This window comes from Peromyscus eremicus, chromosome 11 (assembly GCF_949786415.1).
Source record: "Peromyscus eremicus chromosome 11, PerEre_H2_v1, whole genome shotgun sequence".
Classification (NCBI taxonomy): domain Eukaryota; kingdom Metazoa; phylum Chordata; class Mammalia; order Rodentia; family Cricetidae; genus Peromyscus; species Peromyscus eremicus.
Genome location: NC_081427.1, coordinates 45,308,502 through 45,380,590, shown reverse-complemented (window position 1 = coordinate 45,380,590; position 72,089 = coordinate 45,308,502). Strand labels below are relative to the sequence as shown.

Here is a 72,089-nt window from a genome sequence, read left to right as displayed (position 1 = left end):
TATATATATATATATATGTATATATATATATATGAGGATGGTAACTTGCTTTAAAAAATGGTTCCTTGCCCCACAAAATGAATTCAACTTTGGTCTCCCTAAAATAGCCCACTCCCTTGGTGCATGTTAAATATAATTCAATTTACAAAAATTCGATTTGCATATAACCTTTTCTGCAGCACATCCATTGTGCAAAGCAATGTACACTTGTAATTGGCTGCAAATTGCCAGGAGACCACGCTTGCACATATTGTTCCTAGATGTGCAATTTTTTTCTTAGTCTCCACGGGATGGCGGGGGGGAGGGGGGGGAGGTGTGGAGTGGCTGAAATTCTACTTGTTCATCTGATCCCATTGGCTATGCTGAGGAGGGAGATTCGTCAATTATTTGGAGGCAGCATGTGCTATGTGCAAATCAATGCTGCGCATTTAGAAATAGGAAATAGGCTAGGCGACTGAGCACGGACTGCCCGGCTGCGACGGTGACAACTGAGGACGTCGGGAAGCCCTCTTTATCTCGGTTGCCTGACAGGCATCAGGAGGAGAAATGAAGCCGAGGACATACTCACAATAGTGCCTAGGCTATCGCTTTTCCCCCACCAGACACGGAGCCTGGACCTTCCAAGGAAAACAGCAGTGACCCGAGCCATGTGAAGGAAGAGAGCCACAGATGAGCCAGTAGCTCCAGTACCCTGCCCTGGGAGCCTTCGGGCCACAGGAATGTGGCCAAGACATTCAGCAAAGATGGGAGCAAGGTGGAGGTGGAGTGGGAGCATTTTCTCAAACGTCTGTGCAAGAGGCACAAGTGGCATTTTTTTTCCCCAGCAAATTAGATTATTGCCGATGATGCCAAGTCGCATTTAAAACCTCTTTTCAACCTGAATATTAAAAACCCTGCCTAGCACATCTTGCTCTCCTTTCAGAGATGGTACCCAACTCCTGCGATGATGCTACTGCCTCACCTCCCAGTGCCTCAAGCCTGGCCTCTTCTCTTCTGATTAGGAGTCTCCCTTGAGGATTTCACCTGGGCCGCTAACAGCTCTGGCTCCTGAGGCTAGCCTGCAGGGTGTGTCAGACACCTGGGGAGAGCCAGGCTCCTCCCTCCGGAGACCCAGGCTGTCCCTGCCAGATCTTGGGAGAGACACTGAGAGGAGCTTAGCGATGCCTACCTAGACTTCATTTTTTGCTGGAGGGAAGCACTCCAAAGGCCCCTATGTGGCTGAGAAGTCTCTCACAGTCCCTGAAGGCAATGCTTGGCTCCTGGTTCTGAGGTGGATGTTATAAATTGCCTGCCATCAACTCCCTGGAAGCAGATGAGGTGCGCACATCAGCTAATAAGCAACAATGACTTGCAAACTGAAGTTTCTGTTGAACCAAGTGAGAACACTGAAAACTTGGGAAACTGTGCTTGAGGTATCTGCTTTAAAGTTTTGTTTATTTATTTATTTATTTATTTATTTATTTATTTATTTATTTATTTATTTATTTATTTATTAATGGTTTTAGCAATCCTCCTGTCTCAACCTCCCACATGTTGGGAGTATAGGCTTGAGGCACTGTACCCATTTCCAACAAAAAAATCACTGATTTGGCCAAATTTCTTTTCGCTGTAGCAGCGGGTAGGCACTGGATGACTCCACACTGTGCCATCAGCACAGATCCCCACGATGGTGACCCTAGAGATAGACAGATCACAATCTGCATGGTCGTCCTGGGCAGTGCTGGCCCTGGGACGACTAGGGCTAACGTGGTTTTAATCAAGTTTGATTTCAAGGGAAGGAAATAGCTTTGTGAGCACACCCACTCAGTTCTTATACTTATTTAGCTCCCTATACTCAGTGCTACCCTGGACAATTGCTGTGGGATGTTCTGTATGTCAAGTGTGTTGCTGATTGGTCAGTAAATAAATCACTGATTGGCCATTGGCTAGGCAGGAAGTGTAGGTGGGACAAGGAGGAGAATAAAGCTGGGAAGTGGAAGGCTGAGTCAGAGAGACACTGCCAGCCGCCATGATGAGAAACAGCATGTGAAGATGCCGGTAAGCCACAAGCTATGTGACAAGATATAGATTTATAGAAATGGATTAATTTAAGATATAAGAACAGTTAGCAAGAAGCCTGCTACGGCCATACAGTTTGTAACCAATATAAGTCTCTGTGTTTACTTGGTCGGGTTTGAGCGGCTGTGGGACTGGCAGGTGAGAGAGATTTGTCCTGACTGTGGGCCAGGCAGGAAAACTCTAGCTACAAACAATATGCACAGCCTCCAAGTAACTGACCAGCTCTATCCGCAAACTGAGGGTGGAAATGAAGTAACAGGAGGAGCTGGCAGTGCCCAGTTCCTTGTCCTCAGGGTAAATGTAAAGTGCCCTTTCCTGTCAGTGCCACTTAGACATGGACATGTCCAACAGCCAGGCGGGACAGGTCAACATTTATCCCTTTTTCATCTGCTTTGGTCCTGGAAGCCAAGGGCAACATGTGAAACAGAAGACCAGCGTCACTGTTTCGTGGTCTGAATGGGGCCTTTATGTGAAGGGTTGGATTGCTAAACTCTGGGCAGATGCAGGTACCCCAAGTCCCTCTTATAAGAGGGTCCCTGTATTCTTCCTATTCACATCCAAGTTGCTGCCACTGAGAGTGAGGGTGGACAGGAGGTGGGTGGGGAAGAGGTTGGAGTGGATGAGGGCAGATGGGTGCCTTCTGTTCTCAAGGAAATGTTGATAGGAAATGGGAGAATAAAGAGTAAGAATTTGAAGTCACGGTTTCTATACAGGCAGCATTTTTGTGCTTGCATTTCCTTTCATTTCTACCAGTGTATTTGATGAAGCCTACAAGCTCGAAGGGGAAGAGAGCCTGCCCAGCAGAGGCCACTGCATCATGAAGCACCAGTGACCAGGTGAAAGTCCTCTCCAAAGATTTTAGAATGTGGAAAGTCAGAATTGGGTCTTTAGGCATCCTCCTTATTTATGCCCATTAGGCACGTAGACTCCAGGATCTTCTGGACTAAGTCCTTGGAATTTCACCTGAAGAAGCTTTTTTTTCTCTATCCACTAGATGCATTAGTCACAGGAACATGGTGGACTTCAGAAGCCTCCTCTACCCTGCTTTCTTCTGGAGAAGCATGGAATAAAGCCACAGAACACTGGAATAGTGTCCCCTTAATGGCCAGTGGAAGGACATATGTAAGTGATCCTTTTCTTTTCAGGTTACCTAAAGAGCCTTGAACGTCAGGCTGTACTTACTCAGACCCAAAGGTCACACACAAGGAAGAGATGAAACGTAAGACCCAGAGAACTTCAAGGCATCCTCAGCTTTAACCATCTCCAGCTCCCCTCTGCCACTTAGCTGTTCAGGATCATGCTTACCATTCTGGTTTCATTATATTTTCAGAGCTTAACTGCCCTCTTGTCTCTTTATACACATAGAACAAAAATGATGTGATCTGCCAGAGCAGTGCCCATCAGGCAGGGAACATCTCCCTGAACTACAAATAATAAGTGGAGGATTTTTTAAGGATACTTAGAAGCTGGAGGTTAACTCAGAGGTAGAAGATGCAAAGTCCTAGGTTCAACCTTCAATGCTGCAAAATAAATGAAATTTTAAGAAGTGTTTGGGAAAACCTGTTTCTCCTTATCAAGAAATTAAATTCAGATACAGACATAAGGGCTGGAGAGATGGCTCAGTGGTTATGAACACTGGTTGTGCTTCCAAAGAACCCAGGTTCGATTCCCAGCATCCACATGGCAGTTCACAAGTGTCTGTAACTCCAGTTCCAGGAGATCTGACACCCTCATACAGACATACATGCAGGCAAAACCCCAATGTACTTTAAATAAATAAATATTTTTTAAAAAGATATGGACATAAAAGCACTTTTTAAAACTGTGACACACAGCACTATAGTTTGCCATGACTTGAGTATTCCCCCAAGCTTTTAAATATTAGGAGCTTGGTTTTCAGTGTGGCAATGTAAGAGGTAAGAGAACCTTTTGAAGTGATCTTAGTTCCAGATCACTGGAGGGATTGCCCTTGAAAGACATTGATATGTTCCTCTGGGATGATGCTCACAAGAAAACTCAAGGATCAAGTCCCCAAGTAGCATCTAGTCAAGCATTGGAGGGCATTCTGTTTAGGCATGGCTATGCCATCAGCTACCCCAAAGCTTAGAAGCTATAGATAACCTATCAACATGTCTGACAGTTCTGTGGTCAGCCCCCTTGTGTTCACTCAAACTATATCATCCCACTATGGTGAGATGGTAACTGGAGTTGGAGTCACCTGAAGACTCAATAGAGCTAGAAGTCCAAGGATGACCATTGGTGACTATTGGTGCTGTCAGCTGGAGCTGCTATGTGTGTTCTCATTGGGTGGTTTGGGCTTCTTAATATTACCAGCTCTTTGCAAGAGAGGGTGCCCTAGGAAGTGTAAAGGACAAGGAGGAGATTGCAGACTTTTTTATGCTTGGAGTGTAATGTTCGCTGGTGTCATGTGTGGTCAACAGCAAGCCACTGAATCTTCTAGCTCCCAGAACCAGAAGCTCCATGATGCATAAATGAAGAGAGATGTGACTCAATGCAGGGGGCCATCTTTGAAAATGATCACAGACAGGCATTAATGAAGCTGGTTCTATATTGGGGCTGATTTTATATGTATAGGGTTTTTAAAGCAGCTCCTCTCCCTTCAGCCTTCCCCAAGGTAAAATATTAAAGAGATCATATGTGAACTCCCCAATAAATTAATGTCTTCTTATAAAGCATGCTAGTATTATTAGCCTGCCTCATCATTTCCACCTGGGGTTCACAGAAGACACATATAATATTACATGTACCTCAACAACAAAACTTCATTAAGTCTATTGAATAACACAGACATTCAAATTTAGTGCAGATCAAATCCTGTTACAAATAAATTGCATTAGATTGTCTCCAAAACCAAACCAAACCAGTGGATCCAGATATTTCCCAAACCCTACTTCCTTCAAGCAAATACTTCATATAAGCAATGTGGAGGACCAGCAAAGAAGAAAACAGCCCCTGAGGTTTGCAAGGGTGGGACTCAGACTCCTTTTCTTCTAGTCTTAAGTTCCAATGTCTTAAAATCTAAAAGAAATGCTTGTAGGATTCACAAGTGTGAGCTGACTGGAAAATAATTAAATTATAGAAAGAAATTGCTTCTTCATTCTCCCATCAGGCTCCCCTCCCAGCCCCTAGCATGGGATCCATTCTATTCTTTGACAGGGATTTGGTGTACTCACAGTGGGAAAGTCTGGCCAAAAGCAGGAAGCCTCACCAGCACCAATAACCTTTCGCACTGGAAGAATAAATTCTGCATGCATGTGTGGGTGGCTGTTAGTTAGCTTCTTGTCCCTGTGACAACAGACCTGAGAAAACCAGCTGAAAAGGGGAAAGATCTCATTTTTCTCACGATTTCAGTCCACGGTCAGCGGCGTCCGTTGCTGACCATAGACTTGCAGTGAAACTGAGATATCATGTAAGGGCATTGTGGAAGAAAGCTGCTCACCTCCTAACATCCAGGAAGCAGAGATGAGGTGGGTGGGTGGGGATAAGATGTATCCTTTAAAAGCCATAGCCTCACCAACCTCCTTCTTCCAATCAAGGTCATCTCCCATGTTTTCCAATACCTGCCAATGGTTTCCTAAGTTATGAATCCATCGAAAGATCAACCCACTGATTACATCAGAGTCCTCGTGATCTAACTATCTCTGAATCCTGCTGTGAGACGAAGCCTTTAGTATATACTCCTTTGTATATAAGCCTTTGGAGACATTTTCTATCCAACCAGCAGCAAGTTATTTCCCCGAGTTAGGCTCTTGCTTTATTTTGCGTAAGTGCTCATTTTTCTTAATAATTTTCTACTTACAGTTGCTTCACGGTCTTAAGAGCTTAGGTCACATCTAGACCTATGGATGGCAAGCCATCGCTTAATGAAGACACTCCCAGAAGTTATCCCAGGCCTTCCCCCCACCAATGAACCTCTGCTAACCACTCCCAGTTCTGTGTCAGGTGGCTTGTTCTTTCCCAACAAAGCTCAGAACATTCCAGCATTCCATTTCAACCCACAGACCTCTACCTTCCTTCCTTCCCTTTGGCCAGTACACACATGGGCAAAAGAAGGAGGATGCCTTTTTACAGGAAGTGGCTGGACACCAATCTGCCTGCTCACACAGGTTCCCAAAATACACCGTATCTAAAACTGGAGCTCCCCAAGACAGACACCATTTGTTCAAGCCATCCTCATGTTATCTCCCCGCATGAATTCAGACATTTCTATCCCTGTCTCCATTAAAGAATCCCACTTCCTACCCTCCTCCTTAGTCCACTGCCAAACTAACCTCAGTCATGCTACCAGAAGTTATTTAATCGACTGCTTTGTTTGGTCTCACAGTTAGGCGCCATATGTACTACATTATTTGTGTTTGGGTTTTCTCTAATTTTGTCTTAAATGCAGCAAGCATGGGCTGGGAATCTGCTGAAATTCCAAGACTGCAAAGCTGTAGAGACACAGAAATGCACATAGAAGGAGGCAGAGTTGGGGACAGTACTTCCCTGATGGGCATAATCTTTTGGTCTCTCCTGTGCTTGTCCTGTTGATGCTGGTAGGTTATCAGCACTGGGAAGGTAAGAAGCAGGCCTCTGTTTCTATTTGCCTCTCTCCTTTCAACACAGCAGTACAAGGCTCTGCTCACAGTGGACACTCCGTGCTGATATCTGGATGGTCAATGGTCCTGGATGAGACTAATCAGGCTAGAGGGTCCCTCTCTTCCAAAGGATGTCTCAAAGTGTTGAGTAGAGACTTACAAGACCCTATGGTGCTAAATGGAGAAAATGGTCCTGAACTTCCAAAGCATGTCACGTAGGTTCTAGCCTCATGTGCAGTAAGAAGCTTGCCTTTCAAAATTGTTGCTTTGGCTTCAACCACTTATGAGACCCATGGCAAAAATCATGTTCTAGTACCTTTCTAGTATATTCCTAAATGACAAATTTGACTTTAAGAAGGTGGACAGATTTAAGATTGCCACTGTGTACCTGTCATAGACTACTCATGCCGCTGCAACAGAAGAGCAAAGACTGGCTGATTTATTAACGAACAAAATTGCATTTCTTCACAATTCTGGAAGCTGAGAAATCCACTGTCCAGTCATGGGCAGCTTTGGTATCTGGTGAGGACATGGTCTCCATTCCCAAGGTGGTGTCACTGCGTCCTCTAGAGGAAAGGAATGCCTCACACGGCAGAAGAGCTAGAGAGGAAAACCATGTTACTAAGGCATTAGATTCATCCATTGAGGTAGAGCTCCCATGGTCCCATTGCCTCATCCTAAAGACCTCACCTCTATTACTATTGACAATGAAATCTATTTTATTTATTTATTTATTTATGTATGTATGTATGTATGTGTGTGCACGTGCACATGCACGTGTACATGTTTGTACCTGAAATGGCACACATAAATGTGGAAATTAGAGGAAAATAGTTGAGTCAGTTTTCTCCTTCCAGGAATTAAGCATCAAGAACTTGAACTTTGCTCATAGAATCCCTCCTCTCTCTCATCGATTGGACTCCTGGAGCTCGGCCTGGCATCCGTCTGTGGATCTCTACATCTGCTTCCATCAGTTACTGGAGAAAGGCTCTATGATAACAGTTAGGGTATTCACTAATCTGATTACTGGAGTAGGCCAGTTCAGGCACCCTCTCGACTATTGCTAGTAGTCTAAAGTGGTGTCATCCTTGTGGATTCCTGGGAACTTCCCTAGCACCTGTTTCTCCCTATCCCCATGATGTCTCCATTTATCATGGTATCTCTTTCATTGCTCTCCCACTCTGTCCCTGTACCAGGCTCTGCTAACTCCCCATGGGAGACCTTGCCTTGGAGGAGGTGGGAATGGGGTGTGGGTTGTGGGGGAAGCCTGGGGGGGGCAATAGGAGGGAGAAGAGGGGGATCTGTTGTTGGTATGTAAAATGAATAGAAATTTTCTTAACAAAAAATGATAGTTAGATGTAGCATGAATCTTAAAAGTTCTTATTAATAAAATCAAACCTGAGCCAGGTATTGGGGTGAACACCGGAAGATCAGAGAGACAGAACAAGCCAAAGCTAATCTCACCTGGCCAACTTCTCAGCTGGTCTTGTTTCCTCAAACTGGAAGCTTCTGTGTCCTCATCCCAATGGCTCTCAGCTGAACTGCTGCTCGAAAGCCTGAACACTTAACCAGCCAAATGCTTCTAGTTTCTGGTCCTCATGCCTTATATATCTTTCTGCCTTCTACCACCACTCCCTGGGATTAAAGACTCGCTTTCTGGGATTAAAGGCGTGATGAGTCACCATGCCTGTCTGTATCCTTGAACACATGGATTTCTGCCTCTGGAATGCTAGGATTAAAGGCATGTGCTACCACTGCCTATCCTCATGTTTAATATTGTGGCTGCTCTGTCTCTGACCCCAGATAAGTTTATTAGCACACACAATATTTGGGAGGAATACAATACCACAGTTAGATCTCAGTTTTTTTCTAATTTTAAAAATAAAAGAATTTCCTTAAAAAAGTAACTTTAACTTCTTCCTTGGGTCATTTCACTAGCCCCATGGCAATTCAATTTCAATGTCAGGTTTAAAGAAGTCAAACACTCAAACTAGGGTATTAAAGTCACCTTTTATCTCTTGCCACAGAACAGTGGTTCTCAACCTTCCCAATGCTGCCTTCAACACTTTAATACAGTTCCTCATGTTGTGACCCCCAACCATACAATTATTTTCATTGCTACTTCATAACTGGAATTTTGCTACTGTTATGAATCATAATATCAATAGCTGTGTTTTCCAATGGCCTAAGGCAACCCCTGTGACAGGGTCAGTGGAGCCTAGAGGGGTCACGACCCACATGTTGAGAACCACTGCCTTAGAACATTGTGTTGACTTCAGAATCCTGAACTGAAGTGGTTAAGAGGCAGCTTACCCTGGCCTGGCCCAGTCAAGAGCAATAGTTAATCTTGGCAACTGTTAATTTTTATAAAGATTAGCTTTCTTCTTCTTCTTCTTCTTCTTCTTCTTCTTCTTCTTCTTCTTCTTCTTTTTCTTCTTCTTCTTCTCCCCCCACCCCAACCATGTTTTCTTGAAGTATATTTGGCTTGTGAACCCCATACTTACATGTGTTTGGGGGGAAGAGGATTGACAGCCTTGCCTGTAATATGACCTCTGCTGAGACATTTTCATAAAGGGCCTTGATGTACATTTCCACACTCTTTCTGCTGGCATGCAGAAGCCTCTGAAAGGTGTGTGTGGTCTCTGTGGCACTTATTTAGGAACTTCTTGCCTTCTTCAAACACGACAGAGCCCCTATATGCTAGTCTCAGGGTATGGTGAAAAGCTTGCCTTTTTAGATTGTTGTTTTATTGATCATGGTGTATGACAGTAATTGCCCTTTCAGCTTTATGCATTTTAATTACTTGCTTTCTCCCTGTCTTTGAATCTCTGAGTGATGGGATCACCAAGGGTGCAACTTCGAATAATTCCAATAAAGAAATGAGCCAGTTGTGGTGCTGGTGAAGTGGCCCTTTTTACCAGGCCGGCTCCAAAATGAAAAGCACTCTTAGGAGAGAGGCTGTGAAAACAGAGCTCACATTTTTGCTGGCTTGGGGGTGTGCATCAGAAGAGCCCACTCAACAAAGGCAGGGAGGCCACAGTGTGGGATGCACATGCGTGCCTGTGGGCTAGTGCTCATGAATGCATCTGTGCAGTCCCCTCCCAGAGACCGCAGCAGCAAGGCCCTCTGCCTTCACCAGAGGCCCATCCAGGACAAGGAGCATGTTAAAACAAAGGCTGTCTGCTCTCCATGCTCACAAAGGAACTGCCATGTTTCCAGAGCAGGTGCTTCTTTTCCCTCTATTAATTATTTTTCTTTCTGCTGCAACAAAATATCTGACGGAAGTGAATTAAGTAACTCAAACTTGGGTTCACAGTTTGAGAACAGGATCCTAAACTCACAGGAACGGGGAGGGAAAACTCAGGACATGGCCTTGACTTGCTTTTCGTGATCTTAAGGTTGGTCTCATCTAAGCCAAGTGTGTGCATATGCATGAGTGCGTGTGTGCGTGCGTGTGTGTGTGTGTGTGTGTGTGTGTGTGTGTGTGTGTGTCTGTCACATACACGTGAAGCCAGAGGTAAATGTCAGATACTGTTCTTTGGTCAGGAGCCTGCCCAGTAGGCTTGGCTGGCTGGTCATTGAGCTGCAGGGGTTTGCATGCCTCAGTTTCCCCAGCTGTCATCTCCCCAAGCCTGGCATTTTTGTGTGATTTCTAGGGATCAAGTATCTCAGGTTCTCTTGTTAGCAATGTAAGCACTTTACCAACAGAGCCATCTTCCCAGGCCCCCAGCTACTTTTCAGAAATTATTCTTTCATTCTGGATTATTCTCTTTATTTATTTCATCAAGAATCAATACAGGACTCGGTATTAGTTATAACGGTCATCATTTCCTTTCTTAAAACTGTTGTGAAGTACCCACCCGAGAAGACCGCTCAGGCACAGGCTCAAGCCAATAGAAAGTCTCTCTCTATTGGCTGAATGGAAACTACAGGGCCTGTTCTGGCCTGAGCGCAGTCCTGAGCCTTTCTCAGGGTGAGCTCTTGAGCACAAAACCGCATCCCTTGTTGACACACTCCGGTTAGCAAGAACAGTTAGCCAGAAGCATAACTACAGAAGCCAAAAAGCAGGGTTAGCACATTGAGGGACTTTCTCAAAACTATGGACTTTGAAGGTTTAGGTCTCTGTTCTTAATTTGGCAGGTGTTGACGCCTACATGCTGGGTTCCAAGGCCTGAATGGTACTTCCATCATGGAGTCAGTTGTGCTAAGGTCTGGGGGTGGGGGTTGGGAGGGCTGTAACAAAACACCTCTTTAGAAACTGATTTTCTTAGATAATTTTGGGAAGCCAACTCATTACGCTGTGACTTGAGCACATGTGTGTCCATACACAAGAGGCCTCAGCCTGAGGAATTCAGTCTCTGGGGCTAAGGACAGCCGAGCGAATCTCAGTAAGGCAGGACGCTTCGCCATGCCAGGTCTCGGACCCACTGACAGCTTCTTACACACAGAGCTCACTCTGGAATTGTGGACTTTTGTTGTTGTTCTTGTTTTGTTTTGTTTCTTGCATGTGTTTGGTATGCTTGGTGCATGGATTCTGTGTAAGATGTGGATGGTGACGGTGACGGTGACTAGCCCCCAGTTCACAGATTAGGAAACTGAGCTCCAAAGCTGCGCCACTGTTGACGCTGGGCAGAAACTTACTTTACTCCACAGCCTGTATTTCCCTCATTCATCTCTCTCTCTCTCTCTCTCTCTCTCTCTCTCTCTCTCTCTCTCTCTCTCCTCTTTCTTTTTATTAATTTTATTAATTATTTAAATTTAATTAATTTTGTTAATTTATTAATATTAATTCTTTGGCATTAAGAGAAGAAAAAATCCTAGATTTACTGAAAGTAATGGAGACACTGCACTGCAATCAACACCCATAACATCCCTCTTAAAGCCACAGATTAAAGCCAGGAGCCTACGACTCAAACATGGTCAGGAGTTGCTGATTGAAGGCTGTAGGACTTGGCGAAGAAGCCTTGCCTCTCAGGGATCCCACTACCCAACTGTGTAAGGCTTTCTCCGAAGTCCCTTCTTATTCTGCAGTTCCTGGAGCACACCTATGGGGACGTGTTCTTGTTCAGAATAGCTCTACCACCAGGAATCTTATGAAGCAATAAGGCTCAATTCCCCACAGCCACAGCATTCAGCCTCCCCACTTCCCGAAAGCATATGGCGCTGTGGATGCCTGCCAGGATGCTCTGTGAACGGAAGTGAAGAGTGAATGAGCATCAGCAGCCAACATGTTGGGTTTGTCCCTCTTGTTCTCATTACTGCGCGCGTCAGCAGTGCTGTACTCCGGAGTGGGAGTTGGTGCGTTTTTTGCAGATGATTTCCAGGACCGGCGCTCAGACTCTGCACGGTCAATGATTTCCACTGTCTCCTCACAATGCTGCCCATCCGCCGCACTCTCACACTCTGCTGCCTAGTCTTCCTTTGGCATTTCCTGCTTCTCAGTGTCTCTGTATTTACTATACCACAGTGTAAAGTGGAGGGGCGGGGAGGGGGGAGTGGGGGGCAGAGAGAGAGACTCCATTGTGTCATGTTGACCCTGTTTCAGTGAGAGATGGCGACTCGAAGACCTGTTGACCTGTCTGTCTCCTGTGTGCAGTGGAAGAGTCTATGGAATGAGGAGGAAAAAAGGATGGTAGATGTTTTTATTTTTAATTTTATCGGCTTTTCTATTCTTTCTCAGTCTTCTCCAGCTCTGACCCAATTTTGCCTTTTATTACGAAGCTAAAGACCTTGATTTTTTTTTTTAAAAAAAAAAAAAAAGAGGAGGATGGGAAAGGAGGAAGGATATGGTAAATTAAGTTACTCTCATGAGCAATCATTTTCATTTTGTACAGACTCCATCGGAATCCTAACATTCATGATACAAGCCTGAATTCCTTTTCTAAAAGCTCGGGCTTTTGTTTGTTTGTTTTGCTATTTGAGAGGTGGTGATTAATTTTCCCCCCTTAATCACAGGACATCATGCAGGCACAAATATTGCTCTGTTGCCAGGCTGTGGTACCCCAGGCCAGAGGGAAGCCAAGCATAGAGCTGATAGAAAGGCAGGAATGAGGCTCATGAATGCCTCAGAATTCTGTATTCTCTTTTTCTCCCCAGGGGAGGGTGGGCCCATCCAGACCTTGCCAGGGTCACGAGGAGCTCGTCCAGCAGACGTTTGCTCCCTAGGGCTTCATCGGAGACTAGAGGAAGGCAGGTGGACAGAAAGTTGATCTGTGACAAAGTTCTGATCAGTGATGCAAATTGCAAATAGTCTTGCCAGCTACAAATGACGCTCAGCTTAAGTGACACCAAGATATAACCATTGTAGATGGCCAGTGTTGCTGGAAGGAGTACCCATCGACTGAAGGGCACATACTCAGTACCATAAGGACAGTGAGCAACGTTGCTCCTTTGGGTGGGGTAACTTGTTTCAAATCCGTGAAACAATGAGCTGCTCTGTGATGGGGGCAGGAGGAAGCCAGCCAGCCCTATGTCTGTTTCTATAATAGTTACCTGCCAGAGTGAGTACAACAGAGACCCAGGGGCCCTCGGAACACTGTGGCTATAGCCGTGAGTTCCATAAATGATAAAACACAAAGAGAAGGAAACGAAATTGGCTGGTCACTTCGCCCTGATTGCTGAAATACTGGCCGGCTTTCTGTTATTTCCTTAACTAGTGTGTGATCACTGGAATAATGAGTCTGGTCTCTGGTCCCCTTTGATTTGACTTGGCAGCCCGTGTTTGGAAGGCAGTCCTGGAATGTGTGTCTATTATACAACTGTTTATATTTGGATAGTTGAAGAATGCAGTCACAGAAAAAACAAAAAGGAAATAAATGGAGGTGACTAGAAAAAGCAGAACAAGACAAGACTCATGGGTTGGGGGGGAGGGCTGTAATTGAAATTGTAGCAATGGGAACTTTGGAGACTCGCAGCTTCTGAAACCCAGCTACTGTCCCAGGTGTCTAAGGAAAATATTTTTGAAGATTTTGTGACTTTCATGGAATATTTAATAAATGCACATTTTTAATATTACTATGTCCCATTTTAAGTTGAAAAGGGCTTATGAAGGCTTAATAGGATATTCGCTTTGAGTCAGGGGGGAAGGGATGTGATAAAGACTGCGATTTACCTGAGATCTGAGAGAGACCCTTGGGAAGGCACTTGACTGCTGTGTAGGATTAATCATCCTCTGAAATCTCAAGTTCATCTGCATATGTTTTGGAGAGGCATCACGCCTCATTCTTTCCTCAGTAGCTCTGTTTGTTCAGTTTGCTGACACCAGACTCGGAGTCTATTGTCAGGGTGGTACTTAAAGCCCATTTGAATTAGGTAGAACATCCTTTGAAATAGTCTTATCCTCATTTTTTTCTCAGAATGTGTACAATGAGGAAAATTCATTTCCTTCCTGTCTAGAAAAGTTAATGATCATTTTCCATTATATTAAAATATTACCCATTGTTATGACTTCAGTTTAATGTTCCAGAGTTTAGCTGTGCCAAGGCCGAGCCACCCATGTGTTATTTTAGACTTCCTCAAAGAGAAAAAAAAATAGATTGTTTAAGATGAGTTATGATCTAAAAAAAAAAAAAAAAAGGCAAGTCACACCATTTGGGGAGAATTAGTAGGTAATTATATATGTTTTTTTAAAATCACTTTTAGCACGAAAGCCCAAATTTTTAACAGTATTGACTCCAGAATATAATTATAAATGCCATGTTGAATCTCTGAACCAGAAATAAGAGCTTTCTTTTAAGATATAATAAATGCTTTCCGTATTGGGGCACTGTTTCCCTTTCAGTAGAGATGAAGAGTAGAATTATAGGCTACTATTGTATTGTAATCCCTCAAGTAGTTTATTATTTATTTATTTTTAAATTTCCATAATCTCCTAGGGATAATTTGTGTCTGAAGATGAGGTGGCACCTTCTGGAAGGAGACACACTGGAAGGACCAACGTGGCCTCAGGAAAGTGACAATCCGTGGTTCAGGCACTGATCTGGCCAATGTAAGACAACCCAGAGCCACAGTCTCACTCGTGTATCCCTGAAACAAAGAGAAGAGGAGGAGGAAAACACAGAATCCCAGCCAAGAGTGAAGTGCCTGCAGGACAAGGGAAACAGCCTCAACAGAGGCAGGTCCCCCATCTCTGTCCCCTCCTGGACCAGCGTGCCTGGGATACCGGCTGGAGGGTCACACAACACAAGCTTCCTTCCATTTTTAGAGGCTGAAGTCTGTGATCTAGCTGCTGGTGGGACTGGTCTCCTCTGAGGCCTCGGTGTCTGGTCTGCGGACGACCACCCTCTTGCTGCTTCTTTGCTTGGTGTCTCTGTGTCCCTTGGTGTTTCTCTTTATCACAAGGACAGCAACTATACCAGGCTAATGTCCACCCACTGCCTCACTCTAACCTAATCACCTTCCTGAAAACCCTATATTCCCAAACAGACAGCTTCCCCTTGCCTATATAAGCCTTTTTTTTTTTTATTTGCCTTTACCTTAATTCCATCTTTGTAGACACACATTCTGGGGCACTAGGGTTGGGTCTTTAACATGAACCTAGAGGACATAATCTAGCCCTCATTGCTTTCTTGATGCTGTTTTGATACGTAAGGGTGGGTGATGTATCTGTGGTTCATAGACATAGGCCAACTCTTAGGCGTAGCTTAAAGGAAGAGTTGTAGGAGATGAGAGCCATCCACCTAGACAGAGATGTTTCAGGCTCTGAAAATTGTAAGAAACTAGTTTTATTTGGACTGAACTAGTTTTTAACTTTTGTGGTGAATATTTCAGACATGCTTCACATGGAGAAAATAGTACAATTATTTTCTAGTAGTACAACCGCCTGTGGTCCTTGACTTGGTTCAACAATTGTGATTCTGAACCTATTGTTCCATCCATCCTTCTTTTTGCTTAAATGTTTTTTTAATACAAATCCTAGTTGCTGTGTCACTTTATTCCATGCCTCTTAAATATAAATATTTAATTATGAGACTATTAAAACATAAAAACTATCTTATATGATAATAGTGCCATTCTCATGCCTTAAAAATGAATGCTAATCTCACATTTTAATCCCAATTCAAATTTTCCTCATCTCAAAGAATTATAATTTATTGCACAAAGCAGGAGTCTAGACAAGATTGTTATTGCATTTGGTTGTTAGGAGACCATTTGTTTTGGGAAAATGGTATTTCTAGAGACAGCCCCTTAGCTTGTCCTGTAAGGTTGGGGTTGTGTTTATTTGTTTACTTAATTGGGAATGGTCTGAAATACCCAAATAAATTCACTGTCTGATGGAGTGGGTCTGGATAGAATTATGTATGTTTTAGCCTTGATGGGTTCTACAGGTTGACCTGGTGAATGGCCAGCCTTACCACACAGAGAATTGAACTCGCTTCTTCTTTAGCTTCTCTATTTCTGTGTCATTGTAGTGGAGTCTTCAATGTTTTCTCTTAATCATAGACAACATTTCTAATACAAAGAACACACGTAATGGGCAACCTTCCCCCACTTTATTTATACATGGCCTGGGTTTCAACTGCCCCTCTCTACCTCTCTTTAAGAAAACAAACTTGTCTCGAAGCTAGTTTCCCTGCCACTCAAGGCCACCGTCCTTTCTTTGAGTCTTCTAAGCTCCATTTCAGTCTCCTCAGGAACCCTACACACTTGTGATCACAGGAACTGCCCGCCTCATCTACATCCACTAGACAGAAAACCCAGCTCCTTCAGGGGGTTTCGCAAACTGTCACTCACACCCAGCCAGCGTTTTGTGAGCTTTGTCACTTTTACCACTAGGAGCAGAGCCAGCAAGATGGCTGAAGGAGTTAAAGACACTTGCGGCACAAACCCGAGGACCCGAGTTCGATCCCCAAAAGAAATGGTGGTAGGAGAGGTGTCTCCCAAAATGTAGTTGTCCTCAGACCTTCACGCCAAGTGTCCTATGGGTGTGCATAGGCATGAGTGCGGCTCACACTCATGCACACAAATAATAACAAGCAATAAAGGGAATTGACAGCTGCTGCCACATGGGTCACAACCTCTTACCTGTTCCTGGTCTCTCTCTGGCCTCTATGCTCTCCAACTCACTTTACCACACTCTCTTCACTCCCTCTCTTCAGAGCAACTTAGTAATAGCATTTCTAGCCTAGATTCTTGAGTCTCACTTCCTGCTTTGGATGGCTTGCTAAAATCCTTCTCCATCCCAGTATAATCAGGGCTTGCCTTCAGATGAGTTTTGACGAATGAGCTCTTCTCCACCTTCCTGTAAGTAGACATTGATTAGCCCCTACTTCCAAGCCAGCTCCCGTGTCCGCCCTACATCATCCCACAGTGTGCTACAGCCCTCTCTCCAAATGCCCTTCTCTGACTGAGCAGGGCACTGGGAATGCTGCTTGCCTGGTCCATCTACCACTGTTCAGAAAATACTATCGAAAAAAAGGGTGCCCCATACTCTACATGACTTTTAAATTTGGTTGAAATGGAACACACCTTGAGTATAGAAGTCCCCAGCTTTCCCTGTTTTTAGCTGTCCTCATCCCCCACTGCAAACCTGCCCTTTTTGAGGCATTCAAATTTTCTCAACTTCTAATCCATAATCCTGTGGCCAAGGAATTCTCACTTACAACAGAAAACAAAACAAAACAGAGCAAAGCAAAGCAAAAAAATTCTGAATAATTGTGTCTCACCCAATTCAGCAGAGCACAAAGGCTAAATGGAATGCTGTCTTTGAACTTGGCTTTACGAAGATGTTCAATAATACAAATAATCCTGGCTGCCAGAAACTGCAGAATTCGTCAATGTGAGACTCAATTTTGGCCCCCATGTCTTGAATCTGCTTACAATCCCTTGTGTCCCTCCTGGAGCAGGATATGTTTACATTTCTCTCTCTCCCTCTCCCTCTCCCTCTCCCTCTCCCTCTCCCTCTCCTCCCTCTCTCTCTCTCTCCCTCTCTCTCTCTCTCTCTCTCTCTCTCTCTCTCTCTCTCTCTCTGTATGTGTATTGTATGGGCTTGGACATGTTCACGTGTGGGAGCAACTGTGAAGACCAGGAGTGGACATCAGGTATCTTCCTCAATTGCTTCTCTACTGTATTTATTTTATTTTTATTTTCTTGAGATAGGATCTCTCACTGAACCTGGGGCTTCCTGACTGGCTAGACCAGGACCTTCCTCTCTCTATCTCCCCGGTGCTGGGATTACAGGAACATTGCTGCACCGCTGAGCTCAGCTTTTTCTGTGCATCCTGGGGATGGAAACTCAGGCCCTCATGCTCATGTGGCAAGCTGTTTACTGAGGGAACGCTCTTCCCAACTCGGGTCAGAGTTCTTGATGTTTCCCTGTCTCTGTGTCCCTCTGTTGCTTTCCTGGGCTTCCTGTCATTTGAAACTTAAACTTGCACTTCTCCCGAGGACTCAAACACCAGCTGTTATCCCATCACCTGAGGAAAGCTCTCCATGTGAGTGCGAATATTGACTGTGAGTGTGAGTGCACTTGAGCTCTGTAGTTTTTTTTCACCTCATCCAAACTTCCTAACACAGAGAAATGCATCTTGTGGAATGGATGTGCACACATAACGATGCCTGCAAGATGCCTACATGCTCATGGGAAGCACGGTCATGAGCTCCTGACTCCAGTCCTTGAAACAAAAGAATGATAACATCTGAATTTCCTCCTTTCTAAGTCACAGTGTTGGCCATTTTTTTGCTATCAGAACTTCCTGTCGAGAAAATACATCTACTGTCTGACCATGGATCCCCTGGGTCTGTTTGCAAAGGGTATTCTAATGGCTACACTATTTGAATCACTCTGCATTTCCAATGTAGCTGCCTCATTATCTTACAGAATCTGTCTGTCCTTTGTTTGGAAATGCGCATACTGTGAAGGATGGTACATCCTACATCTCAGGTGAAAATAGTAGATTTATGAGCTGTCCTCCAGCCTTGTCTGTCCTCTCCTAAGGCCACAACCTCGAAACATCAGTCACTGAAACCTGTTTTGGTGTCAACTCTGAAATTCTGCTTTTTAAGAACATATCATAATGAAAAACCTTGGAAACAAGCACACAGAGGTTTCACTCCTGACATACCCCAGAAGGTCACATGCTCTAATTCAGCTTAAAGGGACACTAATCATATTCAGCGTGTGAGCAGAGAGGCTTACAGTTGGAGATGACACCATCATTTGCATAGGATGTAAAAATGAAGGACCATTAATTTTATAGCATTAATTGAAGAGCAGAAGTGTTAGACCTCTATAATTATCTTCAGTGAATACATTTCAAAGACATCTTCACAAATGAGGCTTGTGCGTGTGAATGTGTGAGAATATAGACACAAAGAGCAGAGCGGGGCCTCCACTTTGTCCTCCTTCGAGATGCACAGATTACTGGATTGTTAAGTTAAAAGCCCAACTTAAATTTGAATTGCTTCTTCTGTGTGGAAACAAGACATGTGTGAATTCTAGACTCCCAGGGGGATGGTTCGCACAGAAGGAGGCTACCCAGCCTGAATGCCACATTTCAGAGCCACTGAGATAGAGAACAAGAGAAGTGGCAGCTCTAGGGGGTGGGCCATGTCCCCATATGTCCTCCAACACTCCACGCTCCATCAATCATAGCTTCACCGGGACCCAATACCCTTCTTCCTAACATGCCTTTTCCATACCCTGTATTTACCAGTCCTACATGTGTTCCCACAGGCTAATGTCTCAGCTTAATATACATGGGTTCAAATAAGTAATCACTTTGCAGTATTAGTCATCTTAGTGGTTTGCAATTTAAGGTCAAAATGAAAGTGCTCTCTCTCTCTCTCTCTCTCTCTCTCTCTCTCTCTCTCTCTCTCTCTCTCTCTGAGGCAGGGTTTCATGTAGTTCAGGCTGGCTACAAACTTGAAGCCTTGAACTCCATCCTTCTGCCTCCACTTCCTGAGTGCTGGCATGGACCACAATACCCAGTTGGAAAGTAGCATTTCTAAGGATTTACGAAGACTATTAGAGGAGTCATTTAAGTGCCATTAGTTCTGGAGTCAAAGAAGTCAAAGTAGAATAAAGGATATGGATTATTGGGGAAGGGGAAAGAAGTAACGGAAAGGAAAAGCTAGCTGTGTGGCTGTGGGTGACATTCAGCGGAGTCAAAAGCATCTCTCGGCTCTCAGGGCTGCTGGACCATTGTTTGAGCGTGGAGGTCTTGGGAGCAGAGGAATTAGGGGAAGGGGAGGTGCAGCCTGAGGCTTAAGAGCTACTTGGGAGTTTTAGTAATTATATTGACATGAAAGACTCATCACTTTTAAAAATATGAGCTACCTCTGAACCTTAGAGTCCCAGAATCTCCCCAGGGTATAATTTCGGGTTCCTAAGGGGAAGGTTGGAAGCCAGTGGTGTAAATCTAGCAAGCCTTTAGCTAATGAGCTAACCCGATGCACACACTCAATTTAAATGCCCCTGTCTCCAGGGTCCCTGCAGGAGTGATAACCCTGGTGATAATCTCAGGTACCACTATACACCGGTAGAGGAGGAACTGAGGGGCTCTTGAGATATCTTACCCTATGGAGCATTGTCTCACTCTGTGAGACGCTTCTCTGGGTTTAAGGGGTTACTAGGGGTGGTGACAGCTTCCTCTCAATTCTTATATACCTCCCAGCTCAATTTGCTTTTCATTTCGTGCTTCATTTACTTAGTCTGGTACGACATTCTTTTCTTTTTTTTAAGGCTTTCTTGAGGTAGATTGTATATACAACCAACTTCACATATTTAAAGTGTACAATTGGATGTGTTTGGAAACACACGCACACCTACCTGTGAAGTCTAAGCATCGAATACTTCTATTACTAACGAAAGTGCCCTGTCCACTCGTAACACGTCCGTCCCTCTGCCCTTGTTCCTGCTGCAGCTGCTGACCTGTTTTCTGTTGCTCAAGGTCGGCGTGCATTTTCTGAATGTTTACCTACATGCAAACGCAGAGGCTGATTTCACCCTTGCCCAGCTCCTTTCATTCAGCAGTACACTATATTTTGCTACGCTGCTAGAGACATGTCTTCATGTTAGAAATAGCTTTGTGCTCCGACATGGTCCACAATGTTGTGACAAGATATGTGTCTTACACAGGACGTGAGCATTGGCTTTTTTATAATGCTTTGTTCTGATGTACATGGAATTGGACAGATTGGCTTCTCTGCCTTATTGGTTTTTAGAAGAAAAGAAGTGTGCCTTAGTTTTGAGGGGGGAAAAAGAATTAATTCTTATCATTTATTATTCTTTTGTGGTTTAAATTCCAAGGACTTGAGGGGGGGTCTCTTCAAATTAGTCTCTAGACCTGGATGTGAAACATCCTCATTTCCTTCTACTACTTCAATAAAGCAGCGGGCTGACCTTTTGTGCAGAGTGTTAACCATGCTGGTACACCTGTGAGGGTGACTTACTTCCTGCTTGTTTTCTGACAGACTGTTGCAGGAACCCCCAAGTTCCACATGGAGGAGATGGGACTAAGAGACCTCCAAGACCATCCTCCTCTTTCTGCATCTCAGAGTCAAAACAGTCCTCCCATCCCACCCCCAGCCCCCAGATCTCCATAACAGCTGCACTTCAGGCCGAGGTCTCCTTAAATGTTTCGGGTCACACGTCTACACTTGCAGAGGACAGAAAAGTAACAAAAAGTAATGTAAGTGAAAACCAAACCAAACCAAAGCAGGCAGTGGCCCCATCAGTTAAAATTCCTGGGGTTGACTGGATTGGATCCAGAGGCTCAAGCGTGTCCACACCCAGCCCTTTTAGCCCTGCCTTTCTCTGTATTGATTTTACTCACAGGCTGTTCTCCCTGCATAGCCGTCTCCTGCAGCTTCAGGCTCAAGCCTGATGACTTCAAGCCTAGGAGTTTCTCAACCCACTGTCCCAACAAAAACAAAACAGGGAGAAGGAATACGCTGGACAGTGCTTCACTGAGTATTCACTCGTGGGTGAGGGTAGAAAGGGACAGATGACCTCGTGTAGACTGCCGTGAGGAGGACGCCTTCTCACCCCAGGGAAACTAAGCATATTTAACTAAAAAAAGGGACAGGGTATGTAGATCCTGAGCACATAAATGGAAGGTGCTCACTGGCATTGTTCTGTTTCTAGCTTCTGCAAGCCAGGGCACAACTATATTATCAGGACCTAAAATCAAACACATTTTATGAGATTTTTGAAATATGATGTGAAGAAAGGAAATGATCTCTGTGGTGGAGAGAAGTGGATAAGCAGTCATCTTTCAGAAGAGTGACAATATCCTACAGGAAGTATTCTGCGCTGAGTATGAGCCACATGCTGTGTTAACAACAATAATGGGTTGGGGTAGGGGTTCTCTACCAGAGCACGATTGTGGCATTATATGAACATTGTTTATGGTTCTATAAACTTTATAACTACTTTTTGGCTCTCTGTGAACTGATTAATATGATTAATACATCATATACCTGTATATCTTAGCTCATACAGGCTGACTGGTTATTATTGGCATAGCAACATAGAGCATTATACTGTTCTGTACAGAGTGTTTCTGGAACCCAGTGTTTCTCCTGGGTTCCTGGGTACCTCCACATATTGCTACGTCTGAAGTAGAACTCAATAGAAGACTATAGCAACTCTAAGAACCCTTTGACCAATACATTGATCTCAAGAGTGATTTTAGGCTGTTAAATGTATAAAGAAATGAGTGTCTAGTATGGATTTGCTAGTGAAAACCTCAGATAGCCTTAAAGGCCAGGCACCGGGAGACAAATTCTTACTGTTCTTCTAGGAGATTAGCATCCTCTGAGAGTAAGCCTTGGGGACGTTGTAACAGAAGGAATTTAAGCATACGGATGATGTTAATTCCTCGACCATACATCAAATTGCACCAAAGAGATTAATTTCCTACTCAGGACATGATCTTAAAAAGGGGTTCTTCTTGGTACTAAGCTAAACTATCCCTCTCAGGTACGGCGGCAAAGCTCAAATTTGGCCCTGATGTAGTAGCCAAATTACAATGCTAATGAAAAATCATAGCCTTATCGAGTCTTTCATGTCAAAGTTAGGGCATACTTAATGGAGAAGAAAGGGCCTTGGGAATTTAATTTAAGAACATATAAAAATCTTCCAGTGATTCAAAGAACCCTGAGTTTTCAGTGGTTCTAAACATCTGGCCTATCACCAATGAGTAACTAGACTTGCAGAATGGTGGAATGTCCATTGATCTCTCAGCCAATAGTGTTGGCTGGATAATAGCGTGTTAGAAGCTTGGGGCAGTCTGTGTAGCATATGGTACATCCTCAGACCCATAATGCATTCCTGGTGCTCTTTGATCTTTTATACCATAAAACGCATGGACTCAGAATCAAAAGATAGAAGCTGAAAAAGTACAGAAAATCTAACAACCCTACTGCCGAAGTTCTCCTTTCAATCCCTAAGATCCTGGGATCCTCCAACTTAAAGGATTTAATGCCCAAGGGAAGAATTGCTCTACTGAGAAAGGAAAAGTTGCCATTGAATTGGAAAATGAGACTCCTTCCAAAGAGGGGCTAGTTTGGACTCCTCTTGCCCCTGCAAAATCAGGCAACAAAAATAGGTTTTCATTGTTGCCTAGGGAATTGGTTCTTACTGACATAGCAAAATAGAGAGTTATACCATTCTCTTCAATGAGTATACAACTCTGCATGAGACTGTTTTTGGAACCCCAGGGATCCTCTGGGTACCTCCACATATCGCTATATCTAGGAGTAGAAGACTATAGCAAAAATATGTTAGAAGGATCACCAAGAGGCATTCCCCCACACCCAAATGAAGGCTGAAAGAGTTTCTTCATCAGGTAAAGGGCCTCCACCTGCTAGTTTTAAAGAGGGTTTGTTGTTATTTTTCAAGCACGGCATAATTATGCGGAAGGATGTCATAAAATCTGCCCATGGCCATATGATTGCTTGCAGAAATGATATCATAGCTACTCATTTGTGTCAGCTTTTCCTCATCCCCTTTATTTTTTCTACTTCCTCTTATTTCTGCAAAGCCGTATGGATAGAAACAGGTAGAGCCTGGCTCATGGAACATCAGGATGAATTGACTCAACTGAAGAAGGTGTGCATTCCGTGGTGACCTGAGTCTAGAACTCAAAAGTGCAAACTGAGGAAGCTCTAACTTATCCCTTTGGAGGAGGGTGTGTGTGTGTGCCTATTTCTTAGTCATGAAAAGAATTACTGCAGGATGTTAGGCAGTAACATTTGTTCTTGTATATAAGGGTTGTTCAGAACTTGTTTAGAAGAAGCCAAGAGGAAGATGAGGTGGCTAAAAGGTAGATATACGCTATGGGTGTACTTTACACTATGGGTCACCATTTCCCTTTTCAGCGTTTGAAAGAACTTTCACCTGCTCAAGGCAGAGGTTGGAAACTCGCTTTTCCTCAGCTGGAGATGAGCCACGTGACCAGAGGTGTCATGTGACATTTCATTTTGAAGGTGCTACACGAAGAAGGTAGTTTGGTCAGGGAGGCAGAAACTCATGAAGTTATCTGAGGCATCTGAGCCAGAGGTTCATGCCATATTGCTGGGGGAATGATGACATCTGCTTCACCCCAATGATGCACCCAGAAGACTGTTCCTATCTCCACCACCCCCAGCTTGATTCTGTGGCCATCTAGTAATTTTCTGGGCTACCAAAAATTCATGACCAAGTTCCTTTTCCTGCTTCACCAACTGGAGTTGGTTGGTTGTTCCCTATCAAGGATTCTCACTGAGAGTCAGAAAAGCTTTTGCTGCTTGTCACAGCTCCTGCTGAAAATCACAAAGGAAGGAATCTTCTATTCCTGCAGATGCTGCTGTATTGCCATTGTCCCCTGCTCAACACTCTGGACACACATCAGGTACAGGGAAGTGGTTGCAACTTAAACAATTCTTTGCACAAAGGGACATTAGCACAGCTGTGGTTTGCCTAGAAAATGTAAGAGTGGCCCATACAGGGAAAGCCCATCTGTTTGGGGACACGAAATCTGCTGGCAGTCCACAGGATACCGCACACCCAAAGCAGGGACTCTGACTGCGAAGCCTAATTCTATAGACAAATTGTATTTGCCCCTTCTGGCAGCCTAGTGGGATACGTCGCTGTGTGCAGGGACTGTTCATTGCATCAGTCTGTAGCTGTTATATGTTAACAGGTCTGCAGTGTAGTTTGACTAAATCTGAGTTTCATACTGGATTGGAGGAAAATTCTGAAACAGCTTAGCCCCAAAGAACACAGAATGTGTTTTCAGCTCAAAATTCTTAAAAAGCTCTTAAAAAAATAAAAAAATAAGCAAAAAAAACCTCAAGACTTTTAACTAAGAAGAATGCTTAATAAGCCAGATTTCTAAGGATTCTTAATTGTCATTTATCAGGTGCTCAAAATGAATTTTTCTTGTAATTTGTGTTTTTAAGGTCTGGATATGAGATTTAAAACCATCCAGTCCCTCAAAGATTATGTCGTCCTGGGTTAGTGGACTAAAACGAAGACCGTTATCAAAAGGGTAGCTTGTTCTCTGATTACTCACACGTACAAACCATCTTTCCTTTATAGCCCATTTTAGTACAAGTGCCCAACATCCGCCTGCTTTGCTGGTACCATATGGTGTTGATGTAGGTTTATTTAGGCTCTGTGTTATCTGGGGAGCTGAAAATTGACTGGGGAGTTAGGCAAACTCTTGTCTCCTGCTGGCTTCTTTGCTTGCTTATGCTGCACTTTAAATAAATCACTGAGCCCCTGAGCCTCTGTTTTCCCATTTAGAGAATGGGATGGGTGAATGTCTTCTTGGCAGGCTCTTGGGAAGCCAGGGAATGTGAAGGTCTGCTGGATGCTGGAGGGGGGAAGAGCTGTTGGAGACAAATGCATGCAGCCAGCAGTGGTTGTCTGTGAGAATGTAACCCAAGCCTGCAAAGGAGAGCTACTGCCTCTCCCTAGGCTTATTCAGAGAGCTCAAAAGCAAGCATGGCCCCTTTCACATTCCTTTCTCTGGTGTTATTTAATGGTGGGCACCCAAATTCTGCATCCTCAAGGGAAGGAAATGCATCTGACTCCCAGCATTGTTTCCTCTCCCTTCCCCTTGTTTTGACTCTTTGTTTTCTCAGAGGCTGTAAGGAGAGGAGCCTTGGTTTTAAGGGTTAACCCTGCAGGCCCAAAGGTGTGTGCACCAAGTGTCAGGGCTCAGCTTGTCCTGCCTCCTGTCTCCACAGAGCTGTCCTTTCAGTTGTCCTATTGCCTCTCCTCCTGGCAAGCTTGCTTAGGAGGTATAGCACCATCCATACTAGTTAAGGAGAAGGCTGCAGTCTATAACAAAGAGGTCCAACTACATAGTGACCTACGGACACACACCCCTCCATCATTTCTCAGAACAGGCTAGGCTAGCCTAGCGGCCATCTCCTCTTCCCGGCTACTCTGACATCCTGAGTACAGTTCTGCTCATGATGTGAAACTTTAGAACATTGTTCTGCTTAGTCAAGGATATTCGGTGGTGATGGGTCAATACCAGTGGGAATATTTTATCTCTTCTTCGGATGTCTATTCTGGCAGGGTCAGAAACAGTTCCCTGCTTGTTAATGATGTTTGTCTCTTCTTATTGACCAGAACATTGGGCAGTGGCTTTTCCAGTCCCAAACTGCTCACAATCCATGGTCCTCATCCCGAGCCCAGTTCCCTGGAGGCTTAGAGACAGGTATGTGAACCCGGCCAATAGGGGCTGTAGCTCTGGTGGGGACACTCACAGGATAAGAATGAGCAAATCATGGGTAAAGTGCCCTCAGTGGAGGCACTCAGGAAAGCTCTCAACACCAAGAGGAGGACACTTTTTCAGGAAAAGTGTGACCAGACTTCCCAAAGGAAACAGGGTCTCAGCTCACTATAAGCCAGCTGACTGAATAAAAGCTGTGAGGCAAAGCAAACAGTTTCTGGCCAAACAATATTCACAAGTCAGTGATGGAAAACACAGCAGACACAAACAATCCCTCCCTCAATCCTCAGAACAACTGAAATCAGGAATATAAAAGTTGAGGTTTCAGGGGGTAGTCTATGCTGTAACGTAAACGCAGGCCAGTTTCTGATGAGCCCTAAGCTGCCACCTATGATATCGGGACGCAATCTTCACAGCAATATGAAGATACTAAAGAAATGTTTAAAGAGTGTATTATGAGCCTTCTGTGTTGTAGAAAGATCACTCACATGTGTGAGGAAAGGTCGCTCCCAGATGTGGCATCTCAGACCTGCCAGTGTCAGATTAACGTAGAGTACCAATTGAAATGACAGACTCTTGGTCTCCATCTTATAGTTGCTGAGTTGGAATCTCCAAGCATGAACCCCACATGCCTACACTTGTAGGTAAGACAATCTCAAAGTAATTAGGATGCCTACTGGGGGCTTAAACATCAGCGGTGGCACAGTGTCAAGGACAAGAGCCAAATAATGGGGCAACCAAAGGAGCTTCTCATAGTCACAGGTACTGATGGGAAGGGTAGAGAAAGCACTCATGTTAGGCATGGAGAGTTAGCAATCTATGGCTCTGAGAAAACTTGGATCCCAAGAATAGTAGCTGTGACTCTTCCCCCACAGATGGCAACATAGGTAAGTCTGCCTATATGTAGAAACTTTTCCCCCTCTGACTGGGCAGTGGCCTTCAAGCTGCCTGCTGAGGAGCTATAGATAAGAGGGGGCACATAGATAAGGAAAGTGTGCAGCTGTGGACATTAGCTGTGAACAATGAGTGGCGAGTTCTAGTAACATGTACTATACCTTTCAGAGCTTTAAAAATTTGCTTGTTTTGTGGCTAAGTAAATTTCTTATCCATCCTATGGCTGGGAATGTCGACACAGACAAGGACAGAGACATTTTGGTTGGTGCATCTGAAGTCTACCTGCATTAAAGAAAGGTCACAATGCTCCTCAGGCTGGCCAGGCTTGGAATCGGTAAGTCATACTCAGAAGACTGGAAGGCATCGTGCGTAGAGATTTCTGAAGCATACAGGAGCCCAACCAGAATAGCATCACTGCGCAGAAACCAGTATCACCTGCATTTCTGCTGGGGTGGTTTTTGCTTTTACGTATTTTTCTCTGTAGGTGGGTTGTTTGAGCATCCATGCTATAATTACCTTGGCCGAATACCCAAAGCCAGTGGGAGGCAGATCTAGGAATAGAATCTAACCTTCTCACCACAGCCTGCCACACACTTGCCCAGTGACCTCAGACCATGAATGACCTTTTCTCCAAAGCATAGAATGCCAAAGACAATAGGAAGGCATTTTAGAATAGTACTCTTCTCCATCTGTAGCTGTCACAACACTCAGAACCTAGTTGGAACTTAGAATGTCCTATTTGCTCTCATTTCAGGGCAATGTGAATCATAGCAAACAAATCAATCCCCCAGTTGGAGTGACATGACACAAAGGAAGTTCTTTTCTCCTTCTTCCAGCCGTTCTTGGCACGGGCTCAGTTGGTTGTTGATAGGATGTGGGTAGAGACTTGCTTCTTGCAGTCATTTAAGGATGCAGGTTGGCAGAACCTAAGATGCCATCAGCCCTTGCTCTCAAGGTCACTTGGGCATTCCCCCAGCCAGGAGAAAAGGAAACCTGGAGGATGGAACTTCTGACATCCAGACCTGGAAGTACTCTGCCCACTATAGTGAAGCTAGTTACACAGCCACACCTAACCAAAAAGGGCGTGGAAAAAAACCAGAAGAAATAAACCATTATAAACAAATAAGAAGTCCTGAGCAATCTAGAACAAAATGAGAATGCTTTTAGGAACAGGTGTGGAAAAAGCCAGTGGAATCTGGAGACTCTGTTTTGGTTCATTACCTGCAATTTCCAGGTCATTCATGCATTGTCCATTCACAAACATACATTTAACTTCCTTTCCAGTTTTATTTTACTCTATGTATATGTCTGAGTATATGTATGTACACCACATGTATGCAGTGCCTACAGAGAAGAGGATATCAGATCCTCTGGAACTGAGTTACATGTGGCTGAGCTGCCCAAGATGGGTGCTGAACCCAAACCTCAGTGGTCCTCAGTGACTATTCTTAACTCCCAAACCATTTTTCCAACCTCTATTCAGCTCCGATTGTGTATCAGATACTGTGCTAAATGCTTAAAGGGGATTTGAAGCATATAAAAGTTGGCCTCTAGCTCAAGGAGTTCACAGAATCACAGGAGAAACAATAACAAGAAACAACAGCTAATGAGCTGGGGCTGCACCTCTGTTCGTAGAGTACTTGCTTAGCACATACAAAGTCCTGGCTTTGATTTCTTGCACAGCATATAAAACTAGGTGTGGCAACACATGCCTGTCTGTGATCCCAGCACTAGTGAGGTGGAGACAGGAGGATCAGAAACTCAAGGTCATATTCAGCCACATAGCAAGTTCCAGGTTGGCCTGAGAGATATGAGACCCTGTCTTAAAATAAAATAATAATAAATAAAACAATAAATGCTGTAATAGGATTTATATAAGGGATGCTGTGTATAAATGATTGCATACACACAAGGGGGAGGTCTACCTAGATAACCCCTTAGTTGTGAATAACTTCCCTATATAAAAGGAAGAAAAAGACAGCTTTGGATTAGCCCCAGCATTAGCGAATACGTAAAGCAATAAAAGGTTAGTAAATACTTAAAAATGGACTGCGGGGGGGCTAAGGAGATGGTGCCGTGGTTAAGAGTACGCACTGCTCCTCCAGAGGATCGAAGTTCCGTTTCTAGCTCCCACGTCAGATGGCTCACGACTGTCTGTAACTCCAGCTCTGTGGGTACCCGACACTTCTGTTTCCTTGGGTATCTGCACATAACATACACTTCTCCACACAGACAAAAACACACATGCTCAAATTTAATTTAAAAAAATAAATAAATAAACCCGTACGAAGTGGAATGTAGCGAATATAGCGGGTAGAGCAAAGAATAAGGAAAGAGACGCACAGGAGGCAAAGGTGGAAAGACAGGTTCGTATTCAGTTACCAAAGGCCACACCCACTTGCAGTGACGTTCCGCTTTCTCTAATTGCGCACTGTTTCCCCCTCACCCTTCTCAAGTACCTGGTTCAAACCCCCAGTCTCTGAGGGTTCTGGAATAGGACTCTGAGTACTCAGATAGGGCTAGAGTCAGGATCCCAAGTGCTCTCTGTCTCTATACTGTCCGCTCCATCTGTAGCAGGGAAGCCTCTGACTTGGTACAGCAGCAAAGCAGAAGCAGCTCAGTTGGGCTCTCCATTCCTCATCTTCTCACTCAACATAAAGTTGCAGCAAAGTTCCTTGGTTTAGGGAACTCATGAAACCAAGGTACAGTTCCAAGGTTATGGGTGAATGGTCTCTTAAATGGGAAAATAAAGTCCACTACCCAGAATTCCATTGCGCAGTCTCTCCAGCCCAATTGGCAGATTGCCAGTGCCCAAAATATACCTTGGTTTTTTGTTTGTTTTTCAATACATCTACTTTTTAGCAAACCACATCTTTTTTTTAAAAAAAAAAAAAAAATTCTTCCTACTTCTTTTAGCTGGTCTAAATTTCATCTTCTTTAAAAATTAAACAAAAGAATAAATGCAAATCCATTTCTAGATGGGATGCGTTCAGGGCTTCCTATAAATAAATACAACACTTCATGTCTACACAACTTTTTAGGAAACCTTGAGTGCTATTAAAGACTACCTAAAATTCCTTTAGGGAAACCACTATGCACTCGTGTGTGTGTGTGTGTGTGTGTGTGTGTGTGTGTGTGTGTGTGTGTGTGTGCCTGTGCATTTGTGTGCCCATGTGTGTGAGATAAGAAGATAACTGCAATTGTTCATCCTTCTCAGGTACCATCCTCCTTGTTTTCTGATCCACAGACTCTCACTGACATGGGTAGGCTGTCTTTTCAGCATGCCCCATTGATCTGCCTGTCTCCATCCCCCCAGTACTGGGATTACACTCATGTACCATCACAGCCAGATATTTTGTGTGGGTTCTGGGGGCTGAGCTCAGGTCCCCAGGCTTTCTTGCAAGCACTTAGCAACTGAGCTCTCTCTCATCAGCCTCTACTGTGCACCTCTTTATTGTCCCTCAATAGTACATTTACATTCCACTTGATTTATACATTTCTATTCTGCCTTGTTCTGAAATGAGTTTAAGATAGCTTGCTAAATGCATATGCATCACAAAGTCAAATAAAACTAAAACATGAAAGAGTAAGATTCTTTGGGGGAATCCAGTTTCCTTCTAAGAAACCTGACTGCTCTGAAATTGCCGTGCTGGGCAGTATAAAACTAACCCATGGCAAGTGATCTGTCAGCTAGCCCTCATTGTTCCAGGTAGTCCAATTCAGGCACCAGACTTATGAACAAAGAAATCATTTTTGGCAGTTCAGCCCAGAGTACAGCCAACGAAGCGGATAAAGACCTCTAAGCAGTAGATGGACATTAGGATCAAGAAGTAGGCTAAGTCTTCCTTGGTTTATCCAGACATGTGAGCCATTCCTGTTGAGACCCCAAATATGACAAGGTACAAGTCCTATCCATATGTTCTGATAAGTCTAGACACAAAATCACATTCAAGGTACTTCAGCAGGTATAGAGGTGGTGCAGGGATGAACAGTCCTGTGTTTAACCCTCATAGAGGATAGAATGCAAAGCTCTGAGGAGACAGAAAGCTAAGAGTTGTGCATAGTAGTCCTGAGTCTCAATAAGATAGAATAAGCATACGCTGTTTCTCTCAGTTAGAAAACCCACAGAATGTATCAAGGACTTTGAAAAGTATACACCCAAGTATATTGGAAGAGACGAGAGTCTGAAGCACCATTGTTTTTCCTGGTCTTACTCTTCAGACTGGACTCCACATAGCCCAGCGCCTGGCAAAGATGTGCATGGACCAGCCATCTTGTTCTAGCTTGAACAGCATGAAAAAGCTCTCCTAATATTTTCTCTACATTATTGGCTCTTTCCATCCTCTCATACCCTACTGCCAAGCAAGGCATCATGGTAGTGTCATCCCAGAAGCTCACAGGACTAAAATTTACAGGAAGGTTATCTCCCTCTTTGATCTGGGATCTGTGAGAAACTACTGCTGTTTTCATGTCAGTATCTGGGCCTGGACACAGCTACAGGAAATGCACATAAGCGTGGAGTATATAAAGCTCCACTCAGAGTTAAAACAGGAATCTGGTCAGTGGAAAGTATCTGAGTGGTTGTAAGTATTTTACAAATCCCTTGGCTTGCTCTGAAACTACAATGTATGAACTTCACCCTAAAGAGCATACCAACATTCAGAGAGTGAATTATGAGATAAAGCACCACCCAGGTCGCCAATTAGCCAATGAGTAGCACACATACGGAACAAATCTAAATGGCAGTGCAAGGTCTTCACCAACCATTAAAATCCTCTAACACAAAATTACCAGTATTCTCCATAGAATTTAGAGAAGACCCAAGAGTTCATCACAGTACACTTAAAATATCCAGGACATGATTCAAATTAAGCAGTGTACAAAAGCCCGCAAAAATCTCACTCAACTCACATGATGTCAATCAGTCGATGTGAATGACAAGCTCAAAAGTATAAACAACTGTCATAAAATTGCTCACTCAGGGAAGGGTAAAAATTAGTGAAATAACATTCTTAGCAAAGAAATAAGATGTACCACATGGACCTTTTAGTTGAAGAAACATCTAAAGATTAAAAACCCACTAGACCGGCTCAAGAGCAGATTAGAAATGAAGGAAGAAAGCCAATGAAGTAGAAGAGAGACTAGTAGGTATTACCTTAATAACAGTAAAAGGGGGAAAGTATTGAATAAAAAATGCATAACCCCCACAATTGGATATATCAAGAGGCATAATATTCCTGTCGTCAGAGTCTCAGGGGAGAGAGTAGAGATTATGGTAAAGAAATAATATTTGAAGGAAATAATGCCCCCAAACATATCAATTTGGTGAAAAGCACATCTACACTCACAGAACTAAGCAACCTCAAACAGAATCATTTTTAAAATTATTAATTTTTAAATTAAATTTTTTTTTTTTTAAAAAATCCAACTACTGAAAACAAATGGCAGAGGAAATACACCCTGGTAGCCGGACTTGTTATCGAAGTCAGGAAGGCCAGGCAGAAGTGATACAAATGTTTGAAGTAAAGAAAGAAATACGTCTCAAGGAGGAATTTCCACCCAGAGAAAACGTGCTTGTGGAATTAAGGTGAAATAAAGGTATCCTCACAGGACAGGAACTAAAGGAGTGTGTTGCTAATTGACCTACTCCAAAGGAATTGTTTGCGGGTTTGTTTGTTTTTTTGTTTGTTTGTTTTGTTTTGTTTTGTTTTGTTTTTTCAGAGAAAAGAGAAATGATACTCTAAGGAAATTTCTGGTATTAGTGACTGGAGATATCGTTCAGCTCAGGTGCTTGCCACAGCAACGTGAGGACCTGAGTTCATATCCCCAGCACCCATGTAAAGTGTCAAGCAGGGTGGTACACACCACTCATTCTAATACTTAGGGTGGGAGCAGGGCACAGAGACAGGAGGATCCTTGGCATTCATTGGCTTACCAGTCCGGACAAACTAATAGGCTGCAGGTTCAGTGAGAGAACCTGTCTAAAAAATAATGGAGAGGGTGATTGAAGAATATGTATAACATCTGACCTCCACACTCATGTGCTTACACATAAGTGCAAGTAGAACACATATGGAGAGAGAGACAGAGAGAGACAGGCAGAGAGAGAGAGAGAGAGAGAGAGAGAGAGAGAGAGAGAGAGAGAGAGAGAAGAAACATTACTATATTATAAATAAAGAACAATAGGTGCTAAATATCTGAATTAAAAGAATACATTTCAGGTTTCACCACATGGTCATATAATATACAAGCAACTAGGACACTGTGTGTAGTGGGTATTTGTTCCACTTATGACCTTGGGATACCAGCCCCTGGGGCGTGGCCTCTTAGCTAGCTTAAGACCTGAGGAGCACATAGGCAGGCCCCCCTCTCTTTCTGGCATTCTTGGATGGTGGAGACTGACTCAGACAGTGTGGAACAGTGTGGGACCAGTTCTCAGCCTTCCAGGACTCTGTGAAGGATTTGCCTTATCCTGTGTTAGTGATTTGTGTTTAAAGGCATGTGGCACCACACTCAGGGGTAAGGTTTTTTGTTTGCCATTTGTATTGGTAAAATTTTGATTATAAGTAGGCTAAATATGTATACTGTTCACTAAAATATGCATATACATATAGCAAATAAGAAGAATCCCACATAAAAACACAGCAAGAGGTACAGTAGATAACAAACTAGAATACTAAGCCATATTCAAATAACACAAATTAGGGTAGGATTCAGGAAATAAAATGAAAAGCAAATGATAAAAATGGACATAAGCACATGAAACATTACATTAAATATAAATGAACAGCTGGGTGGTGGTGGTGCATGCCTTTAATCCCAGAACTCAGGAGGAAGAGACAGGTGGATCTCTGTAAGTTCCAGGCCAGCCTGGTGTACAGAGTGAGTTCCAGGACAGCCAGGGCTACATAGAGACCCTGTCTTGAAAGACGTGTGTGTGTGTGTGTGTGTGTGTGTGTGTGTGTGTGTGTGTGTGTATGAATGATCTAGAGACATCAAATAAAAGGCAGATATTGTTACAATAAGAAAATATCCCAACTATATTCTATCCATAACTTACTTTACAATGATAAAGATGTGTTAAAATGCAAATTGTGGTATGTTTATATATTGTAAAAGACATTTATGATAAAGATAGGTATAGAAAAGGAAAAGAGCAGAAAAAAAAAACACACAAAAAACTAGTTCAAAAAAAGTTTGAGCCGGGCGGTGGTGGTGCACGCCTTTAATCCCAGCACTCGGGAGGCAGAGCCAGGAGGATCTCTGTGAGTTCGAGGCCAGCCTGGGCTACCAAGTGAGTTCCAGGAGAGGCACAAAGCTACACAGAGAAACCCTGTCTCGAAAAACCAAAAAAAAAAAAAAAAAAAAAAAAAAGTTTGAAGGGCTGTATTAATGTAGGACAAAGTAGACTGCACACCAAAGAAAATTAGCATGGGTAAGAGGAATATTGTATAATTATAATAGGACAAATTCACTAAGAAGAAATAGCATTTTAATAAATGTGCATATCTAATTACAGAGTCAAAATACATTAAGCCAAAGTGACGGAACAAAAGGAAAACTAGATGGATTCCAGATTATATTTGAAGACTTGAACTTTTTTTTCAGTATCAATAGAAGCTGTATTTAATGACCCAGGCTAAAGAACTGACTAGCACTATCAACTGAGTCCCATCAACATTTATAGACGACCCCACTAAAAAACAATAAATTCATATTTTTCTGTGAACACTTGAAATGTTCACCAAGGTAGGTCATATCTGTGCCATAATACACACATTAAAACATTTTTAAAAATTCAAGTCATTAAAACTATAACTCTTGATGATCACTGAATTAAAATAAAAATCAGCAACCATATAAGAAAAGGAAATTTCTTTAAAGTTTTTTTTTTCAGAGATTTTATTTATTATGTATACTGTATTCTGTGTATATGCCTGCAAGCCAGAAGAGGGCACCAGATCTCATTACAGATGGTTGTGAGCTACCATGTGATTGCTGGGAATTGAACTCAGGACCTCTGGAAGAGCAGCCAGTGCTCTTTACCTCTGAGCCATCTCTCCATTCCTAAGAAAAGGAAATTTTTTATACTCAGAAATTACTTAGAAATATATTTCAAAATAGTTCACGGTTCAAAGAGGAACTCCTGAGACATTTTTTTTCTATTTTTCTTTGATTGAAAATAGATTTTTTTCATAACATTCTGATTAAAGTTTCCCCTCCCCCAACTCTCCTGAGATTTCCCGCCTCCACCTGATCCCCATCTACACCCTTTCTGTATCTCCTTAGAAAACCAGCAGGCATCTAAAGGATAGTAATAGGATAAGACGAAACAAAAACAAACAAATAAGAATAAAATGAAACAAACAAGTAAACAGAAGAAAAATAGCCACACCAAAAGTGCAAGACACACACATAGATGTAGAGACACAGATGTTTACACACACAGGAATCCCATAAAAACCCCAAACCAGAAGGCAACATAAATATGCAAAGGACCTGCAAGGTAGAAAAAATGTCCTGTCAAGACATTATGAAAAAAAGAGCCTCCAAAGATACCACTGAATTTGTTTTGTATTGGCCTTCTACTGCTGGGCATGGGCCTGCCATTAAGAGTGGTTTGTATTCCTAGTGAGACTCTACTTTTCATTTGTGAGAGGTTATCAGCTGGAGATCGCTTCTGGGTTAGGAATGGGGACTTGTGTCTGCTCCTCCCTTCAGTGAAGGGACCCCAACTGGCACAGACCCATGCAAGCCCTGTGCATGCTGCTAGTCTCCACGAGTTTATGTGTGCATCGGTCTGCTATGTTTAAAAGGCCTTGTTTCCCTGGCATGCTCCATCCCCTCTGGCTCTTAAAAGCTTTCTGTTCCTCTTCCACAGGGTTCCCTGAGCCCTGAAGAGATGGGTTAATGAAGACATCCCATTTAAAACTGAGTGTTCCAAGGTCTCTTACTTTTTGTATATTGTCTAGCTGTGGGTCTCTGTATTTGTTCCCATCTATTGCAGGAGGAAGCTTCTCTGACGATGGCTGAACAAGACACTGGTCTATGAGTACAGCAGAATGTTGTCATGAGCCATTTTATTGTTGTGTTCTTTTAGCTGAACACTAGTATTTGGTTTTCCCCTAGGTCTCTGACCTATCTAGTCTCAGGTCCTTGGCCACCCGAGTGCAGGGGACAGGTTCCATCTTACAGAGTGAGCCTTAAATCCAATCAGATATTGGTTGGTTACTCTTACAAGCTTTGTACCACCATTGCACTAGCATATCTTGCAGCCAGTAACCACCGTAGATGAAATGATTTGTAGCTGGTTTGGTGTTTCTCTTTCTTCTCTGGTAGTGATCAGAGTTCTTTCTGTACTGTGAACTCTAGTCCATCTGTGGGGAAGAATGCTCTAGGTAGGCATCAGCTCGACGACTCCATTTTTAATGAGTTATGTAGGTGTTGTCTTCAGCAATAGGGCCTTACCATCAATTTGTGGAGGGTAATCAATAGCCTTGGCAATAGCCTGGGTTGTTTGGGTGTCCCCATGGGCCCTCTTTGGCCAATTCAATTAGATGTAACCCATTTCTGGAAGGCTTCATTTGGTGATAAGACTTGTCCATTTGGGACTGTGTCACCTCCTGCTAATTGGAGATTTCATTTAGATTACTTTATACATGTATGTATTTTAGGAAGTTTCTACTATATTGAGTTCCCATACGACTCCTCCTCAATTTTTAAAATATTTTAAACTAGATGTGCGCAAAGGTACAGAATGGCAAAACTTGTGGATGAAATAAAACAGGATCTAGGAACATACTGAAATAAGTGATAGAATTTGAAAAGAAGAAAGAGTGCAAATCAATATTTAATCCAACAATTGAAGCAATTAGAAAACAAGACAACAATGAAACCAAGCATACAGAAGAAATATTATAATAAAGATGAAAGCTGAAATCAATAATACTGAAAATAAGAAAAATCAATGGAACTAAAAGCTGGATCTTTGAAAGATCAATAAAATTCATCAGTCTTTAGACTAGTGTCAAAGAAAAAGGCCAGGATGTATGACGGAACAGTATCAGGAGCAAGAGGAGAGAGACATCACGGCAAACCCTCCAGACAAGAGCAGAGTGACAAGGGAACGCTTGTACCAACGGAAATGGAGCAGACCATGTCCCTAGCAACCCTGAAGTACCAAATCCACACAAATCAAATGGACAGCCTCAACTGTCTCACAGCTACTAAAGAAATTAGATTTATAGTTAAAATCCCACCCAATCTCCAGGCCTAAATGGCTTCACTAGTTAACAAGCATATGAAGAAAAAAAAAAAAAAAACACAAATTCTAGACAATGTATTTCAGGAACTAGAAGATTAGTACACTTTCCTGATAGTACAAAGGACTAGCGTTACACTGAATCAAATCAGATGGACAGACCACTATCTCTCCTAATCTTTTACATAAAAATCTATAATGAAAGCAAATCAGATTGTACAGCACGTAAAACTAGAAATACAACACATAAAAATCATATTCTGTATGTTGCGATGTACAACTAGAACTCAAAATTTCAAAAGGAATCTAATTTATTATAATGCTTCCCTAATAATAAAATACCTGAGTATAAATTTAACAAACATTTTCAGCATCGCGAAAACTACAAATTTCTGATCAATGAAAGCAGACCTAAATGTTTCAAATTCTATACTATACTCATGGATGGAAAGACACACAATATTAAATATGTCGGGTCTCCTCCAAATGAATCTACAAATATTCTAGAGTTTCAATCAGGATCCCAGAAGGGGTTCCAGAAAGAAAGCCGATCCTAACATTTATGTGGGAAGACAATGGAGCCAGAAAAGCCAAACTAAATTTGAAAAAGAGTGAAGACAAGAGGTATACAGACTGGTTGTAAAACTACTACAAAGCTAGAGTCATCATATCTAAAGCTGGAGAAGCATTAGACACATAACTCTGTGTCCAGAGATAGAGAGCAATGTAAATACAACTACCTTTAAATATGATTATTGGCAAATATACAAATAATTTGATGGAGGACAAAGATAATATTTCATGAATAATGTTGAAACTATTGAGTAATTAAATTCAAAAAGTAAAAGCAAAAAAGACCCTTGGTTGTAAACCTTATACTTAACTTAAAAATCAATGCAAAACTGATCATAGGTCTAAACTTGAAAGTATCAAAATATTAAGATGTTGTAAGAAAATACTGGAGAAAGCCAATGAACCCATGGTTAAACAAATACTCCCTTGGCATCTCATCAAAAGCATAATCAATTAAGTTAAAAATGAACAAACAAAGTTATCAAAACTAAACAAAATTATATTGAGAATGTGAAAAGGCAAGCTACCGTTACATGGAAACATTTTGAGATCGCATGTCTGACAGGACATGTATACAGAATATGTAATTCTGAAAGTTCAACAACAAACTAATGATTGAAAAACAATTTAAGAGTGAGTGAACCGTCAATAGGTACTTCACCTTTGGGGAAATGCACGTTGAAACTGAGACATAGCGTGGACAGAGGCTGGTGAGAATGGATAAAACACAGAGTGTGTGTGTGTAGGAAGAACATATCTCTAACACTATGAGCAAGATGTGTGTGTGTGTGTGTGTAATATCACAGCCATTTTGGAAAACAGCTTGACCATTTTTTCAACAGAATTAAATGTGCAGTGTATGTGTTAGCAATTTCACTTCAAATGTAAGCTAGCAGATAAATGAATAAACAGAATATATATTTACAAAAGAATATTACTTTTATAAAAAATATGATGAATCTCAAAGACATGGGAAGTGAAAAGAGCTCACTTCTCCCCGTTACATACTGTGAGTATCTACACATGTGATGTTTTCAAAAGCCAAAACTTGGCTGGTGAGGACCATATTAGCGGTTGTCATTAGTATGAGTGGGGAAAGGATTGTGACAAAAAGGGGAAAGAGGAGTTTTTACTTCATGTTAGTTTTTCCTTGTTTTGTTTTACTTTTGAGACAGGGTCTTGCTATGTAACCTTGACTGGCCTGGAATGCTCCATATAAATGAGGCTGGCTCTACATGTGCTGTGATAACCTGCCTCTGCCTACAGAGTGCTGGGATTCCAGTCATGGGCACCCCATCTGGCTATGTGCTAACGCAAAGAAAAATACATTTGAAAAGCACAATGTAAAAAGTACACCTACACAATAACCTGTAACAACAGCCACAAAGAACAGACCACAGTAATTGAAAGAACAGGAGAGTAGAGAATTCTGAGAGGAAAAAAAAAAAAAAGCCTCATAGTTAAGCTCTGACATCCCTAGAGTGTGACTGTGAAGAGGCCCAGCATCTGGACCAGGTCTTTCTCCTCACCCAGGGCTTCTACGAACCATGCTGAAATGGCCACTGGAACAAACAAAGGGCATATGTGTGCTGACGGTTTGATGGAGATGTTAACTATTTCTCAAGGAGGAAGACATAGTATTAGCTGACCTCTATCCTGTAACATCTCTGGATGTCTCTGCTTTGCCCCATGAGCCTGTGAACAAGCCTTAGCTTGCCCTTGTGTATCTGAAAAGTCTCTTACAAGCGACACCTCTTTCAAATGCCATCCCTGTGAAAGTGGAGATAGGTATTACTATTTTCATTTTATGAAGGAGGAAATAGGTTACCATATTTCACTAAAATCAAGCAGCAGAGGAAAGTGCCACAGGTAAGAACCCTTGACTTGTGTTGCTCATTCATTCATTTATTCATTCATTCATTCATCTAAAAGTATTCATCAAGTAACTATTTACAGGGTGGGGAATGATAGTCTCTACTCAGCTAAATTCCATCTGAAACGCGCACACACACACACACACACACACACACACGTATGTATAAATCTTCAAAACAAGGTGTTAAATGGCAGCTTTGTGGCCATAAGAGGCAGTTGTAACAAGAGTTTTAGTGTTGAAAAGATCTAAGACACCACAGAAGAGATGTTGTAGTGGCCAGATTCTTTATTGCTGCAACAAAGTACCTGACATACACAATATAAGGGAAGGACAGACATTTTGGCTCACTGTCTCTGAGGTTTCAGTCTGTGGCTACTTTCACCAGGGGGAAGGGGGGATTGGCCAGAACATCATGGCAGCCAGGAGCTTCTTCTCCTCAGAGCCAACGAACAGAAAACAGGAAAGGAGTCCAGTTTGACTTCCTTGGTTCTATGATAGTCTCATTGCACCTAATAACAAATATGACAAAGTGTCAATCTTTTAGATGATGACCCTCAATTAATGATAGGTATTTGAAGGGCATATTTTGATTGATGGGCTAGCAGCTGTGTACACAGTTTTGAGGGTGAAAAGGAATATAGGAAGAGGCCTGACTATCCTGGGGTGACTGTGCTGTATCTCCCAAGCTCCTTCTGGATGCCTGTAGTCACCAGGGGTCTCACCTGCTCTGTGTGTTGCTGTTTTCTCTCAGTGCATTTTCTTGGGGTGGTGCAATTAGGAGCACTGCCTGGAGAAGAAGAAAAGAAGAATAACAGCCTAAGTGCAACTGTAAAAAGTCATTATGATATGCTTTCCAAGCCGGTAATTACTACTCCAGCTTCTCATGTAAATCACTATTAGTATTTTTATTTAAACTACAACTGCGTTTTGTTATGTGACACAAAACTCTTTTGAGAACATCTGCCCACAATTGGATTCCTTTCCAAGCATTCCCTGGAAGAAGAGGAAAAGGATACATACGTCAGGGGGTAATTTAACGCTTGTAGTTAAGACCTTGAAAAAGATCCATTGTAAGGAGGAAAAGCCAAAGGGAATGAATTATGAAACATGCAGAATCATTTCTGGTTGCCCTTGCAAAGCAAGGCTGCAGATTTGCCTTTAAAGTGAGAACCTTCACAATGGGCCTTTTACAAACCCAAGAGGTTATAGTCCACACTGGAAAACTGACATGCTGTTGAGGAGCAAGAGTGATTCGTGAATGGGGGGCTGCAGACGTGAGGATGGGAGGCATGAGAAAATATGGAAAAGCTGTAAGCCTAGAGACTTGGGTAACTGACTTGGTAACTGCGGCCAGTCATTTCAGCGAACATTTAGAGGACACTAGAGAGGGGATGGTCTTTGAGAAGGCAATCCACAACAGCAGACAATGTGTGACTGTGGCGGCTTGCAATCTTTGGCTCCAGGGTGTGGCAGGAGGCGGGTGACTGGAATTAAATGCATTTAGAGTATGAGTTGCACCCTGCGTAGAGCGAGAGTCATTTACATTCCCCTAGAGTCGGGCAAACTAGCTATGACTCTGACAACAAGATAGATAAATTATTATCCTGACAACTCAAAATCTGGCAAGAGCCGGGGAACTATTCCAGCAGCAGTGACAGAAACAGGTCAGGCTCGAACTCAGCCAGAGCTAGGTCACAAATATTTCTAGTACTTTATGCAAAACACTGTTCAGCCATTCCTCTTGCAGTTCAGTGAAGCTTAGAAACAGCAAGAGACAGTATTTATATGACTTTGGAAGAACTCATAGGGCCTACAAGGACGTCTGAAATCAAGAGAGTCTGTGGGTAAATATGGATTTATTTGCATTCTTTTAAGTGCTATAATCTTAGACTCCAGGTCAGCTTTCAGAGTAACATAAACTCCTTTCCCAAGCCTTCAAAACATCTCTTCCCCTCCCAACTACAAGGTGACTTCTATTCCAAACCCCTGAACTGTGCCATCCACTCCCTAGACAATACTATGGAGTTCTTTGCCCCACAGAGGGGGCTGGCACCCTGGTTACTTATTCAATATTAATTCCACACTTTTTCCTTACAAATAAAACCATAAGTTCATTTGGCAACTCAACCTCTTTCTCTCAACCATATGCTTCTCTTAACAAATCATGGTAATGGTGCTGTTCAGCTCAATCCTTTCTCAGGGAACAGACTTATGATATTGCACCATGTGCTAAGATTGGAGGAAGAATCCATTGGGAGCATTTTAAGACAGGATCCCTAGCTTTGAAAAAGGAATATGTGGGGGAAAGGATGATCCAGTTGCTGAACACCATCATGTCTATGTGTTTTTGGAATTGTTAACTGTCTTGCAAACATAGAAGACACTTGACAAGGAAAAGACAATAGGAAGACAACGAAGACAGAAAGACCCAAGGAGTATACAGCATTGGTGTCATGGGGTGTCTTAGTTAGGGTTTCTACTGCTGTGAAGAGACACCATGATGGCAACTCTTACAAAGGAAAACATTTTATTATGGTGGCTCCCTTAGAGGTTTAGTCCATTATTACCATGGCAGGGAGCAAGGCAGCATGCAGGCAGACACCATGCTAGAGAAGGAGCTGAGAGTTTTACGTCTTGACTCACAGGCAACAGGAAGTGGTCTAAGACACTGAGTGTGGCTTGAGCATATATGAGACCTCAAAGCCCACCTCCACAGTGACACACTTCCTCCAAGAAGACCACACCTCCTCCAACAAGGCCACACCTCCTAATAGTGCCACTCCCTTTGGGGGCCATTTTCTTTCAAACCATCACATGGGTTCATGAACCAATCCAGCTGAAGTGCTCCATTTCAGGACTTTAAGAACTCTCATTGTTGAATCCATTTTCACTCATGTTATCCTACTACTTTCCAGAGAGTATAATTGATAAACATGCACATCTGTGTGCATAGTCTCCTCATCGTCGTGATAGTAAACATATATGTTGTTACCCACAGTCCTCCTGGCTGTGCACCAGGGGTCAGCCAACGGTGGATCCCTAAAGAGTCAAATGCATGGATGGATGCACAGATGTGCAGTGTCTCAACACTAACTACATTCCAGACTCGGGGACTTGTACCACTCTCCTCCCTGGTGTGCAAGCCACAGCTTACTCCTACATACTTCCCTGGCCTTCTTTTCCCTTAACCAATCCATCTTCAAGTTCTGTTCATTCCCCCTTCTAGATTCATTCCAAAGCCATTTCATTTTATCTTCTCCCTGCCCCCGTTCAATTTCAAGTCCTATCATCTCTTAACTACACCAGTACATCAACCTTCTAATTAGTTTCCTGGGCTCTCTTAAACCTATCTTGTACACTCTAGTCCAAGAAAATCTCTCAAAATGCCAAATTTTCAACTTCCCCCATCTCCACCTTAGAATGAGGGATGAAAAAGACTATATCAAAATGCATAATGCCCCCAGGCTTGCACAGCCTACGCCTTCTACCACTTTACAAAACTCCTTGCTCTTGCTACTCTAACAAGACAGGCCTATTGATTGCTTGAATGTGCCTTGCTTTGTACCTGCTCTTCCACATGTCCAAACTCTTTCCGCCAGCACCTCAACACAATCACATGGCCTTTATATCCACCCCCATGCTTCAGTTCAATCTTGCCTTTCCCAAGGAAGCCTCCTCTGAACCCACCAATCCCTGCCACACCCTTTGCTAATATCATGGACCTCTCAGTCATAGCCAGGATGACCATCCAGACTGGTAAGCCTCTGAAAGTGACCGGGGTGCTATTGATAATTACACTAGGATAATAATTATAAGCAGAAATTGTCCTGGGAGAGCAGAATGTTTGCTTATTTTTCCCTTAATACTGTACTGTAACTTTTATTTACTAGTTACTAGTTCATTCATTTAAGTTTCTCTACATCTGAACATGGACATGGACCATCTCTCTCTGTCACACTTTTTTCATGCCAGGCATAGTGCCAGATTAAATAACAGACAATAAGTTTCTGTAGAAAGAAAATGTAAGAAGAAATAAATATGCAAAGTCAGTTCACATTTCACTTTCAATTACTTTTTATCATCCTCCATAGACTAGTTTTTACGTAGCAGACAATATTATTGCTTCTCATTTCTTAAATTTAGGGACATTTGACACAGCATTGCTTTATTATGGACTCATTTAGTTAACAAGTATCTACTGAACACCTAACTTGATTCTGGCAATTGAAAATATTAAAACAACAAACAAGACAAGGGTCTTCTCTCAAAGAACTCACAGCCCCATGTGGTGTGGGGGGGTGGGTGGGATCCCTAACACCCACTTGGATTTCAGACTACTTTGCATCATAAGACTACCTAGACAATTTGGAGATGAAAGGATAGTTCTCAACTTCTTTTTTTTAAATTTCCTTCTCTTCTCCGTCATCTCCTCACCTCCTATTCCAAGGTCATTGCCCTCATGATTTTCATTTCTTAGTAAAATCTAACTGCAGGAAACACTCGGCTACATTGTGGTAATTTTAGATCCTAGCAATATGTCAAAAATGATATTAATGCATATCAACCTGCAAGAAATAAATGGAAATCTCAAGGAGCCCGAAATTAAGTGCTATGAGCATAGGCTCTGATCCCAAAGCTTCCCCATGGGTGCTTATCAAATTCAGTAATAGCTAGTAGTTTGGGTTTTAATATACAATCAGGCCAGATATGAGGCTGTGGGTCCTATGAGACACTGAATCAGAAACTAATACCCCTTCATGAAGCTGTAATGCTCAAAGGGATATAGCCTGAGTAATTAGGGGCATTGGGGGGAAACCACCCACCTTAACAGGGAAACAATGAAATTTGGTGTTCTAGGCTACAAAAAAGGATATATATATATATATATATATATATATATATATATATATATATATATATTTCATCCCAGAGGAATGAAAATTATAGACTTCTGGTTCATTTGCTTGTTGAAGTTAAAATGTGTATTTTTATACTGGTGTTGAAATTGTCAAGATGAGAAATTTACATAGAAATTAATCCTGAGACAATTATGTCACTGGAGTATCCAGAAGACTGACCAGAAAATAATAGGATTTTCACAAGCGGGTTCCCACTGAGGGATGGCCCTATAGCACGTAAGCAAGATAGAAATGCAATGGTCTATACTAATAGAAGCATCACCTGAAAAGAATGGTTCCCTGAGCAGAGTCCCCTGGAAACAGAGTCTGAGATGGGGATTTACAGGCAGGAGGTTTCTGGAGAATGCTCTATGGAACACCAATAATAACATGAAAAAAGTAGACTCGATCAGGATATGATACAGTAGTACAACTGCAACAGAGGACTCAGCTAATCCTGCAGGGACCTCAGTGGCTGGAGAGGGCTCTTAAGAATTATCCCAAATTGAAAGAATTAAGCTAGGCCTTTCTTCCCCAATATCAGCTAGGCATTAGTACAAATTGCCCTGGGAAGAAGTCATAAATCTGGGGAAGTTGGTTCTCTTTGGCCAAAGATAATTTTGAGAGATATCTAAAAGTAAGCCACCACCAACCAGTGCACGAAGGGAAAGAATCCTATTTGTTCTTATCAAAGTAGATGGGAGGTGGGGACACTGAGCAGCACAGAACATCACCCATGACAGCCTGCCCCCTTAAATTACTTAGATTTATTTCCTTTTGCACATTGCATTTTTTTCTGACTAGGAAGAACGTTATCAGATTCCTAACTGGTCTTAACCCCTGGCAATCTCAGGTAAGTAAATGTACTGGAGAACATTAGCAATCCTCCATGCTGCAAGTAGTTTTACAAGCACAAATAATGTTCACCACTATTATCCATTCTAGATCTCTTCCTGATTACCAAGTACCTCTATTGTCTCTGTAGCCTAACTGATGAAAACTCTGAGGATATAAGTTTTCTATCACTATGCCCTTCTAAGACCGTGTTGACTGAACCTATCCATTAAAGATTGGCAGCAGAGTCTCAAGAGGTATGCCAATGGTTCATTTAAGTGTGAAACACATTCTTTTTCTTCATTATCGAACAGCAACAGCTCTAGCATATCTTCTCCTGAAGTATAAATTACCTCTGCAAGCAAGGTGTATCCTTTCCCTGGCTGCTAGCCTCTTGAGATACAGAGTCCTATAAAATATGGTGCAGCCATAATTTAAACCAAAACCTTCCAGCAGTAGCCTTCACACTCTGAGCATTGGAACATCTAATTAAACTTCCAGTTGCCAGGACAGGAAACACAAATTTTGTAAGTGAGTTACTGTGAATGGTACTAACATAAAAATATCAAAAATGGGAAAGCAGTTAAAAAAAACTTGACAGATAGAAAGTGAAGATCCAATATACATATAACATGAAATATTCACTTCTTCAGATGAACACTTCGACAATGGTGTGGGCTAGAAAACAACTGAAGTGGAAAAACGAAATATTAAAAGCAGAAAATGAGATGATAGAAATAAAAGCAAATATATGAAATCACAACAAATGTAAATGGGCTAAACTTAACAATCAAAATTCAGAGATACTCAGACAATCCTGTTGTAAAAGAGAGGTGTATTAAAAACATAATGGCATGGAAGACTCAGAGTTAAGAGGCAAGTAAAATTCGCCAGGCAATTTCTTTTTGAAAGAAAGCTATTATATTATCTCTATCAAACAAATTGGTCTTTTTTAAAAAAAAAATCACAATTTTATGAACAAACAAAGATGATAATTTAGGGAAGTGTTTACTAGGGAGATGTATGATCTTAAATACATATACACTTATCACCATAAGATTAAAATCTGTAAAGAAATTCAGGGCAACCCACTCAGTACTGTATCTCCCGAGTTTTGTCTTTGTGAAAGGTTTGCTACCTCATGAAAAGAGGGCCCATATTGAAGGCAGTGGTTATTGGGTCAATTTAATCCTAACTATTCAAAAGCAAGGTTAATTTATAAATATATTCTGGAGAGGGAATAAATAGATTTTTTTTTTTTTAATCTTCTTAAGTTTGTTTGCCAAGTGCAGCTGTGTTTATGGAGCTGAAGTTTTGCTTACTGATTCTAGGAAGTGGATTCAGTAAATGATTTATGGAATTGAGCTGAACTTTTGTAAGGAAATATAAGCCTGTTGTCAAACACTCATACACCATGGTGGACTTTTAGGTGGGGTTCCTATTAAATGGAAATTATTTTTCAGAAATTTGGATTGGCTGGCAGCCCTGTAACAGAGCCAAGTTCTGGAAATGAAGACGATACTTTTCATGTGAGTTGTTCTGTCTCTTTGTTTTGTTTGTTTCTGTTTTACTTCTGCTTGGCTGGGGAATTTTTTTCTTCTTTAATGGAAATAAATCTCATTGGCAAGGTTTATACAAGCACAGTCTCAATCAAAAAGATCTTCCCTTGGCTTAGCATTCTAAGAGGACCTCCTAACTATAGTTATCTGTTAACTGAGTTGAGGAATCTCTTATTTTGGAAATGCAGGCTCTTCCCCTTGTCCCTTACAAATAAAAGTGAAATCAAATAAATTTAACAGGGCTTAAAGTCAGGTAGGATTTTATAGCTGGTAACATTGAGATAGGCTGGGATGTGGAAAGAAAATGGAGAGAGGGAAGGGAAAGACAGCCAGCAGTTGGGGAGACACACACAGAGGCTTTGCCGGGGGGGGGGGGGGGGGGGGGGGGGGGGGGGGGGGGTGGGTGTAGGGTAGACTTGGGAAGGGTGCTGATATGTTGGCTCTTGGTGGCCTTGCTAACGGGGAGATTTGACTGCTAAATTTGACCTTGCTCCCAAGTAATTGATGAGACGTAACATTATCATCAGAATGATGGTAATGAGCTATAGATGCAGACTTTCTGCCTGTGGAGGTTGCAGAGAAAATAGACTGTAAGGCAAACGCATTATTCAGGCTAAAGAGACTGGTGCAGAAATCCCTGTTAGGAAGGCTTTAGTGGGGTTGTTTTGAGCACTGTGAACTCAGTTCTCCCATATCTGAAGCATAGAAAAAAACAACAGCCAGAGGAAAAATACCTTAAACTTGACTTGGTGGTGATTGCTCCTCGAGCCTCTCACTCCTGTCATGAAGAGCTGAGTCTCACCGACCCTCAACATCAGGTTCAGCGTCAAGTTCATTACTAGGGTCTGTCTTAATTATACCTTTTGGTCCTACTTCTCTGACATTTGAAAATACCAAATATTCTCCTAATTGTGGTTTTAGAATAAATTAACTTCTTCATTTCTGCTTTCTTTTTATTTCTCCTTGATGGTTTCCCTTTGAAAAGGATGCCTGTGTTTTCAGCCACAGTGACTTCACTAGACACCCGGCCATTACAGCCTCTCATTTCTGATGTGTGGTTTGTCTTGTGAAATGAGATTTCAGTCGTGCGTGTTTGAAAAGCTCTGTCTCTGCAGCTTTGCTTTGTACTTTGCAAATGTTCTCACTAAGTCTGGAACGGAAGCAATTTCTCATCTCTCTCTCTCTTTTCTTCCCTCTCTCTCCTTCCCTCTCTCTCTCCCCTCTTGTTCCCCCTCTCTCTCCTCTCTATCTCTCTCCTTCCCTCTCTTTCTCTTCTTCCCTCTCTCTCTTCTTCTCTCTCTCTCTCCCTCCCTTCCTCTCTCTCTCTCCCTCTCTGCTCTCTATCTGTAACACAAATTTCTAATAGGTCTTTTAATAAAAATCATGTGGCCAAATATTGGGGTAAATGCTAAAAGATCAGAGAAACAAAGGCCCAAGCCACTGCCATGTCTTACCTCTAGGACTCCTCAGCCTGAAAAGGCTCTAGTTCCTGTCTCCTCAGGCCTTATATACCTTTCTCCACCCAGCCATCACTTCCTCGGATTAAAGGCATGTGTGCTTCCCAAGCAAAGGAATGAGATCTCAAGCGCTGGGATTAAAGGCGTGTGATTCCCAAGTCCTGGGATTTAAGGTGTGTGCCACCACGGCCTGGCTTTGTTTCTCTCCCAGACTGAGTCAATCTCACGTAGTCCAGGGTGGCTTTGAACCTACAGAGATCCAGACGGATCTCTGCCTCCCAAGTGCTAGGATTAAAAGTGTGTGCCACCACTGCCTGGCCTCTATGTTTCCTATAGTGGCTTGTTCTGTTTTCTGATCTTCAGGCAAATTTTATTAAGGTACACAATATATCCCCACATCTATCTCTCTCTCTCTCTCCCCTTCCCTCTCCCTCTCTCCTCCCCTCTCTCTTTCTCTCCTCTCTTACCTTACCTTCCCCCTCTCTCTCCAGCCTTTCTGTTGGTGTCTACATCTTATTAATTTATGGTAATAGATGACCAGCCCACTCTCTTCTGTCATACACAAGTTGACCTCCTTAGCTATGGTTTTTCTGAATCCAATGCACAATGTGTAAGCACACACAGCCTTGCCAACTCAAAGGCTCGCTCCACTGATTGACCTAATAACACTTAGGGACTAGAGCTTGAAACACTGAAATTTTAACCACGTTGCTTAGTGTGTCAGATCTCGCATGGTGAGTAGTTGCCATGACTCTGATTTACAAACCTAGTGTTGTGACTTTACTCTAAAATCCGGTGTTCGTCACAATTATAATCCTTTCTCAGAAAATTTGAGTGATTGAAACTATTTTACCAAGCACAACTCTAGCCTTAGTCTAGTCTGACCTCTGTCTAAATAATGTTCATTAATACTCAAGGTTATAGAATTGCCCTGCTTCCTCATGTATTCAACTCAAAGACCTGATACCCAAACATTTCCCAGGACTGCTGATCCTAAGACCAAATCCTACCATCAGTCTCTCCTAATCCTGTCTCACGGAGATGCCAATATTATTCTCATGGTGCCCCTGCTCCATCACTGTGACAAAGGATGGACCAAAATTGCTTGACTCTAGGTGTGCATACAGTGGTATTCAGTCAGAGGGTACTAACAAGGCTCACCAGCTTCCCATTCTTCCTTGACACCTGAGATGTGCCAACTACTTGTGGCTCATCAGCCCTTCTTGCTGTGGAAATGTATGGGTACTTACCAATCAGGAGCCACACAGGACAGTATAGGGCTAATGACATTGTCTATAAAAGATAAAACACCAGGGATTAGCAGAATCAAAAAGCTGTTTCTACCTAGGTCTGAAGGCATAAGAACAAAAAGAAGTTTACAAAAAACAGGCAGTCCCAATGAGCAGCCCCAATAGAAACTTGGTCTTTGGAAGAGACATATAGCCCTTCGTGACTGACTGACCATTGACGTGAGGGGCAAGGGAAACAGATGTCCTGATTTCCCTCTTCTTTCTCCTTTAATCTCCTCTCAACATCTCTAGAGAGGACACCTGAGTCAGAGGGTGTAGGGAGTTTTTTCCTCCATTTTTCCTCAGCGTCTATTTTGAATATAGCTTTCACTTTCCAGCTCCAGAAGCAAAATCTAGCCACCTTTAACACAGTTTCCATTTCTCCGCCTCTTCTCAGTAGCTCAGTGTGGCCATTCGGGATACCTGCCTTACATAGTGTCTCCTGATGACACTTCCCTACAGGACATCTGGATTCAACCTGCTTGACTTGCCTCATTGACCCTCCCAATCCACATGGCCTGGGTGATATGCTGCAATAATTACCTCTCAGTCACAGTGTGGCTCCATAGGACTTGTGCCAGCTTGCTGTAAACCCACCAAGTGGAATTTTCCAGAGGAAGCCTTCTCAGGTAATGTCTTAGATCCTAAGGCCTTAAGCCCGTAAGTCTGCCTGTCACCCTCCTTCCGCCCCTCCCTTCTCCATTCCTCCTTTCTTCCCTCTCCACCCCCTGACTGAGCATCCATGTCCTGAATCTACCCATAAGCCTCTGTGATATGCTTCTTTTCTCTTAGGATATATTGATATTAAAGCTTGTTCTGCTGTTTCATAAGTTCTCTTGTGCTTCCATACCCCTGTCTCACTTGACATACATACCTAACTTCTTCGTAGCTCAGCGCTCCCCTAGAGAGTGGCTAGCTTGACAGGAATAAACAGGCCACCGCTTCATTGAGAACTCTATAAATGCATGGGTCAGTCAGTATAAGTACGTTTCCTGTGAGAGAAACACTGAGCCACAAGCTAGACACTTAAGCTGTAGCAGAGTGTCAGCATGAAGTATCCATGAAAGGCACACTGTAAATATCCACGCCCACTCCTTGTGGGGCCCCATCTGGGTAGGGCCAAAGTTTACATCTCCTCAGAAGGAAGAGATGTCAAGATCAGACCAGTGGAGAGCAAGGAAGCCCATTATGCAGTTTGTGTGGTTAGCCTCCAGATGACGTGAGCAGGCTGGGAATGGAGACCGTGGTGTCTATTCACGTACATTCTGTGTCATTTGCCCTGTGGATGTTCATGTCATCAATTGTTTTCAGTAATCCTCAAAACCTAGAAAACTAGTTTGGGTGCTTCAAAGAGACTGAGTAGCAACATCAACAACAGTAACAACAAAGCAAGTTGGTGGTGATCATGGGCCAGACATTGCTTTAAACCTTTCACGTCTATTGAATTAGTTTCCCATTGCTGCCATAACAAATTAGATTGTTGAGGGGGGGGTTTAAAACTCCAAGATGGGTCTTACAGCAGGGCTGCACTCTTTCAAGGGCCTGTAGGGAGGAAACTATTTCTGCCTTTTCCAGCTCCCGGAGGCTACTCACACCCCACAGCTCATATTCCCCTTTCAGAAACCGTATCATCCCAAACTCAGTGTCCATGACTGTACCTCCTTTTCTGATTCTCTCTCTTTCCTGCTTCCCTGTGTGACTTTGAAGGATTCCTGTGACTGTATCTGGAAACCCATTGTGATGGTCACTGAAAATACTAACCCTGTCTACAACATCTCCATCAGAGGGTAATACATTCATGGGGTCCGGGGTCTGTATTTCCAAATACAGCAAGGACATTTCACATCACAGTATATTACTATTGTCTAGTACTCAGACCCTGCTCCAACTTTAACAATAGTCTCCAGGTCCCCCACACTATTGTTTGTAGTGGAAGGATCCAATTAAAATCACAGAGCAATTAATCACCATGCTTTTCAGATTTCTTCAACCTAGAAGTCATCTTCATCTCTTCTTGGCATTCATGACCTTGACAATTTTGATGACTGGGGACCAGCTGTTTTGTATGGTATTCTTCAACTTGTCCAGTGACTCATTATTCTACTCAGTCCTATCGTATAGCCGATACGCATTTATCAGCGTTTGAGTACATTTTATTTGTCCCACTATGGATGCTATCCACTTACTCATTCAGATAATTTAAATAAACTAAACTTGGACGGACTTGTCCTACACCGCTACTATTTTTTCCTTCATAGTTAGGGATAATTGGTATCTATTTGTATGGGTGTGGGCACTCGAACAAGAATGCACGCCCCAGTAGGCATGTGGTGGTCAGAAGACAGCTTGCAGGAGTCAGTTTTCTCCTTCCACCATCTGAGTCCTAGAGTAGTGAATGCAGGTTGGCAGGCTTGGCAGGCAGTAGGTACTTCTCCTGCCAGTCTTGTGGAAAGTGCCTTGAAACCATGTTCACATACTGATCCTTACCAAACGTTCAACCCCATCTTCATAATCTTCATGAGGTTTTTACTCGTAGGCTATCACCTACTAATGTAATTATTTTGGTGCTCATGTTTCCACCAGATTTGAGGTAGAATGCCCTTCACGCTAGATTAACCTATTTCCCTTGATTTTTGGCACTCAAGAGGATTCAGGCTTATCTTGTGCTTGCCTTGGATTCGGCTACTTCTTCCTTCTTGGGTCCTTTTAGTAGAGAATGGTTAAACAACAAGATTTCGGCACTCTGTGTACTCACAGTCTTGGTCCTCACGATAGACAAGCGAGGGGAAGACAAGCTACATCTCTTTTATGCTTCTTTCTACTTATATTGAAAATCACTTGTCTATGGGTACCCCCAATTGCAGCCAGTGCCGCAAAGTGCATTCTCTTCTTGTTTCCATTCCGAGGAGAGGGGCATTGTTTTTTTTTTCTACCACATGAATAAATTCATTTGTTCAATACAACACCCTTTTCTAAAACAGATTTGATCTGATCACAGAAATGGAAAGCAGGAGTCTAATTGGGGACAGGGGAGATAAGTACAGAAAAAGAAGAAGGGTAGAATAACAGGGGGCGTGTCTGGTAAAGTGATAAGGAATCATACTGTTAACTGTCTTCCTAAAAAAGTAACCTACAATATACACAAGTCTGTGAATAGATGTGTATATATAGGGTTTAAATGATATTTTTCATCTGGGCTGACAATGCTCCCTCCAAGGGCCAAGGACCACCTAACAAAAACTCCAACACCAGGCATGAGAGACCACCTTAGAATGGTTGGTCAGGGCTGTGCAAGAGACCCCCAAACATTACAGACTGTTGCTATTGCTCTTGGTTTTCCCCTAGAGTGGTAGGTAAGTTCCGATTGCTGAAGACACCATGCGCTTCAGACACAAGGCCCAGAGGCCCTTGACCTGAATGGCTCCTCCCTGAGGACTAGCTTTCATGGTACCAGAAGGCACCATGCAAGTTTTCAAAGGAGGGAAGCAACCAACAGTCCTACCCAGCTATGATGCGTAGGGATCACCTCCGTGACCAACAAGGCATGATAACCCTTGATAAAGGGTTGTCAAGCAGTTCAAGTATAGAGTTGCTTCGGATTTTATTCTATCCCTAGAGTTATTTCATCTCTCTTATTCCATGTGTGACTGAGGCAAGTTACCTAACCTCTCTGTGCCTCAATTGCTCTTTTTGCAAAAAGAGGTGCTCTGGGCTCATCTTACTCTGGCTTTACTCCAAACCAGGAGTCAGCTATTTCTCCCAACAGGCTTGGCTCTGTTTAGCAGGACAAGGAACAAGCAGCCAAGATGAAGCACTAGGTGTCCCATTTCTGCTGGATTGTTACTGCTCCCAGACCCTCCATCAAAACAGCAGTTCAGGCTTGTCTGTTACATCCACATTTGTTTCTGCATCTACTCATTTGTCACAAAAACCATAAGTCACACTGGTCTCTTGAGTTTCAAACCAACTCTATAAAGGTTATTCTAATATGTATTTATATGTAACTCCTTCCTCCAACCCTGAATAATCTGTTTTTCATTATCTTTAATGTTTACTTATTCGATCAACTCACATGCATCTAGCCCAACCTACTATTTCTACTACCGTCTACTCATTGTGTGGACCCTGTCACCCTAGATTATCTCAGCTTGGCCACCTCTAAACCCTAAGGGGCTCTGGCATCCCAGGCTGAGTCACCTTCACCCATGGATGCCCACATTCTTCTGTTTAGACTCTTACTCACCTGCTACACTCTCCACTGACAATTTCCTTGACGTATTTGGACTCTGTCTAACTCTGCTCACAGATCCAGTACCCTCCCTGCACATACACGTGTGTTGTCATGAATAGGCTCTGATATACCTGTCAATTAACCCTGCTACTCTCCACGCTAGCCTCAGTTTACCAGAGTCTGACGCTCTTCCCCATACCACCATGGTTTCTACTTTTTTTTTTTAGAATAGATGCTAATCTTCATCACTTAAAGAATTCAGAACTGGGGCTGGAGAGATGGCTCAGAGATTAAGAACACTGGCTGTTCTTCCAGAGGTCCTGAGTTCAATTCCCAGCACCCATATGGTGGCACACAACCATCTGTAATGAGATCTGGCGCCCTCTCCTGACCTGCAGGGACACATGCAGGCAGAACACTGTACACATAATAAATAAATAAATCTTTAAAAAAAAAAAAGAATTCAGAACTGAATTAACAGGAGGGAATATATATTTACATCACTCCATTGATACATATTGACCTACAAAATGCAAACACACACACACACACACACACACACACACACACAATTTGTATTTATCTATCCCCCAAAGTGGGTTACCACCAAAGCTTACTGTTTCTTCAATCAAATATTCAATATCATAATTGTCAAGATCATTAATTGATGCTTTTATTTCTTTTTCACTTTATTTCCTCAGTGCAAAGGCTTTACTCTCTCTTTGGTATTTACTTCCTTATTTTTAAAAATATAATCTTGAAGGGCTATCACGGTTTGTATACTACACAATCAGTGTAAGCTTAGAAACCACACTTACTTTTCATTCATTGAAATACATTTCCTGTGTGAATTTGGGCAAGTTAATATGCCTTAGTATGCCTCAGTTTCTTCAACTTTAAAATGGGTAGCAATATTTAATTTACTGTAAGAGTTACATGTTATGTAGCAGTAGATATCATATTTAATAAAGCATTCTCTAAATGTCCATTTCTACCACTGCTACCTTTTTGGCAAAGCCCTATGTGAGATTCTGTGTCTCACTCACCTATCTGATTATTGTTTTATTCTTTTCCCTTTGAAACCTGAGGCTGTGTGTGAAAATTTCCAGCATGCAACAATCTTCGACATCATCAATAACAATGGGTCTGAGAAGCCAATTTCTTACTGAACCTTAAATCATTCTATGAACTTTTTTCTTTTTTCAGAAATCATGGACTCAACAGTGTTAACTGTTTTTCCTAGAGAATTTGTATTCTGACAGTGTCTGGAATGCACTCAGGTCTTTGGTGCTACCCTGATGGTTTTCTCACAAGTGAAGGTAGAGGCACTCCGTTTACCCAGAGCACACCTTGTTTCACACTCCTGTGAAAGTCCTACTTTAGCATGCTCACCTCCCCTTTCCCAACCACTTATTCCCAAGCAGTGGGGAATCCCTGACACCTCTGTGTTTCAAAAGAAGCAGAATTGAAAGATCTATAAAGAGTTTATTGGGCCTCTCTGCCTGTTAGTTGAAGGAATCTACATTTGCTGCCATCCAAAAATATTCCGTGGTATCCTGCATTCTATTACTATGTTTGAACCACTTTTGTTGGAATGTTTCTTGGTTATTTCATTGTCGTTTTGCAGTGTTAAAGACTCCCTTTGATTACAGGCAAGACTTGTGGAGAGTGAAGCCTGCACCTTGTACAGCAATAAGATGGAAATTCTCACCCTTGCGCCCCCACCCCCCACACACACAGACACAGCATAGCCAAATGAGAAGCTGCATTGGGCTAATCATTAGACGGCAGACCATGCAAGTAGAGTGTAGAATGGTTTCCTTTTGAGGATGTAATTAAAATCATTACTTAAAAATAAACATTGTGACATCGTGAATGAGCTATTTTGAAAGTGTAGAACACCTATGAGAATTCAAGGTTTCATAAGAAAGTATCTCTTCGTTCACACATGTAAGCTTGCTGATTTTAAAATTTAAAGAAGTCTGTCAATCTCCTGGCTAATGGCAACAACGATTTTTTTTAATAGTCATCTAAAATGTAAACTAGATCAAAATCATTTAATATTTTATAATGTCTTGCAGGTCATTATAGGACATACTCTTTTATCCAATAAGAATTAAATAACCCACATTTATGTTTGTTTTTTGTTTTTGCTGGTTTCTATAATTAAAGCAAATACATATAGGCTGAAGTGATTGCAATATAAGGAATTATTCTCTTGGGTCCTACTTGCATTCATTCTTTTTCTTGTACATAAGAAAAAAAAAATTCATCAATGACTTTGCAGTTGCACCAGTACATAGCATGAGCAATATTGTCTCCTCATATCCCATTGCATTCTTCCAAATTCACCCATGTGCATGTGGATACGTACATATCAGCGCGCCTGCGTGCGCAGACACACACACACACACACACACACACACACACACACACACACCACTCATAATGGCATTCAAACATATTTATCCATAATTATATTCTAGACATTTTCTACAACACAGACATTTTTCTGCATTCTTCTGTAGAACCTACAAAGAATCCATGCTAATGTTTGGAGTCTTAAAGCAAACTGTAATCTTATAAACAGTGAGGTGAACCTCAGAGGCAGGAGTCTTTGATATGCAGCATAAGTGAAATGCTGCATAATATAAAATGATGGCGCTATTAATCCTTCGGCACTCATGGTGCCCGGCCCCCACCCCCCTCCCCCACCCCCCCACTCCCCCCCCCACCCCACCCCGCTATTGATACCAACACCATTGTCTCTGGCTTTAAACTTCATCAGTATGCAAACGGAGTGTCACTATGATGGGTGGTAACTTGGTTGGATGCACTTTCTACATTTCTGGCAAATGAGTATAATTATTTTCAGAGCTGCGGGCAACTCATGCATGTTTTATCCCCCATCTGGACCGGCACGGTACACAATAGTGATAAAAGATGATTTTCCCCCCTTGGATGTTCACAGGCCATCATCGACACAGTCCTGATGAAATGGCCATGTATCCCCTAGCAGTTCTCTATCTGCCACAGCTTGACAACAAAATTATTTCCCCATAGTACTAAAACACTTCAAATATTCAAGCCCTCTGTGCATATATTTGTGTTTTGAAGCATTCAGCGTTAACATAATGTGGTAATTTATAAACTGACAAATTAACTATGCAGAAATCACAGAGAGGCCTTATGAGGTCTGCGAAGCAGCCCCGAAGAAGGCAGCGGCTTTTTTTTGCGGCCGGTAATAATAATAATCCTATCAGCTGTCGCGGATTGCCCAGCCTCCCATTGTTAGAGCTGCTTGCTCTGAAGCTTGCTGACTGTAGGTGATTCCACCACAACGGCCTGCCTCCAACAACGCCAGCCTCTTGGCTGGCTTCAGGCGTCACCGGGCCACCCCGCTCCAGGACTGGGGCTGGTGGGCACCAGTCAGCAAGTACAAGTTGCCGGTATTGACCACTTAGAGGCATGAGTGTGGAATGGAATCTGGTGGCTGCGAGCTTTGCCTCCTAGACAAGAAGAGAATTTAGGACCCGCCAGAGCAGAAGCAACAAAACCGAGATTGTGCACGTGAAGGAAGATCAGCCTTCTTTGTTTGGTGGTTATAAAATGATTTTAATGATTAAAATCCATCATCTTGCTAGCCCGTTCTAGCAAAGGCTGGGGATCCTTACAGGCCCACTATTGATCCTCAGGCAGACAGCTGAGGGAGGCGGCATTCATCACAGGACCCAAAGAGCACATTTTCACTTTTATTGTATTAGCTTAATTCTCTTTCAGATGAATTAAAGACTAATTTTGCTAGACCAAGGGGTGAGCTATGCATCTACTGCTGGCCCCCTCTGTCTAAGCGTGAAGATTCTTAGAAGTCAGGATTCATTTTTAGAGGCAAGAAAGTACAAATTCTTTATAAAAAGACACAGAACATTCCTTCACAATTTGCCAAGCCAGTCTCGCTTCCTTCCTCCCCCATTGCACCCTGCTCTCCACTTATCTCCTTCCACCCCCACCCCCCACCACTACATGGGCACACTTGCTCTCTTACAGATTCACACACACACACACACACACACACACACACACACACACACCATTCTGTAAATGGTATGTACCATTCTACGAGGCCTACCAAACATCAGACACTCTTTATCAGCAGTTGTGCCAGGGTCTCCATGGCAACAGTATAATAGATTTGCCCTTATTCAATCCCAGAGGCCACATTGAAGTGCAATGCAAAATTTGCTGGGGCCCGAATACCTTTCAAGCCATGGCTCATGTGTCAGGAAACAAGTCAATGCGCAGACAACGCTACACAGAGAGATGGAGAGGAACCTTTTCTCTCCACTGCTGTTTGCTCACAGTGACATTCAGAAGCCCCGAGTCTTCCAGATCTCATTTCTGTCTCGTTTTCTACTTATTAATTCACTTTCTTTGGGTGGAGAGGCGAGTGGGGGAGGGGAGCGCCATGCTTCGCGATAATAAACGGCCAACAAAAAAGTGCAAGCTAACTGCGTAAAATCGAAGCATGCATCTCGGCCTCCAAGGTTACACAGGATTCAATATGGCTGAAGCCCATCACAGCGGCTGCAAATGGAATGCCAGGGTTTGACGGACCTCGGTGAGGAGCAAGGCTGAGCAGCTCAGGCAACCTCTCCACCCAAACTGGAGTGGCATTTGGTGATAGTCGGAAGCAATCTTCCCCAGAGAAAGGAACGCAGAGGAACGGACGTGTGCCCTCTCATCCTGGATCCGGTCTCATCAGGCAGGAAGAATTCCCGGGAGTTCACACCTGAAGTTGACCGTGGCTAAAACAAGCACAGCTTAAAAGTTAAACAATCATTTGTTTCAGGTTTATTTTAATCATGAGCTTTGAGACTTCCAAGATGATTACTTTGTGGGTTAATTATTTTCTGTGCTGTGGCTTTCCAAACCTAATTGCTCAACTTCATTATTGTACATAGTGATCCATAGCCAGTTCCCAAAATTACCTGTCCAAATATTTTCCCTTTTGATTATCACTGTGAGTTTGCGACTTTTTTTTTCTCCCTGAGTTGAAACTGCGTAAATGACTCGGTGTGTGTGTGTGTGTGTGCGTGTGTGTGTGTGTGTGTGTGTGTGTGTGTGTGTGTGTGTGTGTGAGAGAGAGAGAGAGAGAGAGAGAGAGAGAGAGAGAGAGAGAGAGAGAGAGTTTGGAGATTAAGCTGGAGAGAGCAGTGGACAGGTAGTGGAATTGAGTTGACAGCACTATCAGAATTTGGAAAAAGCAGCTTCACTGGGATAAAGCCTTGTTAACATCAAGCCAGTGGTTTTCATACTTTAATGCTTGTAAAAATGTACTGCTAACACTCAATTCCTTGAGTCCTAGCCTTAGAGATTCTAGTTCAGTAGGTCAGGGCTAAGGGCTGAGTCCAGGGATTTCCACTTCCAACAAACTCAACACAAAGCCATTGGTCCAAAGACCATACAGTGAGAACCAAACTGTCAGGGCTGACCTTGAACTCATAGGATTAAACAATCCTCCTGCCTCAGCCTCTAGAGTAGCCGGGGATACATGCATGTATCACTGGACCTGAATACATTTTAACACAAGGCCAATGTCTGTGAATTAAACTTCCCTGACTTCTGACTCAAAGGTTGTTTTGAATGTTTGTCATGACTTCTGTTTTTCTTGAAAGCACTACTTATTAAACTTAGTATATTTAGGCCCTTCTTCAATACACAGACCCTTAATTTCTCCCAGACCCTGGAGTTCAAACAGGATGGGAATTGTGGGGAAGAAGAAAGAGAAAAACATCAGGAAATCCAGGTATATTCTCAGTAGCAGGGCCAAATATGCCAGATATTAGGATTTGATCAATGGTTTGTGGATGAATACATGAATGAGTAAATACATAACAATACCAAAGCTTCCAAACTCCAGGTAAAGAAACGTATGATACATATGTCCCATGCTTAATTTACACTGACATATACTTAAATGTCTTATATTTGGTTTGTACAAGTGATAAATGGATTTTTGTGAGGCATGTGGAGTAAATAATGCTTTGGATTCTTCTAGGAGGCTGGAACAACTCCAAGGATCACCATAATATGGAAAATTAAAATAAAAAACATAGCCAGTTGTGGCAGAATTGAACTTAGGAGTTTAAGATCAGCCTAGACAGTATGACAAGAACCCTACCTCAAAAACATATCAAATCAGTCTGTATTGTCTATTTTTGAAAAGATGAGATCTCAGGTGGAAAGCATGTGAATATGCGTATACACAGACACACACATTAATTAAAAAACATAGAGGCCATGTATTAACGCATTAGAGAGAGAGCAAGAAGCAAGAGATGAAGAGTTGAAGGGAGGAAAGGGAAGAAAGAGGATGGTGTGATCATATTTTAATTTCAAAACCTAAAAGAATGAAAAAACTTAAAAAAAAAAAAGAACCACCAACTATATTCTCTTTTAAACAAAGTAAAAGTTTCTGTTCGATGTTTAAAACCTGAAATCACAGAATCACAAATAGCTTCTTTTCATTCCCTATGCCTATTGATTTGACCCTAAAAATCTGGGTCACTTTAATAATTACTCTTAACAGCAACAAAAACCCACTCAGACCTCAGGCTCACTACTAAGCGCTGAGTAAGCTACATTTTAGAAAGTGACTCCTGGGGATGGTATGGAATTGTGGAGCCAGATTACTGTGGTCTGCTTTGTGGTTATCTAATTCGGTTGGATTCTTGATAAGGAGGCTGACAGTACTTGTCATGACGCTTTCTGTTCTAAGATTTTTCTCCCCAGAACAAGGCCAAGTGCTCCAGAGTGTTCAGCTTGGGACACCAGGTGGGGAACCCCCTGGGCCCTCTCTGTCCTTCCAAGGGGTGTGAGGTACCATGTAGTCAAGAGAATACCTTAACTCTATCCCCATCCTGCCACAGATTCAGCCATCCGGTAGCAGCATCCCACAAGGACTGAGGATAAATGAAGCTCCCTAAACATAAACCTGGATACACAGAATTCTAAAGTTTTCTAAGCTGATCTTCCTTCTGCTAGAGTTGGGGGGGGGGGCGGGTGGTAGGAGAGAGAGAGAGAGAGAGAGAGAGAGAGAGAGAGAGAGAGAGAGAGAGAGAGAGGCTCAGAGAAGGTCATTTCTAAGAACATCAACTAGTCGGTGCCTGAGATGGATGGCAAACCCACAGTCTAGAAGTTCCTACATGCCCGGCAGGCTCTGCTGTCTCAGAAAGGGTAGAAGTCCTACTGCTTCAGTTCCTGCCTCCAAGTTCCTGCCCTACTTGAGTTCCTATCTTGGCTTCCTTCAGTGATAAACTGTGATGAGGAAGTGTAAGCCAAATAAACCCTTTCCTTCCCAAACTGATTTTGATCATGGTGTTTATCACAGTACTAGAAACCCTAGCTAAGACAGACAGTTGCCAACTCTCAATTCAACAAATATTTACTGAGCACCTACTATGTGCTTGGGGCTACGCTGTGCTCTGGCAGCACCCAAATGAGCATGGCATTTCATTACAAGGTGTTTCTAGCCAGGGAGGTCTGTTTTCATCACTGTGCCATAGACTTCTGTTTGCTTTCACCCCAATGTACCTGGAGTCCCAGATTGAACTGGCTCTAATTCCTAAATTACAGTCTTTCTTGGTTGTAATTACTCTATTTCCCTAATGTATAAGAGATTTCTCCTATTCAAATTTTAACTTTTGCCTGTCGGGAACAGATCCCTCTCAAACTCAAAGTGTGTGTTAAACGGGTAGCTATCATCTTATTTTCTGATACAGATGGAGATGCACCTTAGAATGATAGTGGAGAACTGAGGAACTTAAAGGGCCTAAAAGTTTGATCTGTCACGTTCACTGTTTTATACTGCCACATAATGTATCAGCTCGGGATATATTTTTAGAAGATGAACAAGAATACTAAGGAGTCTCTCCCTTGTGAAGTATCTCTGTCAGCTTCACCTTGGAGCTCTGAACTTCAACTTTTAGTTCATCCACACCTGGGCTACTTTTGACATGTGTGGGTCTCAATCCTGCAGTGTTTGTAAACATCCAACTCAGGAGGATAAAACTGAACCTGGAGAAACATGAGGGTGAGCAGAAACTGAACCTGGACACAGGCAATACTTCAGATGAGCTGGTTCCTTTTGACTGTACACAACACTGAAGAACAGATTATTCCAAATGCTGGTCAACTGTCAGTTCTCTTCCTGGTTCTGTCATGTCCAAGGAAAGCAGAGTCTGTCGCTTCTTGCCATAATTCTCCACGACCTGCCCAGAGTTTGGATTCTGCCTCTCCCACTGCCCTGCATAGCCACCTGTCATGCCTGCAGTGATCAGGAAGAATCAGCAGACCAAGTGGAGCCAACACCCTATGGACCATTGTTCCAAGGGGCCACAGTCATCCCCAAAGCTGTCCTATCAAGGCTCCCCATCCTATGAAAGGAGGGATGGGAAAGGCTTTTAGGAGCATCAGCTCATAGGTCACTCCAACTGGCCTAACAATGCCTGATTATTCAAGAGACTCCAATTCATTTTCCTCTGCTCCTCCCCCACAGTTACTCTTGATAGAAAACTAATTTGCAGAAAAATAGCCCCTGCCAGCTAACTTCTTCTCTGAAATGTATGCTGACCCTGGAACTCTTGTCTCGGTGGGTCCTTATTCTCCTTGTCAATGCTTCAGGCTTGAAAAGCAGCCTTCTCCTTTAAAAGCCTCTCTCAGCCCCCTTGGCACCTTGTTTGGGAGATGCTTTCTTTCACTGTTCTCTGCTCCTCTTTTTAACATGTGCGCCGAAATTGGCACTTTCTCTTTTCAGCTCCCTCTCTTTCGAGAGTATTAATGCAGGCAGCCACGGAGAAATGTAGGCGATTTTTCCAGTCTCTGCACCCGGCCAGCCCATGGGTGATGGATGAAATGTAACATGCTCTCCCTTACATATCACTATTTAAGTGAAGCGCCCGGGCCGCCTGGTGATGTATGGTGTTATCCAAAGCGCCTGACTCGAGCAGGGAGCTAAGGCAGCCTCCACCATCCTCTGCGTAAATAATGGCGCTAATGGCATTTGGTGCAAATGAGACTCCTATAGAACATGCTGGGCTTGTTTGTCTCCTTATTATTTCTCTTTGTCAAGAAGCCTTTCTCTTTCCTCTCTGGGGCTTCACGAGTGTGGTCTGCCTGAGTTATTGGGGGAAGGTGGGGGTAGGTCTCCGAGAGTTCAAGATTTGGTAACTAATATTGAACGCCAGAGAGAATGGAAACCAAGGTCGGGTTAAGAATAAAGGAAATTGATTTGGAGGTCAGGGTCACGGGTGCGAAAGGTCCTAAACATTGCCAAAATATTTTCATTATCACTGTTTCTGTCGTGGAAAAGAACAGGCCCTGTGTAAGGAGGCTAAGAAAGGAGACAGAAGCCGTCTTGCAGAAACCCGCAGAATCAGAATTCTGTGTGATTTTTCTGAGTTTACATTTTCCTAGTCTGTTTGCCTGGTGTCTGCCTCCCCTGTATGTGGCTGGACCTTGATAATGAAGCCCTTTCTTACAGCATAGAGCCCTGGACTTGAAACAAACTCTTTTTCTCGCTACCCTTTCTCCTCACATCCTCTCTCTGCTCCTCTCCTCCCTCTCTCTCCACAGAAGCTTGGAGACAAATTCTTCCAGTTCTATTTGGAGGAGTGAGCTATTTAATGCATCACTGTGGTTCTTTTCTACTCTCTGCCCATGCCTACAATATATCTACAACGCAGGGCTGTATATTTTAACAAACTCTTGTTATTATTGGATCTCTGACCCGATTTTGTTACTATATTCTGAAGCAGAAAACACTCCAGTGGCATGGAATTAGCAACACATTCTGCTAGTGTGTTAATTGTGTGAGAGTTGTTGGCAGGAGAATCTCCTAGCACAACACATCATTTAATTTTTATTTAAATTTGGTAGCAATTTCATATTGTGTTTAAGGAGAGGTGCCATGACTTAAACCACTTGGGATTTACTGTACATTTGGGGGGGGGGAGCCCTGCTGCATGCAGTGGTGCAGAAGGAATTATGTAATTTTTTTTTCACTTAGCAGGAAAACTGCTAGAGCTGACTTCTAATTTTTTATGAGAAATTGGCATTCCCCAGCGGTGGTTTGGGACGTCCTTGGGCCCCAACACAGTATCTGAATGCAGTGGTAGCTGGCCAGTAGCAAATTCCTTGCTTTGATAAAAAGCACATACACATAAAAAGCAGAAAAATCAAAACCTCCCAGGCCAGAGAGACCAGTTTTCTCTAATAGCTAGCCCTTCTGTATTCCTCAAAGGCCAGAAGTGACACTGTACGAACATGGCTAACTCCATAAACGTGTGGATGGGTGGATGTCTTTGTTAGGATTTCTATTGTTGTGAAATGACACCATGACCATGGCAACTCTTATAAAGGAAAACGTTTAGTGGGGGCTGGCTTGCAGTTTCAGAGGTTTAGTTCATTATCTTCATGACAAGAAGCAAGGCAGCATGTAGGCAGACATGGTGCTGGAGAAGGAGCTGAGATTTCTACATCTCGATTCATAAGCGTGAGAAGGAGACTGTGTGTCACATTGGGCATAGCATATATCACCTCAAAGCCTGCCTCCACAGTGACACACTTCCTCCAACAAGGCCATGTATACTCTAACAAGGAAACACCTCTTAATAGTGCCACTCCCTATGGGTCAAGCATTCAAACACATGAGTCTATGGGGGAGGGGGGGCTTACTATTCAAACCACCACAATGGAGGACTCCAGAAAGGGAAAGAGTAGATCAACAGAGAGAACCTACAGAAGAGGGTAGCCCCCACCCTTATCTTAAGGGCAGGAGGCATCTCTAAATGAAGAGAAGGGCAGGATACATTTAGCATGATATTTAATTCAATACTGTGTCTGCTAGCCACTGTACCAGTTGATATAGGTCAACTTGTTCAGCTCTTGGCGGTATCTAGATGTGTAATTCTCTATTCATCCCCAACATGACATCATCAACCCTCCCACCCTCTCCCTTCTGCTCCTGGCTTCTGAGCCACCTCCCCTCTCTGACTTCCTGTCCTTGTCTAGCCGCACCACTGATCCTATTTGAAATCTACCCTGGCTGGCTGCTAATTGTCCTCTGCTCTCCACTGTACAGTTCAGCCCAGAAGTTTGAAGCAGGACAGACAAGGGCTATCTCCTCTGGTGTCATCAACTTGCTATCAAGTCTTTCTCCAGAATAATTCATGGCCTGAATATGATCTGGCATGTAGTAGAATGACTGGGATCCAAGTTCCCTGCTTCTACCCCATTTCCTGCCTTTGGGTATATGGTTTCTTCCTTGGGCCTTAGGATTCACTATGTGGACAGGGACAGGCATAATGTAGTCAAGAACTAAGTAAGGTGACATTTGTAGAGACCTCATTGCTGGTCTGGTCTGTGACCCAGTTAGGTTCCTATGCTTCCCAGTCCTTGAATCGTGGGAGTCATATAGACTGAGGCCATGTTAGGGGACATATATCACACCAAGCAAGGTATTAACAGAGATGAACCAGAGGGAACATGGAATACAATCCTTATAGAACCTCAAAGAGATGGGTTTTCAATTCTCCTTCTGTAGGTAGGAAATCTAGGGATTAACCAAGGGAGACCATGCTGTCAAGAACAAAAACTATGCTTTCGTATTGATTTGCCTGATTTGAAAGACATATTTGAAATCAGTGCTTTTCAACTATGGCTGTTTGGGGTAGTTGCCAACACAATGATACCAAGGCCCCCATCCTGACCAACTGAGTGCTAGTGTACACGTAGACTTTAGGAGTTAAAGAAGGGTCTAGTGAGTGAAGAAACCATTGTCTTCATCTTGCTCTACTGCAAACTCATCTGCCACTGCTCATGTCTACAAAGTAGACCCTTAACAGAGGGAATTAAAACACTGGCTGCTCGATAATATTTACACTACTATCATTAAAAGAGCTACTCTGGCCTCTTATGCTATCTCTGATTTCAGAAGAGCCACACAGAAATGATAGTACTGTTAATCATCATCACCTCTTGAGTCTTTATTGTGGCTCCCAGGCATGTCACTTCTATTTTCTTAATGTCCCCAGAGTCTGTCAATCCTCTTCATCCCTGTTGCTACCTTGTTTGCCTGAGTACCCATCATCCCTCACTGGGACAGTTACTACAGTCATCTAATGACTATATGTATCCAGCCTCATCATCTTCTAATCCTTTTCTACAAAACAGCCAGTGTGATATTTTCAAAACCTGTCCTGGCTGTGAAACAGTGGTAACTGTCAGGGTCATAATCTGGGATGGCAGTGTGAGTCCTTCATAGAAGTACCAGTACAGGGATAGATTGGTACTAGATCTCTATCCAGACTAGTGGTGTCTGGTTCTTTGTAGATAGATTTTTTCTTTGGGCCACCAGCTGAAAGAAAAAAAGACAAAAAATGAAAACAAACACAAACAAACAAACAAAAAACCGCCATGGAGATTTATTATTAATTATAAAAGCTTGGCCTATAGCTTAGGCTTGTCCCACTAGCTCTTATAACTTAAATTAACCCATTTCTATTCATCTTACATGTTGCCACATGGATTTTATCTCTCCTCCTGCATGTCTTGCTCCCTCTGCATCTGGCTTATGATTCCACCTTCTTCTTCCTAGAGTTCTCTCTCTGTCCTGAAATCCTATCTATACCTCCTGCCTAACTATTGGCCACTCAGCTTTTTATTACACCAGTCACAGCAATACATTTCCACACAGTGTACAAATATCCTACAGCAGCTCCTGCCATCCTAAGAATCACACAGAAACAGCAAAGTAGCAAGGGATGCTATTGAAAAGCAAAGTGAAAGCATGATGTAGATACACTGCAAGGAAGCTGCAGGCCCTGAGCAAGACTTACCCCACAGCCTCTGCTTACTTCTGGGCCCTCCTTTGTGGGTCCAGGAAGAAGAGGAGTTAGTTACAAGGGGTACAGAATGGATGTTTTCTTTTTTTGATTGATAGGTTTGGGTTATGTATTTATTCACCGAGCATACCTTTGCTTATGATATTTCTGATTTTAATCATGTGCATACCCAATCATGCATAAGCATAAAATAGCAGTTAAGGTGTCTTTTTTTCCCCTAAAAGTTCAATCATAAGATTGTGTGTCTTATCGCACAAGTACCCAAAACCAATCCAGGCTAGACTGGAACAAGTCTTGACTTCTAGTTCTTGATCATAAAAATGAATTACTGGCGTATTACTAGGGAGTTACCAGGGGTTAGTAGGAGAGAATAAGTAGCTTTTTGAGGTGTGTGTGTAGCTCAGTGCAGGTGGGAGTACTGGGCTGCAAAGCTAAACCCTGCAACTGTCTGCCTCGACTTGGTTCTTAAATCTCTTCCCTGCTCGCCAGGCCCTGAGGTGAGGCCACTGCATGGGCTCTGGGGACAGGGTGTGTGTTTACGCTTCATAGGTTCATCGCACATGTGATGTCATTTGGTTTTCGGAAAGAGGCATGCACTTTCCTAGTTCCCACCCACCCCATCCCACTCCCAACACCCACAGAAAGGTTTGATCTTACCCACAGCCGCCCTGACACTGAACCTGCCTCCCTGAGTCACTGTGCTAGGTAAATGTGAGATTTAAATAAAACACAGAGGATCCCTAAGGGAGTTCCAATTTGAACCCAGCCTGTCAGTCTCTGAAGCTCCGGTTCTAACCTTTGCTGTTTTCCCTGGAATTCAGAGCAGTGGTATTCTCCGGGGGGGGGGGGGGGGGGGGGGGGGGGGATATTCTACAGAGAGGAAACTCTGAGCAAAGCAAGTAGGAGGAGCTCTGCAGGTGAGAGATGCAGAGCCTTCCTTCAAGGCCACAGGTAGGCCCGAGGAAGCCATCCAGTTAAGACCTCAATGTCTTTGACCTTCAAAGGTAAAACGTGAGATAAAACTTTTGAAGAGGAAGTCTTCCTTGGAAGATGGGAATTTGGGTCACATGGGAAACGATTATGTTTGGTGTCTGACCTCCATTTCGAGTAGATTTCGTCCAAGGCTACCCACTTAATAGGTAAGGTAGAGATAAAGAAAATGAGATTTTAATGAGATAATCTACGATGGCTCTTTTCTATCAGGTCATTGCTTTTTTTTTTCAGACTGAACGCTTGGTATAGCATTTTCAAGCTGTAAGCTTCCTTGGAAGTAAGCTACTCACTCAATGATTGGTATCCAAGAACCCCTTTAATGATACACAGCCCTTCAACATTTCTGAGCTCCTATATGTGTTGCCTCTGTTTAAAAACAAAACAAAATAAAACCTTACTTCTTTGCTTTAACTAGAACTTTCAATGTCTTAAGAGATGAAAACAGCACTTCATGCTGACTTCCAGCGAACACCTGTGTGTCTTTAATGACTAAAAGTGGAATAGAGCCACTATGACACCAACCCCCACACCAATTCCTGATTCCCAGACCTGGGTGATTTGCACCACAGCATCCTGTCATTCTTGACATTATTCAGGTCATTGTTAAAATTTGTTTGGCAATCCCACATAAGCTCTAATCAATTCTTCTTCTCCTTCTCCTTCTCCTTCTTCTTCTTCCTCTTCCTCCTCCTCTTTCTCCTCCTCCTTTTTCTCCTTCTCCCCCCTTCTCCTCCTCCTTCTTTTTCTTCTTGGTTTTTGGTTTGGGTTTTGGTTTTCTTTCTAGACAGGGTTTTTCTGTGTAACAGCTTTGGCTGTCCTGGAACTTGCTTTGTAGAACAGGCTGGCCTTGAACTCACAGAGATCTGACTGCTCCTGCCTTCCAAGCTCTGGGATTAAAGGTGTGTGCCACCACTGCCCAGCTTCAAATTTAAAGAAATCTATAGCTACTATAGATTTAAAATAAGATCACTTTTTGTCAGTACAAATTAATATCAAAGGAATTGGGGAGACGGCTCAGTCAGTAAAGTGCTTGCCCTAAAAGAATGAGAAACCAAGTTCAGATCCCTGTAAAAAGCTGGACACCGCAGCAAGTGCCTCTAATTCCAGTGCTGGAGTAGTGGAGACAGAAGGATCCCTGAACTTATTGGTCAGTCGCCTAACCTAATCATATTGGTGAGCTCCATGTTCATTGACAGCCCTGGCAAGATGGCTTAGGTTGATAAAGGCACTTGCTACCAAGGATGATGGCCTGAGTTTTTCCTGGGCTCAGACAGAGAGAACTGATTCCCACAAGTTGTCAATTTACTCTCACATGCACATTGTGACAGGTGAATATATATATATATACACACATATATATGCACACATTCACACACATGATAAATAGGATGTAATATAAAAAAATTAGATTTATGGTATTTGAAGTATATTAGTGTTTTGCCTGCATGCATGTTTATGCACCACATGTGTGCCAGGTGCCTCCAAAGGCCAGAAAAGGGTGTTTGAGCCCCTGGAACTGGAGTTATAGGGGGTTGTTAGCTACCGTGTTAGTGTTGAACAAGTACTCGTATCCACTGAGCCATCATTCCAGCCCATGATGTAATTTTTTGAATTAAGAAAAAAATGAAGTGGAGAAGTGATTGAGATAAGATACATGATATCAACCTCTGGCACCCACATGTGCAAGTACACCAGTTCTCTTTCAAACACACACACACACACACACACACACACACACACACACACACACAGGGCGGGCAGGGAGACAAGAAGAGAGGAGAGAGGAGGGGAGGAGGGAAGAGGAGAGGGAGGTGGGGAAGGATATGATTTTGGGACCCACAGGGGGCCCTTTGTTAAGGAAAGAAGGTAGAGGAGAGGAGAGGAGGAAATGTTTGAGAGGTATTAAAGGCAACTAGGCACAACTGAGACTCTCTCTGGATTTATTTAGAATATTGAAAGGCCATAAAAATGTAATGCTTTTCTTATAAAAATTATCTTATGTTCCCACCGTCTTCACCTCATGGGAGAAATACCACATTACAGAGGTCATAAAAAATGTCAGAAACAGATCCTCAGCATACATTCAGACTTACCCTTTCTGATTTGTCCATGATGGCCTTACGTTCTCCTTCTCCTCCATCTATTTTTAACTCTTTCATCTCCTTTCTCACCCAGTCACTAGAACTTTCCCTTTACTCCATTGGGTCTCAAGCCCTGGGGTTTCTAGCTGGGTGGTGGAGGGCTGAGGTCTTGAAAGTAGAAAACAGAGTGGTGTAATGCACTAGTCAACTTGTGTCACCCTGACAGAACACCCGAACCTGAATAACTTAGGGCAAAGGATTGCTTTTGACTCAGGGTCTCGACTGAGAGGAGGCAGAGCATCGTGGTAGGGAATGTGTGGTAGAGCAAAAATGCTCCCCTTGTGGCAGCAAAGAGACAGAGAAGAAGCCAGGGCTCCAATATCTCCTTCCCGTGCAGGTGTCCAGTGACCAACCTCTTGAAGATTAGTCCACGTCCATGTCCCAGTGGCACCGAAGACTGCCTTGAAAACAGGAGTCTTTGGAAAAACAACAACATATGTCCAAACTATAGTAGGTTAGGAAAAGGAGGTGGTGGCCATGGTTGGTTGCTTTTCACCAGGACTGGGCATTCCTGCTCAACAGTCAAAGCTTGTTTCAACACTACTATTTCCTTCTAAGGTCTGTTGCTCTTTGTGAATCTAATGGGCAATTCCTATAACCCTAGTGGAATCTTTTGGCCATGACCTTCCCCAGCTCTCTTTCCTTTTGCCCCCACAGTAAAAAGGATGCTTCAGTCTAACCTACACAGCCTTCCTTCTCATTCAAAGGCTGCACTGCATTTTGTCATCTATGATGCAGGCCAGGCAGCTTATTTAGTCACACAGCATTTTCTATGGGATTTCCATCTTACCTGACTGAGGTTGAGAAATTCAATCATCTAAAGCCATATATTGTGGGATCAGATACCATATTTAGTCATGTGAAGCCATACAGTGTGGGACCAGACACCATGTTTAGTCATGTGAAGCCATATAGTATAGGACCAGATACCATGTTTAGTCATCTGAAGCCATATAGTGTGGGACCAGACACTATGTTCAGTCATCTGAAGCCATACAGTGTGGGACCAGACACCATGTTCAGTCATCTGAAGCCACATAGTATAGGACCAGGTACCATGTTCAGTCATCTGAAGCCATATAGTGTGGGACCTGATACCATGTTTAGTCATCTGAAGCCATATAATGTGGGACCAGATACCATGTTTAGTCATCTGAAGCCATATAGTGTGGGACCTGATACCATGTTCAGTCATCTGAAGCCATATAGTGTGGGACCAGATACCATGCTTTCTTGTAATCATACTCCATCAGCTTCTCCTGCTCCCAGTGTGACTGTGCTTGTTAATGCAGGAAAGCCTCAATGATCTAAAACTCCCTTCTCCAGAAATCCCACCCTCTGAATTCATATGTGGCTGACATGTGTTACTTTGAAATCTACCTGGTTCAGCTGAACTCCTGCTTCTCTGGTTTACTTCCTGGCTTGCCTAGACTGTTTCGACCATCAGAGCCCAGAGGCTCCTGGCACCATTTTCTTCTTGTTTAGCCTGTCCTGCAGACGGACTCAGTTGCTGTCCTCCTCCTGTAGTAGCACAGGCCAGGTTATCTGAGTTGTACCATCTTTGTCCTTGACTCCTTTCTAGAATAGACATTAGAAAACCAACCATGGACTTTTGAAACCTCCTCTGGTAGCCCAAGGCATTAGAGCCAATGGAAAGGATGTTGCCCTGTCCCCAGGAACAGTGTTTCGGGCTTGGGTCTGCAGTCACGGGAGACTTAAAGGAAGTCTCCTGACCCTGTGACTGTTGGTGTCTCAATCTGCCAGTAGGGGATAGCAGCATCCAGAATTCTTTGTTGCCCAGGGTTTTGTGGATGATAAGGAGTACAGCCGTAGAAAAGATTTCAAAGAAATATCC

At 42.8% G+C, this 72,089-nt stretch overlaps 1 long non-coding RNA gene across 1 annotated transcript; it reads right to left on the bottom strand.

The window, feature by feature from the left end:
- Positions 1-40,300: 40,300 nt before the first annotated feature.
- Positions 40,301-49,978, bottom strand: LOC131921471 (uncharacterized). The gene is made up of 3 exons (XR_009382013.1): positions 49,929-49,978; positions 40,653-40,717; positions 40,301-40,439 (listed from the first exon to the last, which is right to left on the bottom strand). It is a non-coding gene; the product is annotated as an uncharacterized LOC131921471 (long non-coding RNA).
- Between the last annotated feature and the right edge of the window lie 22,111 nt (positions 49,979-72,089).